This window comes from Cyprinodon variegatus, unplaced genomic scaffold, assembly GCF_000732505.1.
Source record: "Cyprinodon variegatus isolate N-32 unplaced genomic scaffold, C_variegatus-1.0 Scaffold1327, whole genome shotgun sequence".
NCBI classification, from domain to species: domain Eukaryota; kingdom Metazoa; phylum Chordata; class Actinopteri; order Cyprinodontiformes; family Cyprinodontidae; genus Cyprinodon; species Cyprinodon variegatus.
This window is the reverse complement of record NW_015151780.1, coordinates 116,354-182,427: the sequence shown is the minus strand read 5'-3', so window position 1 is coordinate 182,427 and position 66,074 is coordinate 116,354. Positions and strand designations below refer to the sequence as shown.

Genomic DNA, 66,074 nt, shown 5'->3' with positions numbered 1-66,074 from the left:
ATGTTTTCACCCGATGTGAACCAAGCACTATGGGCTTCCAGCTGTGCATTATTACTCTGTTGTTTAGGACTCGCAGGGAATCAGTGGCAGGGGCGTCACCAGGAATTTGAGGCCCCATATAGCCCCCCCCCCCAAAAAAAAAAACAAACAAAAAAATAAAATAAATAAATAAATAAATAAAAAAAATTTATGCAAGCTTTAAAACTGCTATAGAAATGCACTGAAAATGATCATAACATGAAAAATATACATTAACTTTAAAACCTTACATTAAAAATAATCGTCTCAAAAGAATAACAGCTTAGGTTGGCTAAGGTTTCACTATAACTTTATTAAAAGACAGATTATTTTTATGCTGGCCCTGAGAACTTGTTTTTCATTTATGAATACATGCAATGGCAAAACATGTATTTTTGGTGTGACGGCTTCAGGCTGCTCATGAGATTGATTAAGATTTATAGATGTCTTTTAATGGTTGTGATTTAATCTGAATATAAAAATCTATTTAACCTTTTTTTTTTATCATTGACACAGGTTTTAAAACAATATATTTGTGCATTATTTCGCTGTTTACTGCTGGGAAATAAGAGCGAACACAAAGATAATTGATTTTACGGCTGGATTTTTTTTATTTATTATTATTTGAAATATATAGCAGGACATGTCTTTTCTTCTTCTTCTGGGGCCCCCTTCAGTCAAGGGCCCATGGAATCTTCCCCCTTCCCAGCGCCCCTGCTCAGTGGTGTGATTTATTTCTGCAGCCTGACTTTAATTATGTGCTGGAGCTCCTGCACTATTATATAAAAACACTCTCTGTAATTAAAACCATGATATACAACATAAAGCACAGATAAAGGTGTCAAAATTATACAGCTAATTTGATAATGTTAGATTTTATGCTGGATGATCCTTCATTATGGGAAACTCACTGTCTACTTTTCTTTATTGTTTTGCTTTTCTTTGCTTTGCGGCCATGACAGAACCAGAGCAGTTTTCATAGTCCAAGGTCTGACTGGATTGCTTAATTAGTGACTAAATTATCAAAGCGAATATAAGCATGGCAGAGTTATCTCATTTACAGGAAATCTAGCCAGGGTGTTCCCTGGTGTCCACAGGGACCTGCTGAGGGTTCAGCAAGCAAAGCAAATCATATGGACAGGGGTGGATTAGGTCCAGACAGACTAAAAGCCTGTACAGAGATTGCACAATGTACAATCAATTAATTTCCAGCTTCACAACTCAAACTGGGGACGAAGCACTAAGAGAACAGCATGAAGGAATGGTAGTCAGGGTATCTACCTTCTGTACCTGGATTATCCTCCTCTGCTCAGGGATCTCTGCTTGTTTTTTGGCTTCTCTCTGGGTCCTGGTGAGCAGGAGTCTGCAAACTTTTCATTAAGGAAGCTAAGTTTTCGGCCACACCTCAAAGTCTTTTGATGAGATACTTTTACCATTGAGATAAATCAGTCATTATCCCTACAGTTAAATGGAGTTTGGGTCATAGTTACTCTTGGAGCTATCATAGATGATATTTAAAAGCATCTTCTTGTTTTTGCATGCACCAAATGCAACATCAGTTTATATTGAATCTTCTATCATTCTGTTGTGGAGAGTCTTATAACTTCTTTCATCCTCTGCTGGGGTAACAGTATTAGAGCTAATGACTTAAAAAAGATCAACAAGCTAATTAAGAAGGCCGGCTGTGTTCTAGGAACTCCTCTGGAACTTATGGAGACTATGTTGCAAATAAGAATTCTACATAAAGTGAAGAACATTATGTGCAACGGTGAGCATCCTCTTCAGTTTTCTTTTAGACAACAACAGAGTGTCTTCAGTAAGAGCCTTCTCCAGATGCGGTGTTCTGTCAGAACAGCATATGATCGGCATCTGATTAGTTTTTACCCAGCCTAAATGATTTCATGTTTACAATATAAACCAAAGCCAATGTTTTCTATGATTTTAAACATGAAAACGAAATCTAACTGATTTCAAATTCCCGCATACATGTTTTTTTTACTGCTAAAGAAGCTTATTTTAAATAGATATTGACTAATATGGTTTTAGCTATAGAGGCTCCTGCTCTCAACATCCAGGAAACTTCAATCATTTCTGGCCGTTTCAACCTCCATGTAATAACAGTATAATCAAAGCTGATTTTCTTTTTTTTAACTTTATTATAGACGTGTTTTTGCTGGTCGGTACACTGCTGCTAAAATTCAATATGGGAATAATTCCTGTGTGCGAATGCGCATTAGAACAATGTATGTATACAGAAGATCCTTCCTTCCCACAGATATCAACACTTACAACTCCTGTTTTAAAAATAACTTATCATTACTGCAACATTTAATTTCCCTTTGAGATTAATAAAGTATTTTTAATTGAATTGATAAAGATTCAAACATTGTTTTGTAAGCAGTAATATGCTGCAAAGTCCTATAATGAAAACCTGTTACCTTTACTCTCCAACTTCCTTTTATTTCCATTCTCTGTGTTGTTGCCTCAAATTATTAGAATTAATTAGAAAATCCCTCTTTCTCATGTCTTCTGTCTACAATTAGAGTCTCTCTCTAAAGCTCTGGCCCTTTCTCTTCCTCTTCCTGCAAACTTTAAAAACTGTAAAAAATAAATGAATGTTTAATAGACTAATAATCTGGATTTTATGGCCTATAATGTTTTAGGAGAGTGTAAGGTTTTTAGTTGTATGTTTGATGACATCAAGATGCAAACCTGCTCATAAGAGCTTCACATAAAGAACCTCTGGTGGTATTCTCAGTGCACACATTCAGGTTACAAGTTAGGTTCTGCAATATGACTAGTTTCAGGTTAGTTCTTTGATAGGAGAACTGTTTTCTAAAATAGGAAGTAAATATATAGATATAATGCCTTTCAAAAGCATACTTACCCCTTTAAGGTTTTCTCTAAGATCTTTCTTCTCACCCAAGGTAATGTCAATGTTTGATTGATGTAAAAACATCACTCTCATGGTAAAACATGTTGGTGGCAGCTTATGCTGTGGTCAGATTTGATAGGAAAATGGATGGAGCTAAGAAGATGAGATGGGATTGAGTTTCATCTACAGTAACAGCAGGTTCTTAAACAAAGGGTCAGAGTTATAGAGGAATGTTTTAGATCAGAGCATAAACATGATCTGAAATGGACCAATTAAAGTCCCGCCCCTAAACCAAGCAGTCGTGATTGGCTCTTTCCTCAAATAAATGTGCACAGACACTATTCATCCAGACATCTTAGCTTGAACTCAAAACCTCAGCATCTTTTTGATTAGCTTTTAGAGGACAAAAACCATAAAGGACTTGTTGTATCTTAAAGCACTCACTCAAAAATGCTGCAGATTTTTTATTAAAAGAAAACAATCTTTGAATAGAATTCATCAGACTTGCTAAAGTTTTGATATCTGTGTCTGTTTGCGTGTGAAGACCTTTTCCTCCGTACCCATAAGTGACTGGCTAAGCTTCGTCCCATGTTTGGGATTAGGTCTGACTTCCTCAGCCGTATTACCAACCCTGACTCTGAAAACACAGAAACTGGGGTTTTGCAACAGGATTTGGCTCAACTTCAGTTTTTTTTTTTTTTTGGCTGATTTGCAACTGATCCTTTTTTTATTAATGGAACAAAACAGCTCCGTTCAAGTAATCTCTTCTACAAAGGTCACTATATTAACATAATAGAGTTTACATGTGACTGCCTCTGGCTTTACTGTTTGATAAACTGTTAAAACAAACATCTGAGCTTAACTCTGAAATCAAACCTATTCTTTAATCTTTCACTTTAAAATATTCTCATAAATTTTCTTTAATAATCACTCCATGGAAACCATCAATTGTTTGCTGTAAATGGCAATGAGGAGGAAGTTTGGTTCACTCTTCATCTCTGTCATTATTTGAACTGAGCCCCATTTAAGGGTTTTTGAGTGCCCTCAGAAGACCAACAAATTTATTTTCATAAATTGATAATTATGGCTTCTGCCTTAAGCCTGACTTGAGAAGGCCTCTCCAATCATTCCTATGCAGACTGATGGTTTTCAGACTGTTGTCCTGCTCTGAGAACAAAGTGTGTTAGAGTTTTTGATAAACTGATGCTGGACTCCTTCAAATGTTCTTTCTAGAGAAAGACCATCGCACTACCACCAAAACAAATCTGTTTTTCACCTAATGTAAAAACTAAACTCTCAACTACAGAGCTAATAGAGATGTGAAGTCCTTTTGATGTTCTTTCCTGACTATGTGGATGATCTGCTCTTGAACTAATTTTAAGGAGATTGATCCATGTGTCCTCCACATGTGGACAATGTCTCAGTGCCATAGAAAAGTTACTGAGGTGATAGATGTCAATGACTGTTTTTTTTATTTGTTTGTCTGAATTTATTTAGATTGGGACATGATAAACTTTAGCTTAATTAATGTTGTTAAACGGCTTCCTTTTAAAGGTATAGTGGAGGATGTTCTTTTTCTGGGTGGATCATCAAAATAAGTGGTCCTCCTAATTGTCAATCATTCTGGTTATATGTTTACGTAACACCGGCCTACATGCTTGTCCCCATTTTCACTTACGGGTAGTGAGTCTGACATAGTGGAAAAATTGCAAAACTTCTTTTGGAAAGTAAGCTTGTATAAACGATGCAAACAGCAACTTTTAAACAGATCGTGCACAAGGATAAATGGGCTCGCACGGATTTAATAGGTGTTGCCTCTCGGGAGCAGGTACTTTTTTTTTTTTTTTAAAGGGAGAGGATGAGTCTTTTCAAACATTTGGGAACATCCTCCACTATACCTTTAAGTGATTTCTTGACTCTAATACTTAAGCATGGGTGTGTTTTAGAAGTTGAACTAAGCTTTTCAAAAATGGGGTTAATCACAATGAGCTTTTTTCCCATGAAGGTAGATATGAATACCCTTTTTTTTATTCAAATATGTAAAGTGATAAAAGCACGCATTGTTAATTACTAAAATTTTCTTTCTCTATAATATTTATTGATAAGCTGTGAACGTTAGAAAATTCCTTTCCTTCCAAATATCCCTTTGGACAATAAAGTTAATCTAATCTAATTTAAGAAAGAAAACACATGTTAAGATCACTGAAGTTTGGTTAATATTTGGGCCTTTTAAAAGGTTAGTTTGGTTATTTTAGGTTATTTTGACTTGACCGTGCGTCCCTCTACACATTGGTGGTGCTGTAGTCTGCTTTCATCTCTCTGATAAAGAGAAAAACACTCCTTTTCTTTGCTTCCCACATGCAATGAGGGCTGTTTTATCAGCAGGTGGGATGATGCAAACGAGTTACAAAGGAAGCAGCAGGAACAGAGATAGGATATACTTGTACACAAAAAAGGCTTTATCGCTAACAGTGGCCTGTTGTATAATGCCGTGACAGACTGCAGCCTCACCATGCCAACATGAAAGTGCTTTGGATATGATGTCAGCAGTCAACAGAGTGATAATTTAACATGAGATGGTCTGACAAATGACCTTTCCTTTTTCAAAAGCAAGGAATTCCTGGGTGTTGAGGAACCAGTTTTGCATCACACATTTAAATACTTTAAGTTATATTTTTGAGTTAACATTAATTTAACTCAATGTTTTTTTTTATTTTTATTTTGGTTGATATAAAGTTTAAAAGTGAAGGGATGATTATTTGTATTTGGTCCATTCAAGGCAGAACACACAATCAAAGTGGTCACCAAACTCTCACTTTTAAGGGGAAAGAATAAATATCCCTTTTCTTAAAAAAGGAGGGCTTACTCTCAAATATAGGGCTGTTTTTTGACTCATGTTAGAGCTGTGCTCACTTCTTTTCTTTTTTTTTTAAATATGCAACTAAGACCTGGCCTCCCAAGCGCCACTACATAATGCACTTTGCACAATATAAGATAGAACATGAGGAATCAAAGGAGTCAAAGTTAGTCATGTAAATACTATTAGGTTATGAGGCTCTGATTAAAAATCTTATAAAATGCATTTACAGTTGTTTCTTTAGAAAAGTAGACAGCTTTAGGGAGGTGGTTTTGGAAGACCAGTTTATTATATCCTCATGTGAATGACTGAGCTATACTGTGTGTTTCTGAATTTTTTCGAAATGTATTATCAGATGCTTCGCTCTCATAGAAACCTTCAAAGTTGGCAACAATATGGAGATTTCTATGAACTATTTTTGTTGTTTTACTCAAGGGTCCACTCCCCTACACGTCCACACCCACACAGACTTTTGCAGACCCAGGTTGGAGATGACATCATATCGTTCGTTGGCAGGAAGCAGTCTGCCGTTTCTTTCGACCCTCTCTGGAAGTTCATACAAACAAACAAACCTTCTGAAACCTCTTCCTTTGTGGATTATATCAAAGCAGTTCCTTCCCTGCGATCTTTTTTCTCAGTTATATTTTATATTTATGGCTCTGCTTCTTTGATTATTGATATTTCTCATCAGCTTCTTATTTCCCTTGAATTAAAGTGTGAATGTTTGTACGAGTCTGTTTGGACATGTTGTTAAATGTGGGCAATATGGAAGAACTTTGGTTATTCAAACCCTTTCATTTATGAAGACAAGTCAGCGCTCTGTTAGCCTTCATGGCTGCTTTCCACAGACTTGCAGCCTGGAGCATCTCTAGCTGCTCATATAACAGCCTTATCTAATAGGCTTTGATCAGCTTACAGTGTTGTTAAAGAGCCAGTGACAGATTTTAAAGAGATTCTCATTTATTCTTTTTATGGATTTTTATGCATTCATTTACTGTCTCAATTGGGATGTTTTCTTTGATTAAAGGAAAACAAAGATGTGTGAATCTGCAGGATAATGGGAATTTCATAGCATGGTCTAGCTCAGGTATGTTGCCATTTTTTTTGCCATTTGTTGTTAACCTTAAATCGTTCTGTGAGCCACCTCTGATTTCAAGTGGCACCCCTCCTACTGGCAAATTCTTAGCAGCCGTCAGAGGAACACCCCTCCCTTGATGCTTCTTATCTCTTCCTCCTGGGCATCTTACTGTCTTACTGACTCTTATTTTTTTATTTTTATTTTTTTTACTTATATACTCTTCTGATGTTTTCTTTCAAAATAGTGCATCTATATGTGACCCACTGCAATCCACGTTTTACATTGAAGCTGCAGCAGCTGTTTTTTTTTTTGTCGTTAAAACTCACCTGGTTTATAGACTCAAAATATTCTCTCATCATGTCCTTAGATTCCAAATATAAAACGGATTACAAATGCGGACTCCAGTCAGAAACTTTACGTTTCACTTAAGAGGAAAAAACTAATTTATAAATCAAAACGTAGACTTAAAAACACTTTAAACTCAACTCAGAGTTGGGGTTTCAGCTTTAAAACTAATATAAAAAGTAAGATAAAAGTAGTGAAGGATGATTTCAAGAAAGGATTCTTGTTCACTCTCAGCTGCCGCACTAATGGAAAGTTGTCATCATTGTATAAAAGAGTTTTTTGTAAGATGAGGTGTTATTGTATTGAAGGACTTTAGGTCATACAGTTAACTTATCTCTGACGTATTTATCTCTTGCTTTTGAATTGGCATCATTACAAAATTACTCCTTCAAAATGATAAACTTCCCCCTTTTATCTTTCTCTAAATCAAACCTTAATTTTTTTTTAGATTATTATTTCCAAAAAGGAAAAAATAAAACTCTTTAAAAACTTTTAAACACAGTTTTAACTAGCATTTCTCTAAATAATCTTCTGAAAAAAGCTTTGAAAGTCTATTTACTTTATAGCATTAACATTGTTCTTAGATTTGCTATGGTAAATATTAAGGAGGGATCATTTCTTAAGTTATTGGCATCTGTAATCAGAGACTTGACTCGAATTTGTCCCTAGAAACCTCTAGAAAATTTTATTTTGAGAACATCTGTGTGTTCTAGCACTAACATCTGCAGCATTTCAACACATTTCTTGGCATTAATAGTGCTGGTTGGGGACATTAACATACTTCGTCTGGCATTAATGATTAACTGCTTTGTTAAATGATTTATTTGGATCATGACGACAAATTTGAAGTGAAAAAAATAAAAGAATAGATGATTTCCTGAGGAACAGGGTCAGCAAATACTGACAAGCAACGATTTAAGTATTAGATTTATTCTAATTTAACTGTAACTGTGTTAGTTTGCCATCTTTGGTGCACTGTTTTAGCTCTTTTCACTAACTTGTACTGCAGCTAAGGTGTGTGACAGAATAGTGATATGAAAAAGTGAGGTAAATGCAGGTGTGCAGGGGTGAGTGCCATGCAGACTGAAGGTACAGACTAGGTACAGTCCAACAAAGTCTGAGGCTATGCTCCCGCTGTCCTCTCAGCTCCACCTAGACCTAAATATTTCAGCAGCTGCTATCACTTTAATGGATTTGTTTGTCCTTTGGGTTGCTATGGTCACTGGTAAATTTTCCACCTGCCAGCAAGAACCTCGGCAGAGGAATTGAGAGATTTTTATCCTTCTCATTTCTTTTACTATTCATTTTTTGATGGCAAAAACTTAAATTAATGGCTATTTAATTGTGTTCAAAAAGATCAGATAGTTTAGTTTTTTTAGCCACATTTAAGCAATACCAGCAACACTTTTACAGCACAGAACATGACCTTTATTTTGGCTTTGATTCTATTCTCAGCTACTTAGATGTGGATCAATCTACTCCTGTCTCTAAAGTCGAATCTATCTCACATCTAAGATGGATCTATAGGTGTTCTTTAGGATTTGTTTTTGAATTTAAAACAATACTTTGCCCCAAAAAGACACACATATATTAAAAATCCACTGCAAGCTTAAAAAAGAGCAGACTTGGACTCAAATCCTCTCTCTGTGGTTAACAGTACCTGATTTTCACAGCTAAGGGGAAGATTATTCATAATAATAATGTGAAATGGTTTCATGAGGTTGATCCCATCATCCTTGACACTGGAAAAGGGACTTTTTGGTCCTGTAAATATTAAATATTTTATTTTTAATTTACTGCAAATTAGCATGTAAGTCCTTAAACTTTAAAAACAACTTTTATTTATTGTTAGAGTACTTAGAATTTATTAATAAATCTATAACCATCAAAAGACAATTACATTGAATCAATCTTAGCACATACTGTAGTATTAACAAAACAATTGAAAATAAGTTTTCAATTTAAAATAAGAAAGTAAAATGTACTTGAATATTAGCAGGAAGGTTCTGGGTTCGATTCTCGGCCTGGGGTCTTCCTGCATTGAGTTTGCGTTGTCTCCCTGAGCATGTGTGGGTTCTCTCCGGGTACCCCGGCTTACTCCCACAGTCCAAAAAGATGATTGTTAAATTAATTGGCTTCTCTAGATTCTCCTTGTGTGTGCATAGTTGCATGTCTCTGTGTTTCCCTGTGACAGTCTGGCGACCTGTCCTGGGTGTACCGCGCCTCTCGCCCGTAGACAGCTGGAGATAGGCACCAACCACCCCATGATCCTGATGGAATAAGCAGGAGAAGATGCATGGATGTTTACTTGTTTGACTTAATCAGCAAATCCATAGAAACTGTCTGAATACGACCAGAGTACTTGTGGTGTAATCATAAGAAATTATTGCTATTTACAGCCGGGTCCTGATTTGCATAGGTGCAAGCTAATATACAGACTGTCTGTATGGTTTAAAACATTTTTTCCCCCCTCTAAATTGACATAAAAGTTTTGTAATGTTTTAATGTTTTGTTGAGATGTATTCAATAATTTGTATATATTGAAAAAAAGCAGCATAAAGTAGAGATTTAGATTAGTTAAGTAAAATTTACTTAATTATTATATAAAAATAAAGCAAAAAAAAAAAGATTACTTTTTACTAAAAGTAAAAAATCTGAGTTGATTAAAATTTACTAGCAAAAAAAACTACATCTGTTGTTAAGAGAAATTTGGTTGTAAAATTTGCTTGAGTTTGTTTGTTAAATCAGGTCTTCTTAGTAATAAAATCAACTTAGATTCTATTGAGTGAAATTTACTATGTGGAAAAAATGTAGCTAGCTTTTTCTAAGTAAATGGTGTTCAATTTTTTTCAGTGCAGGTTAATTCTTGTTTAACAAGAAAGCTGATCTTCCTTCATGAGAAAAGGGTGTGTCATAGCCTTCAGCTGTTTTTCCCTCACCACACCTTCATGAAACCATTTGGGATGGCAGACAATGCCAGAAACCAGATCAGGAAAAACTAAACAAAAAGCACAAAGGCCTTCCAGGTGATCATTTCTTTCATTTCACAATGTTGACTCTCCATCAGTCTGGATTCTCTTTACTCTTTTAATCTTTTCAAACTTAATTCCATGTACCGTGTTTACTCTGGGAGTGTTGCTTATTGTACAATGCCACAATGAACAGTGCTCCTCTCCACTCAGCAGATCTGCAGAAGTCTCTGTGTGGGGTTGAGTAAATATTCATTACTACTTCTGCAGCTATTTGCAGCCTGTAGGGTGAGAAAGTGTTTGACACATTTTGTTAAAAACCTGATTGCCTGCTAAAACCATTATCCGTCTGTTATTCTGTTAGTGTGAATATTGATTTTCCATTAGTAGAAACATCACACAGCAGCAGTGAGAAAAGGAGTGACGCTTCTGATTATTGTCACCTTGTGTTCAGTGGATGTAATTCACACCCAGTCTGGTCTTTAAGGGCTTTAACATGGATCTTTATAGAGCCTTAAAACACCTTTCATTCCCTGTCATATTTGCATTTTTCCCTCTCTGGATTTTTAATTAATGGGATTTTTAAATGTTCTTATAAGCAAAGGAATCTTAGAGGGTTCCTGTTTATGTGCAACTCTATAAGTGTTTAATTCTTCTATTCAAATGATGAAAACTAGAAATTAATCTAATGATTAATCACCAACCAGCAGCTGTCCTATGTAGTGTAACAGCTGGAACAATCCCACTGATAACTGGAATAAGATCCCATATGAAGGAGTAGGCAGACGGTTTTTCTCACTGACTGTCGGCCTCCTCTGATTATTGCCAAGTCTGTAAAGATGTGTAAAAAAACAAAAAAACCTCCTTAAAACCAGTTTAAGAATCATTCATTCAGCACAAAGTGAAATAATAATCTGTTGTTTTAACAAATTCCTGATGTTACAATTCCAGACCCTCTCATTAGTTTCTAGAAAAATAATTGTAAAAGAAGCTTTTTTAACTTGCACATTATTTTTAAAGTTGATCAGACTCTGGAAACTTTTACTTCCTTACTTTCAGAAATCATAACTTATTAGTTTAGTTAATTGCTGAAATGAACTGATTTGAACAGAACTGAATATACAATAAAGTAGATGACCGTCTCTATTATCCAGTCTTAAAAAATGAAAAAATACTGGAGAGGCAACATTTCGATTAAGGGACGTGTGTGTTAAATCTCATTAATCCTGTGATAGCTGCAGAATAAAAAGTTACTCAGCATCGTTTAAGTTTAATATATGAAAAAGCCCCTAATTCAGGCTCGCATATGAATATAGTGGATGATATATGTATATGTTCCTCTTTGTGATGCCAGCTAAATCTTATGCAGTATGGCACCATGAAGCCTGATTTATAACATCCTTTTTTGATAAAAGTCAAAGCCCAGGTTACTTGATCAGATTGTTTTTTTGTTTTTTGTTTTTGTAACACAAACTCCAGTTTGTGGAAAATGTCCAGAATCTCTCTGGAGCTATAGAAGGTTGCTTGTGCTAAGTACTAGCTATGGTAAAGTTATATGATAAACCTTTATAATGACCTTGTTGGCAGCGCGATGAAAACCAGAACTTTTTAGTTGGTGCGTGTATTTCTGTCGAAGAGCAGTTTAGCAGTTAATCCCAATGCTGACAAAAAACCAAAACAATAACTTTTAATAAAAGCCTGAAAAATGTATAACAGAAAAGGATATAAATTTGTTTCTATTGTTTTCAGCAGTTTCTTGGTACCAATGGTCGGTGATGCAGCACAATCCAATATTTTTCCGTTTGCAGATGACAGAAGGTTGGATCTCAAAGTGCAAATAAGAACAGCTGATGTATGTTTGTCATCCTTGTGGCCTTTCCTTCAGATCTTTGTTTGGCCATAAATAGAAAGTCTTCACCAGATTCTAGTGCTATTTTAGGCTCTGTGTGTTTAAACCGATCTGCTCATCTGGTAAATGTAGCCTTTGGTGATTTTTTTTACTGCAGAAATGAGATCTTGAAACATGCTGTCGCTCATGGGGAGGGAAAAAAAAATGCAAGTTTGGTCCCCAACAAGACATAAAACCAACCCCTGGGAGTGATGACTCGTCTCTGACTCCCACACACGCATGCAGCACCACCTCCCTCCATCTGTCTCCCTCTCACTCTCTGTTTGCACAATGTCACACTTTTAGCCAGGGCAGGATGCTTTCCAAAAAAAACAATTTTTTTTTGTTGCCATTGAAGGTGCAACATAATTATAGATCCTTTATAGATCTAGCCTTCTGCTGCTGGAACGGGTGGCTGTTATTTTCTTAAGGATTCAGGTTAATGGTTCTTGGAAAAAACATGTCATCACAGCATTCATTAGAAAAGAAACTAGAACTATGTTTTCTGCAGGAAAATATTCACATTTCTTACTAGGACTTAAACCTGTGAACAATCCTGCATACATTTTTGTCTGTCCTCCTCTTCTGGACACTTTCTCTCAGGCTGTTTTTACTTTTTAATCCCTCCCATGATTTTCCCTTCCCCTCCCACCTTCTAACCACCTCCTCTCCATCTCCATCTAGGCAGCTCTTACTCATAAAGATCCCTTCCCACCATGCCTCCGCTCTCCTTCATTCGTCTCCATATCTCATTGTTGTCTTAACAGGACAAAAATGGCATCCTGGCTGGTCTAGCGATGTGTTCCTGTTAAAGAGAGCTGAAAGGAAAAAGAGGTAAGAGACGCACAGTTATTCACGCTCTCACAGCCTTCCTACATTCCTTGTCCAGGATCCAGCCAGCAGAGCCTCAGCGCTAACTGAAAGCAGATGGTAGAAGTTTGTACCTTGTTAGAGTAACTTCTGTGGATGATTGGACCTCTCTGTAGTTCTAGGGTGAAGTCAGTGTGCAGCAGGAGGGATGAGCTGTGATTCGCTCCTAATTTAAGGCTAAAACCCAGAGGCTGTAATTTGGCATTGAGTTGTGCAGCTGCAGCATGTCGTACTGTTGGTGAGGCTTCATTCTGCTCCTTGGAGACTGACTGCTTACTGTTGTTTTTTTTATTTATTTCAGCTCACAGCAGAGGTCAGACGTTTGCATCCATTTATCATGGAAATTAATAGTTAGCTCCAAACTTTTGATGATTTCTTTCAACTGTTGTTTTGTTTTTTAGTGTGGAGAATCAGATTTTTCACATATCTGGTCAAATATACATGCTCTTTACCTGTGTTTTTTTTTTTTTATGTCCCTTTGTAAGTCCCACCTCAACCACAAACAGTTGTTATCATTTTGAAACAAATTTTGTTTGGCAACAATTTTAATTCAGCAAGTAAGTGAGATTATTTTTGCAGTGTAGGAGCTTGACGTTAACCTATTTTAGCTATTCCCAAACCAGTTTTGACGCATCTTTGAGATCATTGTCATACTTGAATGTCTAAATGTGTCCAAGTCTCATTATCGTTTTACCCAAATAGTCAGCCTGTGTTTGACAAAAATGATTTAGTATGTTCAGGAGCAACTAGGTGATCATAAACAGCGGATTTGAGCTCATGTGTGCAAACTTCACTGAATGTTGGAGCCTGTGTATGATTTAAACTATCTGTTGATAAAGAAACACACAATAGTGTAAACCATAAACAATTTATTTGAGCTTTATGTTGAATATTCATAAATTAATGAAATATTTTGCACCCTTAAAAGCCCCAAAAGAATGTGAAAGTAGGATAAGCAGTTGATGCAATCTAGAAACTGCAACTGCCTACTACAAAATGTTGTTTATTGTCATTACTGACTGAAATTGTAAAGGTCTATCACTATATCTCGATTAGTGATGAGATACTGGGTGTTATTTATTCAAGGAAAGCTTATTCATGTAGTAGATTTCAAGGGCAAGATAATTCAAAGTGATTTCATAAAAAATCTGGGTATGCAGAGTAGATTAGAGACAGCGGTTGATACACTAACAAGTCTGTCATTTGTTTTGCTGCTAAGCCACCTAATAACGTACATTTTTAAAGTCTATTTTCCGACATACGGAGTCCTTTAGAACTTTAGAGCTGGAAGTGATGTGCTCCACTTGCTTAGTTTAAGTAAGGAAGCAGGCAACAGCAGTTTGGATCAACTTCAACTGTCTGATTGAGCAGTTCTGAAGTGCAGTTCTTACCAGACACATAAGTTCATAAAAAGCATTAAAACTAATATCATGCTGATCAGTAAAGAGGTTCTACGTTAACTTTGTTTAATGTTTGTTTAACTTTTGCTTGGAAAAAAAAAAGGATCATCGTGATATATATATATATATATATATATATATATATATATATATATATATATATATATATATATATATATATATATATATATATATAGGTAAGACGAGCAATGTTCTAAAAAACACTAAAAAACAGTTCATAGAGATCCATATTAAAAAAAGATTTGGTTTGATTATGTCCAGGAGGACCAGCATTCTTTAAAAAACTCTGAAGGAAACTGAATTTATGTACATCAGAAACATTAAGTAAAGACGATTTTCTTGAGTTTGTACACGTGTGTGGGAATCCACATTTCTGCAGGTTTTTTACGTTTGTCCTATATGGACCTTGATGTCATGCAGAAAAACACTTGAGTGTGTGTGTTATGCTGCGTTCAAACCACAGGCGGTGATTTCCACGAGCCCCGCAGTGAGTTTTCCGCTTTTCATTTCAGAAGATGCACACTTTTTACATCCTGGACCACATCATCTAATAGGAGGAGCTTCAGCTGCATGAAGCTGACACTCCACTGAATGCTTATTGCTTCTTTATTCCAGTTTTGTGCATTTTAAAGGGTCATTTGGAAAAATAGATAAAGATCATATGTGCTGCTGTTGTATCAGAGATATTAAAAAAATTTTTTTTAGGTCACCCAATTATCCGCCCATTAAGCTCTGAATTGAATCAAAATTATCTAGCCTACTTTTTAAGTGCTACTTCATTTGTGCAGGTAAAACTGTCATTTGTGCTGATTTGGTTTTAAGGTGGAATTATTTTGAATGAATTTGTTTAATTTCGATTTTGAATTTTGATTTTGTTGTTAAATATTGATTTTCTTTTAAAAAGGAACTTAAGTTGACATTTACTCAACTGTTTGAGCCAACAAAGTTGGTTCAAAAAAAGCTGTTTTTCTTTTTTGGCTCATGTTTTAATCCAGACAGATTCCTAAAAGGAACTATCTCTGGTCCTGGACAGCATGAACTGTAAGCCCCACCCCCAAACATTTTCCCCTATCAGAAATGCTACTTAATTCCTATATACAGAAGATTAAAAATGGTTTGTGCACAATTCTCCAGAGCACCGTTTTACTTATCAGTCGTAGATAATATGTAACACTAGCAAAAAGTAACACACAGCTATGAGCTGCTAATGAAGCAATATTCCATCCATCCATCCATCCATCCATCCATCCATCCATCCATCCATCCATCCATCCATCCATCCATCCATCCATCCATCCATCAAGCCATCTACCCATTCATCCATCCATTCTTCCACCCATNTCCATCCATCCATCCATCCATCCATCCATCCATCCATCCATCCATCCATCCATCCATCCATCCATCCATCCATCCATCCATCCATCTTCTCCAGCTTATTCCATCAGGGTCACAGTGGGGCTGGTGCCTATCTCCAGCAGTCTACGGACGAGAGGCGGGGTACAGCCTGGACAGGTCACCTGTCTATCGCAGAGCAACACAGAGACATACAACCATGCACATATAGACTCGCATAATCTAGAGCAATTAACCTGACAATCATGTATTTGTCCTGTGGGAGTACCCAGTGAGAATCCACACATGGGTGGAGAGAACATGCAAAGTCCATGCCGAAAGATCTTGCGCTGGGAATCGAACCTTCCGGCTGCAAGGCAATAGTGCTACAAACTGCACCACTGTGCAGCACTAAAGTAATTAATTTTGATATCAACTGTTTATGAGGTCAGTTATAAAGCAAATTAGCTGTCACTGAGCTGACATGTTTTTATGGTCAAAGATTAGCTGCAATAATTAACAGATACAGAAAATGGAATGATGATGTTCACACAGGCAACTTTTGGAAATATTGTCAAAATTATCACCACAAAACTTTGCTTGAGTCTTGGTGTTTTGGATTCTAGTGGACTAACATTTAGAAAACATTTTTTTTTTGCCTCGGTTCATGTGTTTTTTTTTTTTCTTCTTCAAACTAGCTTTTCAGAGAGAAGGATAATTTTTTTCTGATTATATTTCTTAAACTGGAACAGTCACTAGAATTCTCACCCCAGAAATGGTTCTTATCTTACATTTGTTAATATTAACCCTTGACACCACAAGGTTATGTATTTAACTAAGCAGTCCAGGTTGCTGTTCTGGTTAATCATTTTAGATATTAATGGTGGAACTATGACACCTATGGCTGATTTATACTCAGAAACAGGTCATCTGTGTGTGTGTCGCAGTTAACGCAGATATGCCCCCGCCCCTTCTGGAGACACTCTGGTGCACCTCCCCAAAATTGTAGGTGACTGCAGACAGTGCTGCAGACAGGAGGCCTCTGATTGGTTAAATCTACATCCTCTCTTTACTATGCATATTTCCTGTTTGGTACCTTACTGGCTTGTTTTGTTTGTATGAACGCCATTGTGGAAAACAACTTGTGAAGATGGACCAGCTAGAAGAGCGGGGTGCGCAAGAATGCTGGGACACTTTTCCCACCTGGATCCCTGCTCTTTTTCGCCCTCATGTCCCTCTGTTGTTGCACAAAGTTGCCCCCACTTCCTCAAAGCCTCAGGGGTATCTAGATCCACAGCTAGTTTGTGATTGTCCCTCTTACGTGGTGGCAAAATTGGGCATACATCAAAAATGTCTGCGTCATACCAGCGACAAGCTCACTGCAACACACTGCTGTGGGAGTATAACCAGCCCTTTAGAAGTCAAAGATACATTCTGTGTGACATTTGAGGGATTAAAGTGTCAGGGTTGGGTTGTGGTTTAGAGCAGGCATCCCCAACCTCGGTCCTCGAGGCCCACTGTCCGGCAGGTTTTAGAGGTTTCCCTGCTTTAGCACAGCTGATAATGATTGCAGTAGACCAAAAGTCCTGTAATCAGCTTTCAATTAAAATCAGCTGTGCTAAAGCAGGGAAACCTCTAAAACCTGCAGGACAGGGGGTCTGATGGACCGAGGTTGGGGATGCCTGGTTTAGAGGACCCAAATGCAGAGGTAGAGTGGCTGAGGTGATATCTGCAGTTTAATTGGTGAAAACAGTAAACAAAGGCAGGAATCCAAAATCCAACTTAAAATGTAACACAAACCATAACCATGGAGACATCAGGGGAAAACAATCAGCAACAGCGAAGGGGAACCAGCGATGACAGAACCAGCGACTACAGAGGAACCAACAAGGAGTGACAGGAGAGGGAGTATATATAGCTGACTGAGACAAAGGCAGGGCTAACGAGCTGATAAGGAGCAGGTGTGAGTGGAGACAACGAGGAAACCAAGGGAAAAGGAACAAACACAAGAGGGCAACAGAGGACAACAACAGAAAAACCTGAGAACTAAAATAAATGTAAGAACTCGAAGTAGGAAATAAACCAATAAAACAAATGGATCAAAGTAAAACAGAAAGTAAGGCCGTGACATAAAGGACTGATTATAGCTAAGATGCATTTAGTCTGTGATGCGTAACACATCATTTCAAATGTCCGTGTTGATATTTGCAAAGATTCAATGTAGGAAAATTTAATATTCAAACAGTAGATAAACCACATCCTGATTCCCTTTCTCCTGAAGATCAGGTCTGTTCCTTAAACAGTTAAATCCCTGGGTATAATTCTAGCTGCATAGTAACAGACATGTTACTGTTTTAGAAAGCATTCTGGTCCTTCCGTTCCTGTAGTGTGTTGTTTCAGCATCAGTCTTTCCAGTGATGTTCCATCTAAGGGAAACATTAAATTAGTTCTTTTCTTAGGGGAAAACGTGGCAACTTCCAGATTTCTTTGGTTGCTGGTCTGCATGCTGCTTATATCCTGAGGAGTGTCTGCTTACCGTCGGTGTCAAAATTGTCTCTGTAATGACAATGATGTCAGAGGGCCGGCAGGAATCCCCTGTGAGCCTCAGAAGTATTGCAAAAACAATTTGACAGTTTGGTGTGAAGTCCAGAGAGCAGCAAGCAGGGAAGACAAATTTCTTTCTCCCTCTATTGAGTCATCTCACTGTGTTATTGTTCTCTTTCATGCATGCCTGTCATAGCTGTTGTCCAGCCATGCGATTAAGAGGGAGCGCAGTCTGCAGAGCTTAATATAGTCTATAATGTATACTATTCTGGGGTTTAATTAAACAACATTTTAGATTCATTGTGTGATGATGCCATCTGTGTTTTTTTTTTGTCGTTCCCAGGTTCTTCGATTATTTTTTCCTTTCCTGCGGTTATGAAGGCTCCCAGTCGGCACTCAGGAATGTCCTCCGTCTTTATTGTGTGATATGACTAAACCCACGTGATCTGGACGCCATGATGGCCTCAATGGTTGCCAATGGAAACAAAGATGGGAAGTCTCTGGTCTTAAAAGGGGTGGACCCCGAGACATGCATGATTGTGTTTAAGAACCACTGGGCTCAGGTAAGGCAGCAACAGGAGCTTGTTCTTAACATTTTAGGAGATACGCGTCTGTAGTTTAAAAGGGCATTCAGTTAGTTCACTTACATTAAAAAATTAACTCATTTGTTATTGGTTCATGACAATATAAGATTGAGATCAATACAGCTTAGAGTCAATTAAGGTTTTACGTTCTCAGAAAGCAGGAAAACGATGAAACAATAATAAAGGATCAGATTTTATACCATGCTTTTTCCATCCACTCAACCTTTCACTATTATGCTTTGTATTAACAATTGGAACTGCCAGTTTATTTAGGAGTAACCTTTATGGGACTTATTTGTCTTTATTAGCATTGATCATGATGAGTAGCTGAAATGCACATTTGAAGTGTGTCATCAGTCTCTATTTTTTGCTATTTATACCTTGGATTACTGAAATAAATAGTTTTTGATTTAAACTCGATCTAAATTGTTTAAACTCACCAGTACATCCTTGAAATAAATGTGAGTTTACATTCATTTAAACTGTAGGCCTAAAGTTTTTTTCTTTAACCTCCCCCCAAAAATTGCATAATTGTAATTAATAAATATAAATATGGTTATTAATTATTCTGTAAGAATAGTGCAAATTCCTATCAGGATCAGCGTTTAACAGTTTCCTCCCTCCTGTCCCATTTTCCCCCTTTAAACCAAGCTTCCATATAAAAAAGGCCTAACTTCTGCCTTGAGGCTCTGAAAGTAAAAGTGACCTCAGTAAACTTGAGTGTGGTGAGGGCTGCTGGAATCTTGGCAGCGTGGAGCAGTTTGCCTCAGACTCTTGGCTCTTTAAAGCAGCATGTGTCCATGTTTACCCCTATGGGACCAGAAAGCCTGCTAATTCAGAGCTGCTCTGCTCACGCTGACATGTGTGATGATGGGTAGACGGTACAGAGATACAAGAGTCCAGTAGGTTCTAACAGTGCTGATTAACTATGTGGTTTTATTTTAGTCTAATTCAACATTTCTTTACCTACAATATGTGCTGTGTCTGGCTGCGTGACATTGTGCAAAAGAATAAATGCCTTTTTCTGGTAGGGTGTAGCTTTTATTAACGCTTCCTGGGATTACTGTTTATTGGAAAAGTTTAATCTGGTACGAGTAACTTTAACTGATTCTGACTTGTCTTTAACAAATACAATGAACATCAGGCAAAACATTTTTTTCCTTCTGGTGAAAATGAGCAGTTTGTGATCTATAGTGGAGATGTTAAATATGGTTTTATTATTTTCAAGACAGAGAATACATGTAAAAATGTTATTGTTGAATATATTTTTCTAGTTAATTGATCTTATCAATAGACTGAAAACTAATTGATGAAAACGAATTTTTCCTAAAAGCATCAATTTTGTCAAGAGCGTCTTACCTTAACAAGTGGCAGATTTTTTTCATATGCTGATTTAAAAATAAAGAAGCAAATGTGTAAGCTGTGTTAAATAAAATGGCAGGTTTTTTTTCTGCGCTTTGTTTAGTTGGAAATCTCCCATTGAATCTGTTAAGGGTGGGAAGGGGGGACGTAAAGCAGAACCTTTCAGAGTATTGGACAAAGAGACATCTATTGCCGCCTACCAAAGTTTGGTTTTAGCCAATCAGGGTAACAAATAGAATAGCAGCAGACGCCATAAGAATCCTGAAATAGTTGTGCTTTTCCCCCCTTGTTTGCCCACTTTAAAAGATTAAATTGTGGATTCTGACAAATGTGATAGCGACAGCTACATGTACATCCTCCTGCACTGCCATGTTTGTTTGGCTATGCTGTGGGCTCACCAGCTCTTGCTTTCCTCAAAGCTTTATGGGCCGCTTTAAAACCAAAATGCTCCAAGATGATTGGCCCACCCGTTTCAGGTCAGACTAGAACAATTTAAGCTGGAGCTGCACAATATGATTCCAGTGCACAAATAATAGAAGTTAGTTTGTATAATAGGATTTTATAGTTGCACATCTTAAAATACATATATCTGTAAAATATTCCAAAACAAGTACCCGTTATCTTTCTAAATAGGTTAATAATTACACGAAATCAGAGATTTGGTAAAACATGGAGAAGTTGATGCAGTGTGGAGTGAATATCCTTTAAATAAAATACAGTAAAAAAACCAAAATACATGAAGTATGGTCTCTCTTTCTGAGGATTGTTTGGCTGTAAAATGGGATTAATTTCTTTATGGATTAATTTCTTTGAATGAAAACTTCAGTCGGCCATCTTCCATCTTACAATGCATGAGTGAGATGCTCGCCAGGTGGGTTAGTGGACATACGCACCCAAGGTTCACAAGAGGAGATAACTGTTAAAAGACCATTTTGAAACTCTAGTGAAGGTGAAACCATATGAACAGCTTTAAATGCAGCTTGATCCTGAATAAAAACATGTAGCCTGTTGTCAGGTAAAGGTTATCAGAGACTGGCGGCTGCTCAGTCCCTCCTTTTGTAAGAAGGAAGCTATTAACATAATTTAATACCTGCAGGGTCTTTATTCCTGTAGTTTGTTCATCGATAGCCTGATAAAATTGTCCTTTACTTTTAGCTAAAATGTTTAGAAATCAGATTAACACGTCTCTTTAAATATTGACCTTGTTCCTCAGCAACTGTATCAACTTGTTTGAACCCTGATTGGGTTTATCCTCATTTGCTGTGATTGTATCTGCAGCTCTCCTGCCTAAGCCCAACTTGTTGTATTTGTTTTGCCGAGCTTAATGCTTCCAACAACCTTTTACAGCAAAGTGTAAATATGTGGTCAGTTTGTCACCTGATCCCTCCTAAACATGATCAATACCTGTTGAGTTGAACCTTACAAAATCTACAAAAGTTGACACAACTTTAGGCTTCGTGTTTTAGTGATGCCTAAAAAAAAACACACACATTGGCTTTGCTGTTTGCAGTAAACCAGATTTTATATTTTCTTGTTTATTTTGCATGTTTAGATTTAGTTTTTGTTTTCTTTTCCACATTCAGCTTAAAGGAGTTAAAACAAATACCTAGTAAATAAGTTTTGCACGGAAAGGCATCTTAAAAAGAATATTTAAAAATATTTTGACGTTTAATTTAGGATTTTTATCCTCTTACATACATTACTACACTGTTGCATGATCCAGTTAGGAGAGAGAAGGCAGCAATTTGACACCAGCACCACGTGAGGAACCTCCCGTTCCACATACTGTTGTGCCAACACCCAGAGTTCATCCATATGAAAAACTAGTCCAGAGACTCCAGATGAAAACTCAGGCCAGTTTAACCAAGTCACACCTACTTTTCTATTCCATTTTCAGAAGTGTTTTAACTTTCTGTTAAAAAAACTCCTCTGAAAAGTTTAGGAAACGCAGGCAAAATGCAATTATACTTCTATCATATAGGAGAGTGGAGGAGGAAAATGGATGAGATGGTATTGTCAAAGAAAAAAGGAGGATTATTGGGGTGAAAAGGATACAAAATGATCTCTAATCAGTACCGTAATTTTTCAGATGTAGGCATGTAGAGATAAAGTCCAACGGATGAAAGAAGGGACGGTGGGGGGTTTCATGTTTCATTTCTGAACCAGCTTCCTAATTTCTGTTGTAAACTTAAGTTAACCAGTTTAGAAAATGTATTAAATGTTAACCTGTTCTACTTGCTGTAGTATCATCCACTCTAAAAAAGACTTCAGAACTATTGGACCTCAAACCTCTTCTAATTCTTAGAAAATAAATACAGGATTAAAAAGAGGTTTTCTTTCAGATCTCCTATCTGTTAATGTTACAAGTTAATGACATCGTTTTCATCCTCTTTTTAAAATAATAATAATGCTGACCTGCTTATTTCTAGCCAAAGCAGCGATGAGCAGAAACAAACACATGTACCCTTTAGTTGAAGTAGATGTTTGCAAACTCTAGTCCTCTCCTGGCAGATAGATGAAGTAGGAAGAGCCAGAATGAAGCTGAGCGTTAAAGTTCAAACCACAGAGTCCATCAGGCCCATCAGACCACGGCTGGGATTACAAACTCTTTCCTAGTTTCCAGTAGCCATGCCCAGTTCTCTCAAACACAACCAGCCATTGTCATGGCAGCAATGTCAGGCTGGGGACACTGGGCCTATTATCAGGACTCTGGTTTCTACACATGGGAGAGTCTGCAAGCAACAAAAGTCAGTTTTATTCTGTGTCAGCTAGTTCAGTTTATTTGTTTACGCCTGCTTCCAGCAGACAGATGGCCGTCAGACAGAAGAGAAAAGTTTAGCTACTTTATGTCTCATTGCTGACTTACCCAATTAATGCAGAATTACCTCATGTGTAATAACTTATTTCTCCAAATTTAAGCAAATATCATTTTTCCTCCTTGTTACACATAATCATACAGTAGATTTTTTTTTAATTATGAGCTTATGCAGAAAAAAATGCTTAAAGAGAAGAGTAAAAATAAACACTGTTTCAGTTCCAGGGCAAAAATAACTGCTAGTCGACATGAAAGTGGCTGATAAGTTTACCTGCAAATAAATAAAATCATCTTCTGGTCTTGATTTAAAAAATCATGAGTCTAATATACTTCTTTTTGTTGGCAGTTATAGTTGTTGTTGCATAAAAGTTCTCAAACATGTTCCACCAACGACATGTTTCTCCTTCTAGGTTGTGAAGATCCTTGAAAAGCATGATCCACTGCGTAGCAGCTCCACCCTGCCCTCCCTCATCAGCCTCAGCGGTGGAGCTAGTGGAGGCTCTCGCTTTGGCCCGATCCCAGGAGATGAAGCCAGCGCCGTGCAGAACTACGTGGAGCACATGCTTCTCCTGCTGATGGAGGAGGAGAGCGGTCCGGATGGGGCGATGGGTCCTATCCTGGAGTTCGTGGTGATGGAGAACGTGATGGAGCGCCTGTTTGTGTGGAGCCTGCGCAGAGAGTTCACAGATGACATGAAACTGGAGCAGCTGAAGATGTACGAGATGCTGGTGGGCCAGTCGCGCCAGCCTCTGCTCCATCACAAGCCCATCCTGCGGCCGCTGATGATGCTGTTGTCCTCCTGTTCGGGCACGGGGGGGCCCGGCGTCGAGGCGGAGCTGGTGCTGCTGCTCCACCAGTTGTGCTGCGTTCTAGCAAAGGACCCTTCCATCCTGGAGCTGTTTTTCCACACAAGTGAGGATCAGGGGGCCACCAACTTCCTCATCTTCTCCCTCCTCATCCCCTTCATTCACAGGGAGGGCAGCGTGGGCCAGCAGGCGAGGGACGCCCTGTTGCTCATCATGTCGTTGTCTGCTGAGAATGAGAGGGTGGCCAAACATGTTGCAGAGAACACCTACTTCTGTCCGGTGAGTCTCAGACCAAACATTCTATCCTTCTTAATTTTGTCCGCAAAAAGGTTTAAAATTCCTCTTCAATTCAGCTTTTATATTTCGAAAAGAAATAATCCATGCTGTTCATATTTATTCAAATATGAGAGTCCCTCGGTGTAGTAATTTGTTACATTGTCAGATTGATTCATTGACCTACTCAAAAAGTTGAAAACACAATCTTGCGTTGATTGTTGCAAATGCCTGACTTTTATAAGATTACAGCTCATCTAAAAAGTAATTCCACATGAATAGAGCTTTTCATCCAGAGCTGCAGGCCTTGCAGTGAAAGAAAGAATTGGATAAAATGCCAGTTAAACAAAACAAAGTATTTCAGATAGCTTGCAGAGGGGACCTCAGGAGAATAAGCATACTGAGATCAGGTATAGCACAATAACAAGTTAAAGTGTAGACAATGATGACTGATTCCCAATCAGTTTTAATCAACAGGTTGTTAGATTTATCAGCAAGCATTTTAGCTAATACTTAATTTGATCATCTTTGGTCTTTCACACCTTCTGAGTTTAAATGTCTTTTTCATTAAGTCTATATAAACTGAAATAGGATTGTTTTATAGCTAATAAACTATCTACAGGATGTAAATGTGCAAAATCATCAGTCAAGATTAATGTACAAATCTCCCATAGAAGACACTGAAGGCAGTTAATAGTAATTAGAGAAAAGCTGTGAGGAGGTCACCAGCTACACTAAAGAGCTGCTGGTGTTTCTATTAAGGGTTTACTGTGGTGAACATGTGACAGCAGTCTCCATTTGTCTGGGCTGAGGTAAAGAAAAAAATATAGGCAGGGATAGAACCTCAGGAAAAAGATGCTTTGGTTCTGATGAAGCTGATACTGAAAACTGTTAGGTCACAATTTAATGAAGCACGTCATGTTTGTTACAGAAACAGCACAGCACTTAATCAAAAGACGTGAAGCTTAATCGGTCTGATGGGTTACTTTTCATCAAGTCAATCTTTTTTTTTTATTGGGTGAAATTATGAATAATAAAGAATACCACATATTTTATATATTTTGAGTAATTTACCTGGAGGTTGAAGAAGGAAGATTTCTTGCAGTAGCGAGAGACAAGTCAACAAATCAATATGTGAATTACGGACGGACGGATGGATGTTCTGTTGTCTTTAAAAGCACATGTGCATGATAATAATGTATTTTTTGAACAAAAACCAAGAATTAAACACACCGTCATGTAATCTTGGATTTTAGATTCTTCTTTTTTAACATTGTGTCACGTCTCTTAGGTGCTGGCCACAGGGCTGAGTGGCCTCTACTCATCTCTTCCAACCAAGCTGGAGGTTCCCAGCGAGGAGTGGCACTGTTTGCACAAGGAGGAGTGGCTTCGGTTGCCGTCCCTGGTCCAGTTTCTAAACTCACTGGAATTCTGCAATGCTGTGATTCAGGTGAGGCCGTGTGCCTTTTTTTTTTTGAATAAAGGACTAAGTCCCCACAAAGACTAACTATGGAGCCTTGGTGTTACTGTTCAACTCCACATTCATTTAAAAATGTGCATTGATTGAACGCGGTACAAATGCCATATGTAAACTATAGATGAATTATGAAAAACCTAAAGACCCAATAGTCAGCCAGATACTGAGTGTGGTCAAAAGGATTAGTGAAAGTTTGTAAAAGGATGGGAAATGCTGGGAGAAAGACTAACGGCAAACTGGGGCGGAGCTGATGTGGTCTTATAGCTGGTGTTTAACAGGCAAGAAGCTGACTGACTGGATGATGGCAGACAATCTGGAACAGTCCAGAATGCCTATGAGGAGCCAGCAAGGACAGGGCAGTACAGGAGTTCACACTGACACTTGGAATTATCTTCATTCAGGAAAGGAGGATGTGATATACTGGCAGGTAGAAATAGGCTGAGTAACAGCTGAGAGCCATGAGGGTGATTGGGAGACAGGCAGGTGCATCCACTTTCATTAGTTATCATTAGAACAGAATTCAAGAAGACAAAGGCATAAATGAACACAGAGAATTGATTTCCCTGGTTTCTAAAGATGTCCCTGATTCACTCTGAGAAATCAAAATCTGTGAGAAGTAATCCAAATCCTCAAACAGTCCACCCAGCGGTGCACAGGGTCTAAATCAGGTCCTCCTGGTGTCCTAAGAAAAGCAAAGGAACTCGATATTCCAGTGTTATACTGCAACTCTTCCTGACTGCAGGCCTCTCTAACATTGCTACTGTTTCCAGGTCGCCCATCAAAGCATCAGAGACCAGTTGGTGGCTTATATTTATAATGGTTTCCTTGTACCAGTCCTTGCACCAGCACTGCACAAGGTTTGTTCTTGTCTTTCTTCTCACTCGTAATCACACTCTAGTAGCAAATGATAACAAATCAGTTGGGTTACCTCTAATCATGTGTATGTTTATAGTGATCATTTGTGTTGTGCCAAATGTATTTGATAGCATGATGCTGCCACCCTTATTACTAAACATGAATTCACTATTAAATTGGCTTTTAAAGTAATTTGGTTGAGATGGATTTCATTTCATTCTCCAAACAGATGCATGTTTTTATCTTTAAGTTTTTGTGCCCCACAGGTTTGTTGTTCTGAGAGGATCTGGTGCTAAGATTAAAAGAAAATAAATACATTTTTCAAACCTCTAAAGATAAAAGTATTCCGTCTTTAGCTTTTTGTCTTGATCTAAGCTTCACAGTTACATACAGAGTCCCAGCTGACTGATTTCTACCCCTATGAAGCTCACTTTAGAGGAGGTGATGACCACTACGGCCTACCTCGACCTTTTCCTGAGGAGCGTGACTGAGCCGGCCCTGCTGCAAACTCTGCTCTCGTTCATCCTGCTCCACCAACATGAGGGAGTCTATATTTTGGATACACTGGTCAGCCGCATCAACACTCCTTTCCAGGTACAGGATGAAACCCAGTCATTCACGGACATGTTTTCTCATTTTTCTTAGGAATATGCACGTTTTATTTACACAGCTTAACCCTTAAGCCAGAGGCTTGTGTTATGGATTGGAAAATGTCTCTAGGACCTGTAGGTGTGGTCATTATTGTTTGACAGAATAATTTTGAGAAGAAAAAATATAATACTGCTTTTTGTACAGCAAAACTTCTTTTATTTCTGTACGATAAAATAGTTTTTGTCTTATCCTAATATAATTTTTTTTCTCTTAATGGATGCCTCCAGCTGGGAACTGTGTCACTCGCACTTTTTCGTACTCTGATCGGCCTCTACTGCGAGGATGTGATGCTGCAGCTTGTACTAAAGTAAGTGGCCCCTGTGCTGACTTGGCCATTTCTGGAGCTTCAGTTGATTTATGACATGATGAGCTTCTCCTGCCATGATTATCTCTCTCCTCTCATTGCATCCTTCTCGGCCGCCCATTGGTTTCCATGACACGTCTTTCCGTCTCCCCTCTGCAGGTACCTGATCCCCTGCAATCACATGATGCTGAGTCAGAGACGAGTGGTGAGGGAGAGGGACTTCTATTCAGCATCGGCAGCCAAGATTCTGGCGCTGACGCCGTCCTGCTGCTCCCCTGATCGCAGCCCCCCACCCCTGCGGCAGCTGGACTCCATCCTTTTTTCCAAGCGTGTCGAAACTCCAAAGAACTCCAGCAACACAGGTAATTCAGGGGTATACTGATATTTACACCCATTATAAAAAGACACAACCTCTCTTTCTCTCTGTCTGAGATTAAATCAGACTAAATTCTTTGTGTTTATGGTCAATTACATCTAAAGTCATGTTTCCTAATTTACAAAATGCCAGAAAAGTGAACAAAATAGTTTGTTAGAACTTTGGCCAACTTCTGTTAATTCAAGGTTTAATTGAACATTTGTTAAAAAATAAGTTGTAGCAGTTTTGCCCTTTTATTGAAGTAAAACTGTGAGGATGTGTCGCGTGTGACTGTTCATCTGTGGAGCTTGGCTTCTCTAAATACCTGTGGGCCGAATTCAGTCACAGCAGCACTTTGTCTGTGGGGGACTGGTGGCCTAATGGTTAGGGCCTTACGCTTGCGTCCTGGAGGTCCGGAGTTCTAGCTCCACTCCCACAGACTGTCACTTTGTGTACCTGCTCCACGGGCTCCGCACAATGGCAGGCCACTTCTCCCCAATGCGATGGGTTAAATGCAGAGAGTTTATTTCGTTGCTTTGTACTTGTGATAGTGTAATAAAAAGCACGTTGAATTCTATTTTGTAATCCAATGTATCTGGGCCCAATAAGACAAATCATGTCATAAAGATTCAACTCGATTAAATTCAGTTTATTTATATAGCACCAATTCACACACATGACATATCAAGGAACTTTACAGTTCACCAGATCATACAGTCAAATTGATTCAAAGTTTTCTATCTAAGGAAAACCAGTTGATTGCATCGACTCATTGACTCAAAAGGCAAACCCCCTACACTAAGCATGCTTTTAGTGACAGTGGAGAGGAAAAACTCCCTTTTAACAGGAAGAAACCTCCAGCAGAACCAGGCTCAGTGTGAGCGGCCATCTGCTGAGGCTGACTGGGGTTCAAGGAGACAGAAGGAGAGATGCAAACGGCAACTGTAAAAGGCGGCCCCGTCCAGGAAACACACAGCCAGGCAGATGCGCTCCGAGCCAGCTCCCATGTCTTGACCTTATGGTCTTCAAAATGCTTAAAAGGAGGAAACCTTCTGCTGAATTAAGTGTAATGGCTTTATTGGCTTCTTATGTTCATCTGGCAATGGAGAGAAGTGCTGTGCAAATGTTAATTACGGCAAGAATTTAGGCCAGAAATGTATGGACTAATTAAAGTCTAAAAATAATGCAAAATAAAATGCATCTTGTGGTAACAAGAGTCACAAAACTGAACCGGACTGCTCCAGACACAACAGAATCGCGCTCAACTGGTATTAGTTCATCAGTAGGGCTCGGCGCAGTTCACTTCTGGACAAAGCCCTGATTGTCTGTAAGCCCTGATTAGACTATTGCTAGTGGTATCCATTTCCGAAAAGCCGACTCTGTCAAGTAAATTCACCAAAGGCTGCTTTCTTCGCCTGACTCTCCGCAAACAACGAAATATCACAATTATTACCAAACTTCCTGAATGTTACAGGCACCGCCATTTTGATTTGCTTGATTATCTCAAGAAGGCAGTAGTACCATAAATCGTCTCTAGGAGGCGAGGAACCGTGCTAGCATGATGTGTAAACAGTCGTAAGGAACCAAGCTTGGCATCGTTAACTGGTCCAAGCTCAATTGAACTGATCCAAAACAATTTCTTTTTGTTTTACACTTGTGTTAACAAAATGACAAATAAAATCTGTCTAAGTCTAAGTATTGCTGCCATATGGCCCACTGCCACACCAATAGCATGGCCAACCGTAACACTTTTACTTCCGTTCAGTTCAGTTCAATTCAATTCAATTTACTTAACAGACTGCTGATGATGAAAATTTTGTTACTAATTCAAAAGCAGACTAAGAGAAGCGTTTAAGAAAAAACACCCCACATATCCTTTGTTTTTTGGTGAATCCAGGCTAAAAATGCTGGGCTACACAACCAAAAACATGGAGGATATTGTTCATCCTGCAAGATCCTTTCATGTCTCCAGTGATCCGAGTTCAGATACTTATCTGAAAAATCTGATTACTTGCTTTTATTCAAATATTGTCATATTAGTTGAACATAAAAAGTCATTAAATATTTATTTCTCTTTACCTGCTGAATCCATGCATCCTTTACACTTTTCGGATGCTCAGCACTCCCTCAGAATGTTTGTAGTTCATAAAATATGAATTTAAATAGGCCTGCCCAGCTGTATAGCTCTGCCACATGAACTCATTGTAAAGACAACACCAGGCAGTGTAAGCAAAAGGCCCTTTAATCCTTTATAAGCCTCTTTGTCGGTTTATATCCACTCCTCTGTGGTGGCATTGTGCATTACTTGAGCATGAAAGCTCTAAGAGAACCAAATGTGTTTTCTGCTTTGAAGACACATTCAAACAGCTTTTGTAGCTTTTAAACCAACTGCTGAGGGAATTCTACAAACAAATGTACCTCGTAATAACACCTTTTTAGCTAAATATTCGCAATGATACCAGTGGGCCATTAAGTGATTTGGAAATTAATTAAAGAAAAAAGAAAGGAATACTAAAAGAAAATATAGTTCTTCAGTGTCAAAGTAAGACGTGCGTGAAAACATGCGGTGCACTGTAAGGTGTTGATCTGCATTTAATTGGAACATGAGCATCTAACAGGGGTGATGGTGTGTATTATGAGGCTGAGACCTCCTGCTGTTTCGCAATATTAAATCACTTTACCTCCTGCTGCTAAATGTCAGACTCATTATTTCTGCTCTGTGGGAGTTCTGCGTTCAACATCAGATTTCATCATCTCCTGTCTGTCTTCATCAGACAAACACAGCAGCTTCTCTGAAGAAGACGATGGCTCAGGTAACTCCTGTACCATAGGCTCAGAGATCTACCTGGATGTCAGCTACCTTCATTACCTCTATGACGCCCGGCTCAGCATCAGCAGCTGCATGAAGGCCTGCCAGGTGTGGTCGGCACCGTATGATGGGGAGAACCCTCCTCCAGAGAAATACCAGCCGGGCGTACTGGAGGAGCCGACGCCAGACAGTCGCCAAACCCAGACGGCCTTCAAGAGAGTCCCACAGCTGCTGGGGCCACGTCCTCGCCCAAGTCAGCCGCCGAGTAAAGAACCACCCTCTATTGCCCAGCTCGAGCTGGAATGGGATGACACCTTTGATGCGTGTCCAGTTCAGGCTGGCGAAGTTCCTGTGGAACCGAAACCTCCTCAGCTGCCTTCTTCTGAGGCACCAAAACACATCCAGGAGATGAGAAGGTCTGCCATCATGCTGGTTAAAGGCTCCTACATCGAGGAAAATGACTTCCAGGATGACGTCCTGGTGTACGATCTGATTGCAAAGAAAGACGCCTCAGCGATGGAGCAGACATCAGCCAGACCCCGCGGCTCATCATCAGCTGAGGCTCAGCCAGAATCCACTGAGGTCCCACTGAAAAACGGGCTCAGTCTAACACTTCCCACCTCTATGGTGGCAGATAACGGAAAGAACAGCTTAAAGGCAAAGGTCAAAGGTCAGACAGACTGTAACGGCAACGTCCAAAACACGACCAGCACTAGTGATGATCTTTTATCTCAGTATGAGGAGCTGGTCCGTACTCTGGTCAGCCAAACAGCTGGAAAACAGGCAAAAACTGATGGAGAGGTGAGAAAGTCTGTCTCTATAGCAGTGGAAGAAGAGGAGGAGGAAGAGATGGACTTCACTTCCTTTACAGCTGAAACTCCTGATTCAGAGAAACTAGCGTCTCCATTTGGGTCCATTCAGAGGTCCCGTAGTGGGAGCTCTAAAGGAAGCTACACTTTGCCTTTTACAGGTGAGTTCAGGTGAATCTGCTCCCTGCAGCACCAAAAATCAAACATGATAGCAATGAATCTTCATCCTGCAGGTCCATTTATCAGCGTGCTGCTGTCTCGCCTGGAGAATATGCTCACCAACACGCTTCATGTCAACCTGCTGCTGACAGGGATCCTGGCTCAGCTGGCCGCTTACCCTCAGCCACTCCTCCGCTCCTTCCTCCTCAACACCAATCTGGTTTTTCAGCCGACTGTTCGATCACTTTACCAGGTGACCCAAACTTATTTCAGATAAAAAAAACATAACAGATAATACCTGTTTTTACCACATTTCCAAAGAGTTAAAACGCTGCAGATAGGAATTTAATGATTCTTTTTTTTTAAATAATTGTCCCCAGGTTCTCGCTATTGTAAAGAATCAGATAGAAGAGGCGGCTGCCTGCAGGAAGGACTTCCCTGAGCTTATTACTGTGGCACAACACTGGCTGCTGGCCAGAGAGGCCTCGTTCATCACAGCAGGTAAAAACACGCCTCAGTCTGAACCACCTTTCTTTTATTAAGGGTTGGCAGCACAGGTTAAAGATATCGTTATGTAAATTTTATTTCTATATCTTGTTGTTTTAAAAAAACAAAACAAAAATGAACATATCTTGTCCAACATGGCCAACCAAACTTAAAAAATATATTCAAATTTCTTTGTACTTCTAATTTTTTGTGTGATTAATCAATATTTTCCTGCATTTCTCCATCTTTAGTAAAATGATAATAATATAGCCTCATCTTTCACCTATCTGACTGCAAAAACAAATTCCCCCAATAGGGATGATCAAGTTTATCTTATCTCCATGTTGATAGTTGCAAGTTGTTATTTATATTAACATGCTTATTTATTTAACTCTTCAGGCAGTGGATCAGCCGAACGGTTTCCTCTTTTACCACCTCTGCTTAGACTGAGCTGGCTTAAAGTCATTTTCACTTCACATCTGTTTGCAAGTACCTGGTTCGATCCCCACAGCCTGCACTCTGGGTCCCTGAGCAAGACACTTAACCTCACACTGCTCTCCGGGCTCAGTGTGTGGAAACCCACTGCTCCCCAATGGATGCGTTAAATGCCGAGAGTTTATTTCTCCATTGTGAGATCAATAAAGTTCTTTAAAAAAAGATAGAACTGTTTATAGACTGAAGCTTATGTAGACAATAGAATGCAGTCAAAAAGCTCTATTTACCTCCCAAATTAAAATTCATTTAAAAATCTGATTAGGATTTAAACATAAAGTTTAATAATTAGATTAAATATTTGAGCCAAATTAAAGGTACAGCAGCGATTCAAACTGATGAACTGCACACAGTTGTTTTTTTTTAGAGATCTGAATAAACTCTGCTTTTTTTTAGCCTCCTCTTTCAGGCCCTCAAGCTTTTAATCCAATGTTTGAACCGGATCTTCTGTGGTTTCAAAGCATCAGAGCTTAATAAGTATAAAGACAAACCCTCAGAGTCTTTGTAGAAAGACAATAGATGGGAATTGCAAAGTGCTTGTTTTATTCTTTTTGTTTGCAACTTTTGCTTTTTTTTTTTTTTTTTTTTTTCAACTTTTTTTTTTTTTTTTTTTTTTTTTTTAGGGTGTCTGTGTTTTTTATTTTAATTTATTTAAAAAATGTAGTAAACAAAATGATCCTCCTTGAAACTTCAACCTGTTTGTGTTTTCTCTCTCTCAGATAAAAGCAGCAGCGGTCCCTCCAACCAACAGGAAGGAGGAAGGATCTTGAAGAACTCCCCTCCACCAAAGCCTAAAGCCATCTCTCTGGATCAGACGGAGGTCTTTGCTACGGTTCTCTTCTCAGAGTTCCTTAAAGAACTTGCTGCCATTGCACAGGAGCACTCCGTCCTGTCTTACATTCCTATGGAAGAATAGAAAACCTCTGGGATGAGTTCAGGAGGAATATTGGGTACTTTTTTCAGGTACTAATTAATGAACTGAAGGGTTTTCCCTTTTTATTTGAAAGAATTAAAAAATATTTATTTTTTTCTAACTAAAGAATCAACTTTGCTTGGTTGAACCTCATCACCTTGCCTTTGCAAAGCGTTTGTCAGACAAAATAGAGATCCAACCTTGGAGCAGATTTTCTTCATAGAGACATGCTGCAGCTCCTCTCACCAAAGACTTTTTATTTTTCTTTTCTTTACCCACAAACAATCAGTTGCTCTTTCCTAACCCATATGAATATCTTCTATAAGCAGCTCCAGTGATGCAGTGCTGCTCCGTGATTTCTATAAAAACACTCAGGTAGCCTTTCAGAAGTTGCCTTCAAGCATCAGGATAACATTGAATGTCGGTTTTTCATTATGTTTTCTGTTGATGACTGGCAGCAATACTGAAAGCCTAAAACAAACACGTCCAAGCTGACATTTTCAATCACAACTGTTACACACTTTAGTCACTACTGCCTTTAAAAGTGTGATTACAGAAAGCCTTTGTGTCTTTGCCAGAGGCAGTTCAGGAGTCTTTTAGCAACATCTCCTGTTGTTTGTTTAAACAAGTAGATTTGTCTAACTTTTTATGGGCTCTGCTTCTTTCTATTGTCTCCACCATCATTGTTGGCACCTCTCATAAAGAAATGTAAAAAAAAAAAAAAAAAGGAAATAAATGCATTTTAACTGAAAAAAAACTAAAATTTCACCCTTTTAATTTGATTTTTTTTTCAATTAGTAGAGAGAACAAATCCCATGGCATTCTTACCAGTTCATACTGATTTAAATTGTAAGTTGATCCGCTTTAGTTAATACTAGAACTAGCAATCCATGACCTCATGGTCTCCCTGTGGTTTCGTCTATTTGACTCAGATGCCCATTTGGTCTGGCTTCTCTTAAAAAAAAAATATTTGAAATAGGGTAACATACCATTCTTTGTTCATTCTGCACCATCCACTAAAAAATGTTGCACTACATGTGCTGTGCCTTATAAATTAACTATGAGTGGTCAATTTACTATTAGCTGAATTATTTAAAAAAAAACAGGATGAACTCCCTGGCCATGTTAGCCTCTGTAAGGTTTCAACATGCTGAGGTGAGGGAACTTTCCTCAGTGCAGACAGATCTTGTGCATAGCGTGGCTCAGATTAATCATTGCACATTTTGTTATCAGTCAGATTCTAAATTAGTCTTTAGGAGCCCAACTTACTGGGAGATCCCAGCAGATGTACATTTTACAGCATCAGATACGTAGAAAGGCTATGTTGGACTGTTAGAACTAGACCTCAAACTCAACATTAATTCTGACATTTTGAATTGAAAAAGCTTCCTGGATCGGAAGCGTAACATCTTCAGACTTGGAAACAAAGTCCATTGGATTGTTTTTTTTTTTTTTTTTGGGATTTTTTTTTTACGCATCTTTACAAGGGGGTCCAATAATAGTTGCCTTATCTCATATACAATGTATATGTGTACAGAATGGATAAACCAGGTTAATCACCGCTGGATGTAAAGCACCTTTAACCTTAAGGAATGTTTGATGATGTATAAATCCTTAGGAAAATATTCCAGGAGAAAGAACACTATGCAAATCAAATTTTGGGGGAACTGTTAATTCTTGTTTCATTGTAATGTAGGGTAGGGGTATTTAAACTATTTGTTGTGTTTGTTATACTAGTTTTTTTTTCTTTGCCATTACTTTTTTTCCACTGTCTTGTGAAAAAGGGGGATAAGAAGCTGATAAAAGATTCACTTTATGGAGGGTTGTTGTTCAAGTCTGTTCAGTGTAATTTTATTCCACATTATTGATAGAATAAATAAAAGTGCGTTTTAAATCTGCCTTGTTGCCCATTTTTTTTTGACAAATACTTTGTTAAATCCAAGACAAACGTTTGGAAGTAGCTCTGAGTTTCATTTCACTGTGTCTTTTGGTCACAAAAATAGTAAAAGTTTTCTAGATTTACTTGATTTACTGACTTTAGTTTCAGTCCCTTTTTATTTCTTTCCATGTTCTTTGATTTCCACCAGCTATATAATAACATAGGGCAGAAACAATTAATCGGATTAATCTATTATTGAAATAATCGTCAACTAATTTGGTAATCGATTAATCATTACGTGGAGTATAAAGACTATAAAATATATCTTTACCTGACAGAGCAACCCACTTAGAGCAGTAATTATATCAATTGTAAAAACATATATAAATCATTTGAATTTCAGATAAAAAAGCTTTTTCGTCTGTCTATATGCTCTATCCAGAACTACTGAAGTGGAAAAGTTTGAGTTTCAACTGCATTAATTTTGTAAAAAGTCTACTTGAAGGAACCTTAGGCTATCCAATTATTAACTGATTAATTGAAAAAATAATCGACAGATTAATCGATTTGTAAAATAATCATTAATTGCAGCCCTATAACAAAATAACTAGACCAATGCTAAGTATTATTAAAAGAAAAAGCCTTACTTTTTGTGTTGAGATTTGCAAGAACTAGCTGCTCAGTGCAGCAGTGGGTAGCATCGCGGCCTTGCAGCAAGAAGGATCTGGGTTCAATTCCCGGCCTGGGGTCTTTCTGCATGGAGTTTGCATGGGTTCTCTCCGGGTACTCCGGCTTCCTCCCACGGTCCTTAAACATGACCGTTAGGTTAATTGGCTGCTCTAAATTCTCCTTAGGTGTGAATGGTTGTTTGTCCTGTTAGTCTCTGTGTTTCCCTGTGATGGACTGGCGACCTGTTCAGTGATTACCCCGCCTCTCGTCCGTAGACAGCTCGAGATAGGTACCAGCATGCCTTGCGACCCCACTTGGGAAAAGCGTGATGGATTTGCAAGAACTAAATGACTGTGTGTATACTATGGCATGCTGCTTTTAAAACCTTTCTCTAAACAAAGAAAAGAATAAAAAAGTGTAACGCTCAAACACCCGTAGTTTATAGTAAACATGTATCCTGATAAGTATATGTGTAGTTATTCCAGCAATCTTAATGGAATAAAGATTAATAATCTTTAGAAAAATCTGAATAGATTTTTTAGTTCTGTAATTTAGTGTACATCAAAGTTTCTAGAAATATTTTCTTTCAGTAGATTTTTTAATATGAGTGAATCCTTCTGTCTGATTTTAGATTTCACCAGGCTGCTTAAAGCTGCTGATCTTTGAGATATAATAGTACCAATTCTGTTTAAATGCAATGTTAAATGCAAACATGTGCACTCATAACTGGTTTCACATCCTACCTCATTTCGTTTTCTTTAATGAAAAGAAACTTTTCTTGATCAACAGATTTTGCTTTTTTTGGACCCCTACAAATGTTATAAGCATTAATGTTTTCATTATTTTTCAGTATCAATTTCACAACAATAACGCTCAGTGTTCATACTATGTCTGACATTCATAGATGTGCTCACTGAGGTCTGGACCTTCAGATTAATGTGATACCATGATTTATTCCTTTATTTCCTTCTGCTGTAACAATCATACATAGTATTTTAATCGCATCTACTAAGTTTAGATTTCTTCTAATATTCTGCATAAATGATTCCCATCCAGTCATCCAGTGGTAAAGCCTAGATGGCCATATTTTTCTAGAGAGAAAAGTTTCCCCTGCAGCCCTTTTAAATCAGCCATCTTTCTTTTGCCTTTGTCTGTCCTGTTGTGAATGTCAACAGTAAACATGTCCGCTGAGCCGTGTAGTCTGAAATTTGACTTTTAGCCCTTTAACTATTTATGCTACTGCTGTATAGTTTGACCTTGCGGTGAATCTGCCGGGATGTCCACTCACAGTGAGACTGGCAGCGTAGTTAAATGTTTTCTACTTGTGTATTAACCTTTTCACCCACAGGATGGTTTCCATGTAGTTTTTAAAGTGGCCCCATAATCCTTCCCAGACTAATGTGGAGAAACAGCTGCTTTTTCAAATGTATTTATTTAAAGGTCTTTGCCAGTACCTCTCCTTCCTGGCATTTTGTTGACTCACATCTATGTGCAGACCAGCTTACAAACACAACCTAAATATGTAAACTATTATTTATCCTTTAGGTGGAGAGTGTTCTCTTTTTTTAACCTATACTTCTTGTTTTTTTGTCTTTTTTGGGGTTTTTAATAAAGATTCTGGAATCCGTAGATTTAATACTCATATTTAAATAATTTTATGTTGGAGAAAAACACCTGTAATATCTTCTGATATGTGAATAATTCACATATAAAGTATCTTTCACCTCAGTTTTTTTTTCTGTTTGCTTTATTTATGTTACAGTTAAATGTGTAACCTAATTTAACCACCAGTATGAGAAAAAGGGTAAATGCCGTCTAATCCTTACAAGTAATTGTGCCTCTCTTGCAACCAAGTGCTCATAGTAAGTGGGGATGAGTGTGCTCTCCCTCAGAGGGAACCTGGCTCCACTTTCTTGAATAGTTTTGATTCATCAACATTCAATGGTTTCTGAGCATAAAATGCGGTTTGAAGGTCAAACCAATTCTTTCTCAGTCGCGATCATATCTGGACTCTTAACTACCGATAGGTCGCTCCAAAAAGGTTTTTATGACTCTTTCAAAGACAGTTTTACTGATGTGATTTGGATGATTGCTCTTTTTAAGCTCAAAGTCACAAACTTAAGGTCTTACATAGTCTTTAAAGAGTTTCAGGTATAAAGCAGAATTCATTGTTGGAAAATGCCTTCTGGGTCCTGAAGCAGCCAATCGATCCCAGACCATCATCCTACCACATTTATCTTTGTCTGTTGGTGACATGCTCTTTTATTAAATGCTTTTTGTACAGGATGTCATAAACTACATTTCTCTAAACTGTGCAAAGATGATTTTGCCAATAAACTAAGGATCTTACTTTGTTTTTTTTTAGTGTGGGACAGCTCTGTATGTTTTGGGTCAGGAGTGGTTTGTATCCTTTTACTCTCCCATGGAGGCCATTTTTACCCAGCTCCTCTCTAATGACTCAGTCTGAGGGAGAGAAACCTGCAGTGCTGTAGATGTTCTGAATATCTTGAAGACTCCTTGGTAAACCTTTTGCAGATTATTTAGCAGGTTGGTCATCCGGGTCATCACTGTTCCACGTGTTTCACATTTTTAGATTATTGTTCTCACTCTGGTTTTTAGTACAGAAATAACTTTATAAACCTGCTTCTCATTTCAGCTCAAGATTCAATATAATGGGGCATGTTGTGTTGCTTTTAGAATACCTCATGTTGTCAGACAGGTTCTATTAAAGTGACCCAATTCAATTGGTTAGACATGAGAGTGGCTACAGAGTAGGGGACTTTTTTTATGTAGAGAGGTTGGCTAGAATGTAAATTTTTGGCTAAATAAAATGTTTTATTCCTATTTGCTTTTCTTTGGGTTACCTCCATCCAATACAGCATTTTGTTGTATTAAGTAAAAAATAAAAATGTTGAAGAAAAGCAAAATCTGTTTAGGGGGAATACTTCATCACAGCACTGTTACATCAATATCTAATTGAACACAAGATCCAGTTGACCAAGGAACATTCTCGGATATCTGCAGTCTCAGCTAAGGTAATACATCACATCATTTTATTATTCTTATGTGTGGAAAGGATGAGCAGTACTGAAATATCTACCATCACTGTCTGCTGAAGTATAACTTTTAATTTAAAAAAATGCAGTAAAATGTGTGGAGCTAAAAATGAACCCTTGACAGCTTCATGTCAAAGGAAATGCATGTGTGCATAAAAAAAAAATCTAACATGCTTCAACCACAGGGGGGCGTTCTTTGATCAGTCTACTGCAACCGGCCTCTGCCTTCTCAGCAGTTTTAACTTCCTCCTTGTTAATCTCCAAGGACTTTCAGTTGATAACTCATTAGTTCATATATTTTTGACAGAAACTATTGTCTCTCTTAGTGGGAACAATAAACAATTTTCGATTCAAATACACTTTTTAAAGCAAAAATGACAGTGTAATAATAATAACCTTTATTGGCTTAATATAGATCATATTTGTTATAACAATGATTCTTGATGACACTTAAATATATACAAAGCAGCCACTCCAGGACATGAGTTTCATCAAACTGCAAACATCTGGCTGTGATTATGTGTAAGCAGACACACAGCATCTGTTTCGCTCCAAATAAGCGATGATGGTGTCATGATGTCTTCTCTTCTAGGATCTCCCTCACCAGAACCGGATCAGCTCTTCCTTTGGTCTCTTTCTGAACCAGACCCATCAGCTTATTCAAAACCTTCTTATTTCCACTCCTGATGGCACAAACCTGAAAACAGAAAAAGAAAAAACTCTAGTATCAGGCGCATGTCAGAAAATTATATTAGTAAGGAGACCATTAAGGAAGCTATTAATTTTCCTTTTAATTTCCATTGGCAGAATGTGTCTTAAAGGGAGTTTAAATAATGGCCGGTTTCTGCTGCCAAAGAAGTTGTCAGAATTTGGTGCCAACAAAATGAAAGCTTTGATCCCCCCTATTTTACATCCATAGTTGATACTGGTAGTTGTCTGATGGCAGGTTTTTGGGAGGCATGCATGAGGCCCATTAGGAATAATTGAGCATTGGTCAACACCACAGCCTACCTAAGGTTGTTGCTACCCATCTCCACCTCTAGATGATCACATATTTTAATAGTTCCTACCAACAAGATGATGCTCCATGCCAGAAAGCTCAGATCATCTACTGCTGGCTGTATGAACATGAGGATGAGCACCATACTCCACAGCCTGCACAGTTGCCACATTTTGACCATATACAGACCTTTTAGATGGGAATGGAACAAGATTTTCTCTTAAACAGATGTTCAGCTGACAATAATGGAGGCCTGCTGCAAAGTCACAGTAAAGGTGACTTTCCACTGCTGCTTGTTGCTCCTCCAGGACTTAATGCGATCTACTGGGTTCCTTAGATAGAGAACTACCCAACCAATCTGTGTGCATGATGTGATTGAACCGACTCTGCAGAAATGCCTTGAGATGACTTGTGTTGCGAATTACTGTCATTTCAATGTGAACCAAACCCTCAGAGCAACCTTCAGTCGGACATGTGCTCCAGACTTGGCCAGGGCTCTTTTTGCATGAATAGCTGCATGGATACAGGCTGACCTATCAGTGCTTCTGCTGAGGTAAAGGCTGTAAGGTATTAGAACATTTAGCAATGGGATTAATTCTAGGATTCATTGCAATGACTATATAAGTGGAGCTTAAGTCTTATTTTCTTCTTTTCTCGCCTTTTCATCAGTGCTTCACACCCTCTCTGACCTTTAGTCAGGGCAATGTCAGTATATCCAGTGTGAGCAGCTGCTTCCTTGGGACTCTGTCCAACTGGCTAAATCTTACATTAGTATGAACAATAAAAGTTCATGAGACTTGGAATATATCATCCAGCAATAACTGCACTCCAAACTGTTATTATTGAAAAAAAAAACTCATATTGTGATGACTACATATCCACAGTGTATTATGCTCATATGGCTGCTCTGACTCTGAAGCAGATCACACACAGTGGAACGATGTCAGATGATAACATGGCCTCTCTAATCATCACCAACTGTGGAAACGTTACAGTGGGCCTCAGGGAAGTTGGATTCTGTCCTTCAGCGTTCCTACAGTGTTATGGGAGCCTGTAGCCTATAATCAGGTGGCTTCTGGGTCCTATGTACTATTGCAATCTTCTGTCGAAGTGAATTTGTTTTTGTTTTGATTAACTGTGAGGAATAATCATCAAATTACAAGTATGAAATGCTTTCAAAATACCCCACATTTCTTTTTAATATAAATTAGTTAACTTTTTGATTGCATTTCAATGAATTGAGATCCCCCTGTAAATGTAACCCCAGACATTCAATGAAGCCCATACCTCCTCTGGATGCGAGTCTACAACCTTCTGGCAGATTCTGTGGAGCTCAGCGGCGTCGCTAACTAGCCCTAAGTCCTGCTCACGGATGATCTGTGCGGCCGTCCTTCCCGGTGACCTCCACATCTCCTGAAACACCTGCGGGCACAGAGACAGCAGCAGGTGAGAAAGAGAACACAGAGCTGGGCTAATAACTGCAGGGTCTGTGCAGCACACTGACCTGCTTTGAAACAGAAGAGGAGATGTGTCCTGCTTCCTGCAGCTCCAACAGCTCAGCCAAGGCAGCGGGAACGACTGGGCTGGAATCAAATTAAGGCCTAATTAAATTATATTTTAATAGCTGGAGGTGTATTAGTGATATAAATAATAAGGTAGATGGAGAGAGACAAATTGGGATCGCTGGACCCAAGGGACGAGAAAAAGGAGGAAAATAACTACTCTGAATTTCTTACACCTGCTTTATTTTTTGCATCCGTTTAGATCTAAAAAAAAAAAAAAAATTCTCTCACTAAATCACTGAGCTGTTTATCTCCCTGAATACAATTACATGGATCATAGGAGTTATCTACAAACCTCAGATGGGGCCGGAAGAGGAAGTTCATTTACATCTACAAGTTTAGAATTATAATTTATTATACCAACATAGATGAGGTTATCAGAATCCTTCTAGATTTTGTACTGAGTACCCTACCATGCAGCTTTTATTTCGCTTATTTATCCTAGGGTCCTAAAACAAAGACCCAACAGTTGTTCCTCTGACTCGGTTTTCTGCACAAACATTATGTGCATATAATGGATGGATGGATGGATGGATGAAAGGAAGGAAGGAAGGAAGGAAGGAAGGAAGGAAGGAAGGAAGGAAGGAAGGAAGGAAAAGAATGTACTAAGTAAATACTGAAGAAAGAGGCAAGAAGGAAAGACAAAGACAGATTTTTTTAAAATTAAGGAGAAAAATGTCCTGAAATAAAGACTTTTTTCCATCTGTATTCCAAGCTTTCTCCAACTGTGAAATCTTTAGGTTCCACAATCAATGTGATCTTCAGCTAATCTCAGTCTGACTCAGCCGTTTCATTTTTCATTCCAGCTGCAAAAATGATTAAACTCCCATCTTTGGATAATTTAAAGGGAAAGTGATGTGTCATAATCGTCCAGTATTCAGAACCCCGGCGTGCTCTGAACAGAAACAGTGAGAAGTGGTGGTTTAATTTCATGCAGCCAGCGGCAACAAAGGCTTCCTGTCCGCGATTTTGGAGGCTTAATTATGAGACCATGAAACCATGGCAACTATTTCACGCCTAAACAAACAACAAAGGCTGTTAATTTTAAGCTTAAGTGCAACATGTGTAAAATTCAGCCTGTTCCAGCCGGGAGCTCCTCTTCTGGAACATATCATCTCCCAGGTTTGGCTATAGAGGCTTTTTTCCGCATAAAGACTTTCTCAGAGACAAGACAAATAATTAGTAAACACAAAATGATCCCATTTATGCATCTGAGAAAGGGGCAGAAAAGTAATTTGCTTCTGCTCTGTCACCTCCTTCACTTTCAATCATGGCATTTGACAAGTGAAAAGGACTAAAATGAGGTGTTAATATGAGCTACAGATCAGAAAGGAAACTGTTGGATTGGCTCTCGGTACAGAAGCAGTGGGTAATTAAAGAACAGAATGGGATGAAAAAAGGAAACTGTATGATCCTGGACATTTTGGACTCCCTTTCATGAATGGACTCCTGCTGTGACAGTTATCATCTGACTGCAGGTTCACTCAGCGCTGTTCGCTGCCAGGACACACTCCTCCATCCATGTTTATCTTTAATCTTTTTGAGTCCTTGATATGAGCTTTAGGATCTGGCTACTGATCTGACGTTAGATCTGTTAAAGATCTGAGATCTGAGTAAGGCTCTGGGACTGTCTCTGTGTAGCTTCCGCAGAGGAGGACCGTATTTTTTGAAGTGAAATTTTGAACACATTACCAACACTGGTAACTGAAAGACCAATTAAAATCACTACTTTGACACAGTAAGATTCTAGTTTACATTTATTTACCTATAAACCCAGAGGGAACCTTTAAAGTTGATACATTGCAGCTTTAATACTAACTTGTTTCAATGTTAATATTAAGGATTTTATAGGCGCAAATTATCCTAAAGGTTTTCACAATTTAAATATTTTTAAATATTGTAACATTACAACTACAAATGTTAATTGATTTAATTTGCAGTAGACAAACACAAAGCTGTACACAACTGAAGTGGAAAGAAATGCATCCAGTATGTGAGACGTGTTTTCATTCACTAATCAGTACTACAGCTGTATCTTTACCTTTATGTATCTAGAACCTAAGATTTTAATTAAAGTCTTATCTGACCAGGGCTTGCTTCTAAATGTTTTGCTGTGTCTTGGAAGTCCGTGATTAAGTTGTGTAAAGAGTCCCCCTACATTGCAGTTGGAGCTCCTGCAAAATTAGATGCCTGCTTTTCTAAATATGCTCCTACTTGTCTGGCCTACTTTTTTAATGTCTAGATCATGGATTGACCACTTCACTGGGAGTTGTTAAAATGTGTATTTTTATAACCTAATTCTGAATTACAGTTGTTCAGACCCTTGTCCTTTAACTGTCTGCAGTGCTCCTCTGTCTTTGTGAGGCTGTTTGTTCACTAAAATCTGGCTTCTTCAGATTTATACCTGCTTCTGGAGATAACTGGAATGCAAATTTACAACACAGATTTAATTTGTAAAGAACAGGCATTTATTTCCTCTTTACATTAATGAGAAACTTTTTTTTATTGGTTTGTCATTCAAAACCCCCCGAATGAAGGTGAAATGGAAGGTGACAAACTGTGACAGTTTAAGTACTTGGATTGCTTTAGTAAGGAGCTCATTTATGAGAAATATTCCATATTATGTCCCTCACAGCCAGTTCCTCTGGGTGTTTCTCACCTCTGGCTCACGCTCAGTTCTTGCTGCTTGAGGAGTCCTAACAACTCGTTGGTCACCCAGCCAATCACCTTCCTGGGCTCCCTCTTGGTTGACTTCATCACCTCCTCAAAGTACTCCATCAACCCATCCTCATTCTGCAAAAAACATTGCAGTATTAAGCATGCAAATAATTCACTTGCTATGTAATCAGTCCACTGAATATAAGCTAAGTTAACCCAGACTAAAGGATTTAATCCCATTAAACGGTTAGTTTTATTTCAGCCTCCCACACGCTCACCACCAGAGTGAAGCTGTGCTCTGGCAGGATGCCGTACAACTGAACCAGCCTGTCTCTTTTGATGCTGGGTAACTCTGGCAGCCCTTCCTTTATCGTCTGAACCACTACCGCCTGGCACGCGTCGATACCCGCAGGCAGCGATGCGTTATCCTCAAACACAATCAGGGGGGGCAGGTTGGGCTCTGGCATGAACCTGGAAGAAGTTGAGTGAAGGCGGAGGGGTGAAGCCTCTCAGAGTGTGAAAGATAAGCTCAGAGTGAAGGAGAAGGACTCGAATACAAATTTAGTTGTCATCATATTTTACATCATTTCCTCAATCATCTGGCTTGATCTAAATTATTCATGTATCAATAAATATTTCTGCTCCTGCTCCACTGACACATGAGGAGAATAAAAAGCTCACCTGTAGTCCTGAAGACCTTCTTTGTCTCTCATTGCAACAGTTTCCCTAAAACAACAAGAAACACATTATATTAATCAATCATTGGGCGGTGGGGGGTCAATCTAAGGCTCAGGGGCCATTTGAGGCCCTTGGAACTATTCTGTTCAGTTCTGTATACATAGTTGTATAATATTGCTGTCTACGTATCCCAGGCATTGGTTTGAAAATTGACAAAACTAAAATCCTACTTTTGAGTCTGAAACCACCTCTTTGGCGCCCTCCTCAGGCTAAAAGTACATTTGATTTTTGCTATAGGCTTAGCTTGGTTTAAACTGAGTCAGCAGCACTACCGTGGTGAGCAATGGTTTCCTTAGGGACTGACCACACATTAAATGATCTTGTTGCAATGAGAATTGAAAATCCTTCATTTTTCTCTCCATTTTAAAGATAAATGAAAAAGGTAAACATTGGATAAAAATAGTCAAGAATATCTGTCTGTCTTATTTTAAATTATTTTGTTTCAATAACTCACATAGCATAAAAGCTATAAAAAAAAAACACATTAATTATGAAGAGAGAAAAATGCATCATAATTAGACATAAGACATTAATGGTTTGGAATTAATTTTGTGTCGACAGGTTAAGAGGTGGTTAATTTTTGTTTAATCAATTGTGTTTGGTTCAGAGATTTATTGATGGGCCCAACCAGAACCACTGTTGCTCCTCCGCAGCACCCCCTAACCCTATCTCTGTCACCAGAGAAGACTGCAGAGATAGACCCGATGGCTGCATTGTAAAACAATCATCCCTGGGATCGTTTTGCTTGCCAATTATTGTGTCTCTATGTGCCACTGTCAATCACAGTTGAGACCGTTCCCAGGCTTCAACCCCCCCTACATGCTTCACAGTCCCCCTGGCACTTCTTTTTTTAGATTATTTTCAAGTATTACATATGAGCAGAAGGCTTTGGAGCAACGGAAGTTGTATGTTTCCTGATACTCTGTGAACAGGTGGTGCTTTGAGAACATTTACTTTTATAACCAAACACCAGCAGGGTTTGTTTCGCTTTGTCGGCAGAAATGCCAGTCCTTATTTTTTAAATGTTAATTAGGGGCATCATAATACAACTTTTTCATTATTCATATATACCAAAATTACAGCTTTGAGTGTGGACCAATGCCGATATTCACCCAAAACTATACCATCATGAATCATACATACTTTTCATAACCTATTTTATAGTGTGGCATGATAGAAAAGGCTTCATCAAATTATATTTCTTATTTGGATGATATTGGACCAATTCTAGATATCAATACCTGATTGGAATAGCCCTAATGATAATTCAATGATGTTTCAACTTTATGTAAATTTAAAACAGTATTAGAGTAAGATAAAACAGCTCCTGTCCGAGACAGCCAACAACAAAAACCAACCTACAGCATCCATTACATGGTTATCTAAACATGCTCATCATCGACAGGCTGAGGAGGTTATATCTATTTTCAAGAGTCATTGGACGACAGGTGAGAAACATCCTGAACAGGTCGCCCGTTCAGGTTGTTCGACACAACACAGTGGAAAAAAACAGCTATGCACACAGAGATTCATACCTAATGGCATTTTGAAGGGGCCAACTAAAATACTGTAGGGGTGTAAGGTTGGTTAGTACATAATGTTATCACAATATAAGCCTCTCTTTCAAGTTGATATGAATAAATATTGTTTTTTTTTCTGTTTAAAATAAGGACTGAAGAAAAAAAAAAACTGAGAATTTAAGTTGTAAACTTAACCCAACCTTAAATCTATAAAAACAGCTCAGTCTTATCTGCAACCTTGCTTATCTTGGATGCAAGAGGTTGAGGAGCTAAACCCTTTCCTTTGTTACCTATCGCAATACATAATGGTATTTGTTTTACTGCCCAACCCTTCCTAACCCAACACGTGCACAGGGTGAACATGTGTACAAACAACATGAAAAAAGGACCCAGAATGGGATTTAAACTCTTCATCCTGCACGGCCACATTGCCAGTTCCACAGTGGAACCTCATCCCATCCTGCAGCCATTTTATATTAGATAATATAATATAAAGATAATTGCCAGTCTTCACTTTGTCAGCTTAAGAGAACAGCTTGTAGCTAGTCGAGCTTTTTTACTGTTTGTCTTAATTATTGTCCTTTTTATCTCACACTTTGATATTCTATTTACACATTAATACCAACAACATCCAGTGGATTAAGCAATGAAAACCCTGAAATATGAGCATAATAAATAAGGAGAGTGACCATATGAGCATGGATTTGTTTCATTTATATGTTCACAGGAAAAGACTAAATCAGAAAAAATGTTGAACATCCCTCGGATATGGAAGGACTTATGGGAAGCGGCCGGCGTCCCAGAGGATGATGGAGGCCTCAGCTGTGAGGCAGCAAGCTCATTCTGAGAGCCACGATCTGCACATAGCTCACAGATAACACGGGCCGACAGCAGCGTCCAAATGGCTCTATTCATCATCATTACCATGATGGTTCATCCTCAGCAAAGCGTAGGACTAATGAACCAGGCAGGGATCCCAGACAGGGTGTTGTAATGGCTAAATCCTGGCGTCACAGCGCTGCTTTTTCATCCACTTACCCCGATTTGGAATCGTATGCCCGGGTCTCGTTTTGCACGGTCCCTCCTCTCTGCACAACATCAGTCTGTCTCTGGATCTCAAAGTCTGGCAAAATAAAACATGAGCATGATACAGAATGCAACTGAAACTCGGTATTTAATGCCAAACACCTGCTGCCACACAGCGATATTCCTCACTTCACCTCACTCTCACATCAAATGCACAGAACACCTCAAGAGCTGATTGTTTCCAGCTACAGTTCAGTCCAGGGTCGATATAACCATGAATGACAGACGATCTTTATTAAAGAGGGAAAGTCAGACGATCTCTCACTAACTGTACTTAAATGGTTGCCAGTCTTTAACCGTCAACATTTTTTTAACATTTCAGCCTTGGAAAAAGTTTATTTTTAATCGCAAGAAGAACAAAAAGTTTTATTTTCTGAAATGTAAAGAGAAAAGCCATGTTGCTCTATTGGAAAACTGAAATAGGCAGGTTTGTGAATAAATATAACTTAGAGGTCAATATAATGGAATCTGTCAAACAGCTTTATTACCAGGAAAAAGTTCCATTTAAAAAGAAAAAGCAAAAGAGTTTTTTATATGAAAGTAACAAAAAACATGCTGAAATTATAAATATTTTATAAATGACCTCCACCTCTTCAGATTTCTGCTAGATATAACTTTCCATAGTGAGGCAACTTTTTAAGAGTGAGGGCGTCATTTTTAATAAAAAAAGAAAACATTAAAAGTTTAAAAATATAGTTATGTAAAACAGCCTATCATAAAAAAGTCTATTTTAATAATTTTTGCTTATTTGCTGCCTCTGTGACCCAGGCCCCCTACTGTTTAAAACACTTTATCAACTTAAGATTTTTACTAAAGTAAAAGTGTAAAAGTACGATTTTTAAAACTACTTAATGTATAAAAGTAATGCAGGAAAAAAAAATAAGGACAGAAGCTTTAAACCTTTTACTGCACTACCCTATTAAAGGAACATTTCTGGATGACAACTTCCTTATATTTAATTTGCTTAATTTTATAACTAATGGTAACAGCGTCATATTTAACTTTGCATCATCTTGAAAAAATATTTATTTTGGTGCAGTAGTGAAAGAAAGAAAAGAATTGTCTCGATGAAACAAATAATTTTTATGTTTTTTTTATATTTTAAATACCAACAGGCCATAACAAAAATTAGCTTAAATGAAATAAAACTAATGAGCCTATTCTTAAAATGTAAGTAGTAGAAAGTTGAGATAATAATAAAAAAAAAACAACCAAAGGAGTAGAAGTAAAAATTTGACAAAAAAAAATGACTCCATTAAAATCTAGATAGCCAAGATTTATACTTAAGTAAGCTAACAAAGTATTTGCACTTTGTTACTTGACACCTCTGACGGCGAGTACATGCGTTTCCATTTCAGCTCCCAAAGTTTTTTAACCTCTTCTCTGTCCTCACCTATAGCCCTGGCCAGATATCTAATGCTGTTGATGTTCTTCACCTCCGTCCTGATTCCCAGCGGCTCTCCTGGTTTGTGTACTGACACGTTGGCATCAACTCTTAGCTGCCCCTCTGGGAAAGACAGTGGTGAGGGATACATACAGAAAAATGATACAATTTCTGTTGAAATTTCAAGCAGAAAATAGAGAAAAAAAATGTGTACAAGAGAATGGAAGAGATTTTCCTACCTGACATGTTACCTTGACAGGTACCGAGGGCCTGCAGGATGAGCTGAAGCTCTCTGACAGCTGCTGCTGCTTCCTCTCCACAGCTCATGTCCGGCTCCATCACCAGCTCCATTAGGCCTACACCTGGTGCATGTGCAGACAGCTGTGTTTTACATCCACAAGGTATCGATCTTATGGCGCTCTGACAAAGCTGAGCTGAGAAATGTTCTGTGTGTCTCTAACCTCACTTTGCTGTTACCAAGAGTGGTGTTAGAAAAAAAAAAAAAAAAACTATGCAAATATGCACTTCAAAGCTTCACTTCTGCCTTGAATTTTAACTGGGTAAAAATAAGAGCAGATTGAATGTGGATGACATGTTTAAAACTAACTCAAAATGAAACAGCCTCCACATTATTTGGAAGGATGAAAGAAGGACTTGTAATAAAATCAGCCTTTAAGTGCAGCAGCATATTCCACCTCTGCTAATACCAGAAAATAAAAACATTTTGTTTTAATATTTATTCAGTAGAGGGCAAAAAGCAATGTTAAGAAATAAGTTATGGATGCCAACATCACCACTGTCACCTCTAAATATTCCAATAGAGCTGAGGTCACGGATTAGCGGACCGCGGTCAGAATCCGGACCGATCTGCTGGCTAATCCGGACCCCAACTGAAAAAAAGTATAAATTACTGCCTGTTGTCCGACAACAGTGTAAAAGTTCACTTGGGCCACTTCTCCTGTGTATATGGTAAAGCCCTCCAGAGCGCCCGGGACCAGGCTACACATAATACAAATTAGCCAGTGAGCTGTGTCAGTCAGAAGCCACTTTTAGACACAGCAGGCAAACCTGTGGCAAGCCGGGCGGTGGGAAAGAAGAAGACAATGAGAAAAAGAGAAAAGAAAGTGTGAACTGCTGGAAGAACTGCGGTGAACTGGTGAAGGAAAAGTGAAATGGCGTGCTCAAAAATGACCCTGCACATTTTGAGTATTTTTGACTCAACCTGCTGCTGTGAAGCAGGATTCTCCACCATGAACAGAATCAAAAATAAATATTGATCCAGGCTCAAAATGAGCAATAAGTGCTTGAGAATGGCTTTGTCGCCATTCAAAGCCAGGTTTAAAGCCTTGAAGGTCAGCCTAAATCCCATTTCTCTTATTAAGCCATAAAAAAGAAAGAAAAAAAACCCCAAAACTGGCGCTGTACACTGGCTCCACCGTCAGACCACCATCAGTAGACAATGCAGGTGAAGTGTCTTGCCCAAGGACACAACGACACTGAAAGTCGGAGTCAGGGCCTGAACCGTCAACCCTTCGATTTCAGGGCAAACTCCTACATCCAACGCCACTGTCGCCCTAAAATATGTGAATCAGAAAATTATCTATATACCAAACTGAAAGACTGTTGTTCTCTACTTCAAAAAACACTTTAGATTTAAAAATGTAAAAATATCCTATTTTTTTAATATATATTTTTCTTTTTATTTAAAAAGTCAATGTATAACATGGATGCATAAACACCTGTATTTTATTTCAGAGTTAAATTCTGTTTAAAGTAACGGATTATAATTAAATTTGTCTCGGGACACTTGCTGTTTTTTTTCAGACCCCGCTGATTTATAACTAGTTACATCTGCAATAGAGTAAACTTTTTTTTAAGTTAATTCGATTGTCAAAGAATTATTATTAGGAATAGATATGCCATAAGACTCATTGTTATTTAGCTAATCTTCAAACTGGGAAAAACAAGGGTTCATACCATTCAAGTGGGGTTTGTTTGCGTCGACAGTCACAGGTCAGGAATTAGTTGAAAACAGCGCTTTTTTTGTATGAATTGAATTAAATATTTTTAAAAAACAAAAATCTTGAGATTAGGGCTGCAACTAATGATTATTTTGCTAATAGATTAATCTGTCGATTTTTTTTTTTTTGATTAATCGATTAATTATCAGATAGTTAAAGGTCCCTTAAAGAAGATTTTTTTTTTACGAAATCAAACCAGATAAAAATATAAAGAAAATTTTTACACTTAAGGAGTTCTGGATAGAGTATATTGGTGGACGAAAACATTTCTGTTCTTGCAAATAAAATGTTTATATGTTTTTTACATCTTTGTATAATTACAGCTCTAAGTGGGTTGCTCTGTTCTAGAGTCTCTATACTCCAGTTAATGATTGATCGATTACTCAATTAGTTGATGATTATTTCAATAATCAATTAATCATGATTAATCTGATTAATTGTTTCAGCCCTAAGTGAGATAAAAAAAAAACATCTACCAAACCCTACTGCTTGAGAACTGCAGCATAAAGTGGCATTAGTGACATTAGTAAAAAAGGCATGTCAAAGCTTCCATCTTTGGTGAGGAGCTCCAAGTTAGAGGTTGGAATTCTTCCTCATCATAAACCTAACATTTAGCTTCCACCACTGTTGTTTCAAAGATCTTTAGTTAAATAAGAAAAGATTGTTTTATTGTAAGGTTTCTGACATATCCCCATCAGTGATATATAAGTTTCTGTAATTTTCAGGAATCCACCTTTAGAGCTGATTTACACTGCTCCGAACGTCACTAATTCACCATGAAAAAATAGAAGCTAAAAATGGCTCCAAGATCAATTAAAACACTGTTTGTCCCTGAATGATGCTCTAACACTTGACTAAAAGAAATAAAAACAGAATTAATTAGTTTCATCGGTAGTTCATCTTTCTTTGTACGATGCGGCTCTCTAACCTGCTCTGTTAAGGTCGATGAGTGTCTGACTGTGGACGTCATCATGCAGACTCTTCCCACTGTCTTGTTCCAGCTGAATCTGTTTAATGTGAACGTTTTTCCTGATCACCTGGTTTCTCTTCTTCCCTCCCAGGACGCTGTAGGTAAGCATCCCGTCCACTGCCACTGGGCGACGCTGCTGAGTGATCTGGTATCCTGCCTGGAAGAGACCAGGTGCAATGATGACATGATGAATAATGGCAGACCAAAACAAAAAAAAATACATTTTTAAATGCCTCCAAGACACAGATTCTTAATTAGATACAGGTCTGAGTTTTAATTGAGCCAGTTTGGCAAATAAATATGCTTTAATGTTCCATGCTCTGAGTTTTTCTAGCCTTAAACTGGTTTCTTACAGAATTGCCTTGTTTTGAAGTCTCTCACTCTTCAATCTGGCCAGCTTGCTTGCCTCTTTGGTGCCACCTCATTTCAAAGCAGCAGTTCTTTGCAGGAAGTCTAGAAAGCTCAAATATTGTTGCATCGACTCCTGGTTCTCCTTCTATGCTTGAGTCAGACTGCAAATAGGATCCTTTATGGCTACCTCCTACAATGGTTTCTTTAACGTTTCCATTATAGAGTTCATAAGCGGCAAAGTTAACAGATTGTTTCACCTGAGCTGTGGGTGTCTGCAGCTCCTTCAGAGTTACCATGGGCCTCCTGACTGCTTCTTTGATTAATGCCTAGCCTGTCAGTTCAGACCATCTCTTGGTAGGAATATATAGATAATATTTCTTTCTCTGACCCGTCTGCTCTGCTTCTTATTCGTATATCATTCTTTTTATCCTGTTCTTTAAACAATCTCTGAGGCCTGAAACTGTAAAAACCAGAATTAAATTACTAACTAGGTGATTTTTTTCTAAGGTAGTCAGTTACATTGGAATTTAATTTGGGGCTAACATATATATAGGGGCTGAATAAAAGTGTACAGTAATATTCTGATTTTATCCACTTTTTTTAGACTGTTTCTTTGCTCTTGATAACCCTCCATCCTATCCACTTCATCTCACATTTACATGAAGCTGTGTGTTTATCAAATAAGATCTTAATACAGGAGGTCCTAGCTTGTAAGGGGACTAAATGTGGAAAAGGGGGAAGGATAACGATCAACTCATATCGATCATAGTATCCAGTCAGAATCCTAAATCTAAACGGGATGATAAAACTGCCTAAAGATCATGAGATAATTACATCTCAGTACAGGTGAGACGGGTGGCATCATTAGTTATGCCACAGCGCAGCTTTTTCTTTTGAGGACAGCAGAAAAAAAAATGTTTTTGTTTCTTTGTTCCAGTGGCCCTAAGTATTCATTTCCCCATATTACTATGGCAACTACATCAAAAGAAATAAACATTTATCCTATTTATGTTAAAGAGAGCGAGAATGTGGGAGAAAGATACGAGTGGGGCTGTTAGTCACCAGCTTTATGACTGACACCATCAATCATCTCCACGCTGCTTCCTGCTAAAACAGAAGGAAAGAAAAACAACTGAACTCAGCAGGCCTCTCAGCTTGGTAGCTCCTATCATTAACTCTTCCGTTTTAAAGATTATGCATTGTCTTTTCAAGAAGCACCTCCTTTGTAATTTTCATTCTCTTTTTTGTTGTTGTTGTTGACTCAATTGTCTCTCTAGATGTTTTATACATCATGTAAACTGGGGAGTATCTGAGTTGGGGAACAATATTGTATTTGCTGCAGAATGGATCAGCTGGTCTGCAGAAGAAGCATGTTTTTCTTTTAATGAGATCATGGTGGCCACATTAAGCATTCCTGTATCTGCTCAGAAAGCAACCTCTGTCTTAATGAGCAGTTAGATGGTCTCAGACGCTCATTTCTGTGCTGAGAGCCGCTGAGTCATTTACCGACTCATTCTAAAGTAGCTAAACAAACAACACTGTGAGGGTCAGCTCGTTCAAGGCTCCTGCACGCTGATTGCGTTCCCAGTCTTGATGCTGCAATCATAGAGTCAATTTAATTTCTTTCCTTAGGCACACCCCAAAGCCTCAACAACACAGACATCTTTGTTTAGTTGGACACTTTATTTCTCAAGGAAACTTTAATCATTGATAACGGTGGAGTTGCCATTTAATTAAACAAAACTCTTGCTTCAGTTTAAAGAGGGAACGCTGGTCAGATTAGTCTCAAAATGAACAGCTGAGGCGTTTTACCCAAATGTAATCAGTAATTCTTTGTGGATCTCATCAATAATGTGCAAAGCAGTGTGGAAAATGTATTTCTTCAAAAAGCAGTTACATCTCCCTCGGTTCTGTTGCCTCAAAATAGAGGCTACAGGAGGACGAAAGTGATCTCACCAGCTGCATAATTAAAGCCACTCTTCATTGAGTTCATCAAGCTGTTTTAAGCAACAACGGAGGCACTACAGTCTGCAGGAATCTAAATCCGTTTTGAGTCAGGCAACAGCGGGGACTGTTCTCAGTCTGTTAAGAAACCTTAAAAAAAATAAAAATAAATAAAAGAGGGCAGGATTAACCTCAGGGGCTACTACCCTGATGGAAACCAAGCACGGTACTTTTAATGCATGAATTTTAAACACAAATTAAGGTTCAGGATACTGACGAGAGATTTCCTGCAGATTTCAAAGAAAAAATATCACTGTAATTAGACATCAGCATCCCTGCTGTGATCCCAAGGCTGAGAAGGAATCCAAACGAGAGCAGTTTGGATTCCTTGGATAAATGCTTGAGAAAATCCTTGAGCTTTTCCAAAATGTACAGATTTTTAGGGAAGATGATGAATTATATAGGATGGTAAACAGAAAACATTGCAAATGCTAGAAAGTTCTGATAAACGGGGATTCTCTGAATATTAAACAGTTTTCCAGTTTTCCCTCCAGTGTTGACAAACTAAAACAGTCTTTACAGACACAAACTGCTTTAAAATATGTTTTGTTGAGATTTTTTACTAATGAAAGCGTTCTGATATAATGAGGCAGCATTTGTTTTATTCTTCAAATTCTGCGCTTGGGTCAAGTCCCAATCCCACAGACCGGCACTTTGGGTCCCTAGGCAAGACTCTTAACCCAACGCTGCTCCCTGAGCCCCAAACAATGGCAGCCCACTGCTCCCCAAGGGGATGAATCCAGAAAGGTAAATATAAACATGAAAACGTTTTACAGCAGATTGAAAATAAGAAATAAAATCTTTGAAAAAAAAAGAAAAAAAGAAAAAAACATATTTTTATGTTTTTTTCCCCCTCTTTTTACAATTCATTTATTTCATTCAAAATTAAAGTCTTAGTCTTGCTTTTAAAGAAGAAGTTGCAATGAAAAGTTGGATTTAATTTTCATGTAATTTCCTGCAGTGTGACTGTGTGAAACCCTTCTTTAGGCAGCTTTAATAAAACAGGAGGTGACATCTTCAGGTTAACAATCGTCCTCCTTATTATCTTTGCCCTGAGCCATCCATAATCCCTTTTTAGTGGGTTTGGACAGAATTTGCAAATTTAAAATGCTAAACTCTGCTAGACGGGGCAAGTCACTGTGGAGCAACCATGACATTTAATCTTTTCCTTAAAATGTCACTCATAATGCCAGGAAAATTAGCCCCGGGGTCTGGAGAGGTTGGGAAAGATCACGGTGCAAAAGGTCCTTTTAGAAAGCAAAATAAGAACCAGCACTGTGAGCAAAGCTACGTTTTCTAGACCTTTTCTAACTGGAGCAATCATGTTATAGAGTCTCAAATATTTATATTACCTTTAATAAGGAAAACAAGATGTTTTTACAGTTAGAGCTCTTTAGTAAGCTGAGAATCAATGTTGTGTTTCATTTATCATCATTTTAGAGTTTTTTATGTTTTCAAGAGGAGAAAACAAATATAAATGAAAAAGGAAGGTGGTGAACTCTAAGATAAAAATATCCACAGTATACAGTCTTTTATTATTGCCTTTCTTTCAAATTAAGTCCTGCTATTATTCAGTTGTTCTGGACATATCTGGGTTTTTTGGGTGTACTTTGTTTGTTGAAGCACAGCCTCTAAATCATTTTTATGTTTGCTAAATATTGAGGCTTTTATTCTGCAATTCCTTTTAATACCTGAACTTTTTGCCCTTACAAAATGTATTGTTCTAAAAAATGAAGGATGGTGCCATTACTTTTTACCATTGCTGTGTCTAAAGAGCTGTGTTAACAGGTCACAATTATGGTGATGATTCATTATAACTACTCATGTAGGGGCGTTTTTAGGACAAACAGATGGTTACGAGGAAGATCAGGTCATGATTAAATGACCAAGAGAAAACAAAATAAGTATTCAGATCATAAGACCAGCATAATTAGCTATCAGGGTTTTCACAGGTGCATTTTAGTGTAGCTCGATACGCTAAAATTTGTCACTACTATGCTGAAGTTTGGCTGATACACTCAGTTTTATGATAATACAGGCTTTTTGACTGACAACAGGGCTCCCACTTTAGGGTCCTTACCATTACCTTACCTAAAGTTAGACTGATATACTGAATTTTATTGAGCGTAAAGGCTGAAGAAACAGTGTTTTTAAAACAAATGTACCTCCTTTTTTGCACATATATGTGAGAACCTTGTCTGATGGCGAACTGGGACCCAGCGCTCTGAAAACATGGACCAACCGCCCTCCCTGCACCTTTATGACACTGTCATTGACTCGGGTCTGGTCCCAAAACTTTTACCCTTTTTTTCAAGATCAAAAAAATCATCGTAGAAAATGAGAACATCCATAGATAGACCTATTTAAAAAAACAAAAGGTTGATGTAAGCACATGTATGACTTCTAAAAAAGTATGCCCATTTTTTTATGCAATCAGTACTTTGCATGATTTACTGCATCAGTGCACCATGGCAGAGAAATCAGCGTGTGGCTCTAAGAAGGTTTAATGGAAGCCTGGTTTGCTTTGCCAGCAGCCCTAAGGTTACACATAGATTTACTGATAGTTTAGTTCTAGGGAGTTTGCTGGCCGATGCATTACATTAAATCCCTGGTAGTCGGTAAGGTTTTGATACATTTGGCACTGAATGCATGTATCAAGTCTCACTGGATAAATAACGATCAGCATCTCCATGCAGTTTGCCAGCAGAAGGAAGCATGAAGTGCTCTAGAATTTTCAAGTTGGTGACCAATGGATCAACACCAGAAGATGCCATGGCCCCACACACCATCACTGACTGTGGAAACTTCAAACTAGGCTTTCAAGCAGCCTCTCCAGTTGGACTGGGAAATTTTCAAATACTTTTCAAAAGTGATATAAGATAGGATAATACTTTGCTTTATGTCACATCATGGATGTCATTTTTTTGGGAGGGGGGGGACATGTCTCCTGCACTTTTTCAATTTTTTTCTTTTTTGTCCCCTGCAAGTTTTACTGTTCAAAAACAATTTTATGCTACAGTACACAGACAATCGTCGAGCACTAGGACCAAGCGGAAAACCACAGTTCAAGCTGAAGCCCACTTCCCTGAGTTTAGACTGCCCACAAGCTCCTGATTGGCCCACCGTCTTTTCTTGAGCAATTGGCTGTCGCCATTGTCACTCCGGAGAAGCTCACTTTACAAACATCTGAGGTGCCACTGAATCTGGTCTGTGATTGGATTGAATACTTGTGTCCCCCCAACTTCTAAAATCTAATTTTCATCTGTTTTGCATTATAATTACTTTACATATCCACCTGTTCCTCTCTCTCTTCTTCCCCACTTGACCTTTTGTGGCTCACCGTCCTTGTGAACATCTGTAAGGTCAGCAGTCTTCACCGTCATCCTGTAGCCTGCTGACCCACAGTGACAATGCTCAGCAAACATTTGCAGGTGTTTTGAATTATTAGCTGATTAGGGCATGACACCATGAGCTTCCAGTAATGAGATTTTTCACTATATTTTATTTCTCTGAGATGCTGAATTGTTGCTTTTGCAATTTATGTAAGCCATAAATGATCAAATTACCTGGAAAAAAAGGCTTGTAACATTTTACTTCTTGTGTAAGGGTTCTATATAATATATCAATTTCCATATCAGCAATGACTAGCTAGAAATGTTGCACTTTTAAGTACCTAATACTGAAATTGTTTAAGATGTTTTGTAGATGGGGTTCATACAGATTGTTTAGTATCTGTGTTCACCAACATTCTGCAAGTAGGTGACTAAGCAGGGCTGCATTTTATTTCATTATATTCCTATATCGTGTCTGTTGTTTATTCATCTATTCAAATGAAAACTATTTAATAGGTGAGCAAAAGGGTCAGCCTTGTTTAACTTGTGGTAGGGCGCCCTGTCCCATAAGAGCCAGTCTAATAGAGATATTATTATTTACTTTACTCTAAGATCAGTCTGAGGAACACCTGATCTTCTCCTTACTTAATGCATTGAAATGTCTGAGCGGTTTCTTGGATGCTCAGACTATCTTAAAGTTACCCCACTGCATCTAGCGAGATCTGGGCTTTGGTTCATACCAGGACCCAGCCAGTTACAGATGGTCCGATATTTTCTAACACAACAAAGGTAATCCTAGGAAGAAGTTCTGGACTTTACACTGCTTTCTGTTATACTGAGCTGTCCATTTGTACAGCAGCAAGCATCCCCAAACCATGAAACGTCCACTTCCTTGTTTCAGAGCTGGTAAAGCCTGGTTCAAATGGCAAGATTTTAGGTTTGTTGTGATTTAAAAACTCTAAGGCACCTATAACACGTGATTTAAACTTTTCTTTCTTTCTTTTTTTTTTAATTTGTAGATTTAACAGGTTTGATCCTGCAGGATGCAGTGTACATAGATATGGGCTCAACACATGAAACAGATTTCATTCAGGAAAATTCAAATGTTTTACAAAACCTACTGAGATCAAAACGCTAGTTCAGAGTAGGGCTGGACGATGTAGGGAAAAAAAAGCATATAGTAAAAAAATGGATATTGATTGATATCAACAATTATATAAAAGATTCTAGAGATTTATTTCTTAAAGCTGAAGTCTGTAAGTTTTTAAAAATCACCTTTTTGTCATATTGGCTAAAACTGTCCCTATGCCCAGACAGCAGTACATGTGATATGTAACCTGTGAAAAAAACTGCTTCAATTGGTCCCGCCTACTGCCTGTATTTCAATCTGGAAAGAATAATTCGGGACGAGTCAAAACAACCAATCACAGCCAGAGGAGCGTCTGATGGAGTGTCAATCACAGCTCACACACGCTGAATCCACATCCCAACCCCCCCCCTTATGGTCGCATGCGGTAGCCGCGCAGATGCTGTGAGAGGGGTGGAGCTTGGAGGTGGGGCATGAGTGAAGCAGAGAGGGAGTGGCGTGAAACCTGTTTTTCTTCAAATTTTCAGTCAAAGTCTGCTCTCTCCTCAATGTTACAGACTGCAGCTTTAAGTTCTATGCTCCAATCTATGTAGTAAATTGAGAGGTTGAGCTAAGGCTGGGATGTGTGACTAGACCAGAGGTCCAATGTTGTGGCGTAGTTGAACACATTTTGCACTGATTCCCTACTCTCATTGTATACATTAGGGAGTGCTGAGTTAGAGAAAAACTTGCAGCCCGGAAATTTTTATCCCGGATTAACCCCCAGATTCCACATACTCCGTCAGAGCTCCGCTCCGCCCCGCTCACTTACGTCGTGCAGAGTACTTCTACGCCATGTTAATCAATGAAAACTGTTCCACATCCGCCGCTACTCCTCCGCATGTCATCGTCCACCTACGTCTTCTCCTACAGTCACCATCAAAATACGGAGCTGAGCTATTTTTTGCTCCATTCCGGTCCAGCCGGGTCAAGATCCGCAATTGCAATTGCACCAAACAGAAAAAAGAATGTAGAGAAGATCTGGTTTGTCAAGTTAAAATATTTTAATGATGGATTGGTACTACAAATGATAGCATAATTCTTATAAATTCCCCAAAACTAAGGCAGTTTAATTAAATTATTAAATGGAAACTAGTGGTTCTTCAACATACCAGGAAGCAGCTTTCTCATCTCGATCAAAATATTTATTTTATAGCGAGAGTATTAAAAGTTTAATCAAATCCATTCGAAATAAACTTCTTATCGCAGGCATGCATGAAGAGATGCTGAGTTTGGAAGTAGATGACAAACATCGTTCATACAAACCAATTTTGTATGATCCTAGTTATCCCTGTTACAAAAATCCACAACAAAAAGAAAATATTTGAGCAGAAACTGAACATACCCTGATGGGGATTATTTTTAACAATGTCATATTAAATAAAGTGTTCTTTTCCGCATGTTTTGCTCCTATGAATTTAATAACAATATCGCGCATGCTCTCCTGGAGCTTCAAGGAAGTCAGAGCGGGGCAAGAGCAACGGCGGAGGCTGTAGGCTTTGCTTTGCGCAGGCGGTCTGGAGCGCAGCGGGGCGGAGCGCTGACGGAGGATGTGGGATTTTGGGGTAAGAGTGGCGAGCAGCTGTTTAAAGCCAGGTTTTTCAGCTGCAGACAACGACAGCATAACCATGATGAAACATGTTACTACATGAGTGATGTCGTTTGTCACTTGGATGCTTTGTCATATTTATCACAAAGAAGGAAGCCCAGTTAAACTTGCTTTGTCTGCTTTGTTTTGGCAGAAGTTCCTGAAGATTCCTTCGATGATGAGGAACCACACTGGGGTCGACAAGCTCGTTCTCCATTGGGTGTGAGCAGCATAGATGATAAAACTAGTTGGCTGTGTTACCAGACTTTGTTTTTACCGATTCCCTGCAAATTTTAAAAATCACTGTGGTTTGGTTTCTGTCTGACTTGCTAAACCAAAATATTACCAAACTGGGGACAATTTGCACTTCAGTTTCCTCTGCCTCTCCTGCTGCAACATCATCACCTGCTCTGTGTTGTGGTTTGAGAGGGCGGCGCTTTGTCACGGCGTGCCTGGGTCCGCGATTGCGACTGGTTGGAATTGGTGACTGTAGCCTGAACCTACATTATAGGCTACAATGAAAAGGGAGGAAAACTGTGTTTCTATATCAAACTTTTATCGACCCTCTTTTTTTTCTATTGCGCCACAGGACTATCGATCGATATATATTGTTCATAAATTATTGTCCAGCCCTAGTTTGGAGTACATGAGCTGGCCAACAAGAAAGTCGCAATGGTGTATTTGATATTTAGTGGACTTATTGTAACAGAAAGTGAATTTCAATAAAAAAAAGTGTTGGTAAAAAAGCAAAGGATCTGTTGACTAAACTGGTGAGAAGATCTTTCGGAATGACTTCACGTCATATTCGACAGCTTTCGTCCTCATCTGAGCTCAGAGAACACCAAATGCGCTAAGGCATCTGTATGCTGGAAATCCCTGATTTGTTTTTGGAGCAGTCTCCATGTCTTTAAACACAGACATGATCACCCTTAAAAAAAACACACACCAAGATTATATCAAAACATTATTCTAAGAGCTGTCACAATAATTAGAGCATCTCTGAAGGTGAAAGTAAGCACAAAAACCTGTACTGTTATCTTACCATGTGAACCCAGCATGAGAGGTTCTTTTCCCTGAATGCTGTGTTTGGTTTATGAAACAAACCACGTCCTCGATGTTGTTTTACAATTCAGCTTTAGATTGGTAGGTCGAAAATACATTAGTCCAGGATCTAAGTTTTGTTTACGGTACATCCTTTCTAGCAAGCTTCAGCCTGGTCTTCGTGATTGTCAAAGAGTCTACGTTTCAAACTACCCATTAAAGTTTGATTGTGTGGTCTCTGTCTGATTTCAAGGGGTTGAAATCACAATAACGGCTGAAATAGTCTTCTGTAGGTCCAGTGGTGATTTTTTTTTTACCTCTTCCTGCTATTTTGTTTTCCTTGCATTAGGATGATTTTACGTTCTTTTGAGACATCAACTTTAAATCCATTACCAGACCCATAAGCTGCTCCAGTCTCTTTCCTGAAGGCCCCAGGCAGCTCTCTAGATCTCTCCATGGTGTTCACTCTCATTTTAACAGTCAGGAACCAGAGTGCCAAAATAAATGTCTGAGGTTTAAACAGGACAAACCTTCAAAATGCTATTTAATAATGTTCCCATTATCCACATTTGTTTTTAAAAATTTTATATGTTGATAAATATGGGATGTCCAAATGTATCCCTCAACAAAAAATTCAGCTCTAATTAAATTATTTTAAAATAAAGATACTTTTGGGGTATTTCTCCTCAGTTTTAACTAATAATCTCATTACATCCCATCACAATTTATTATAAAAACACACAAGCAAATAAGCATCCATGCCAGCAAACACTGGAAGATAATTCTTTATAGCCCCTGGAGTAATGCCTTTCTACCTCTGACTGACATATACTATAACAAACATAAAGAACATGCATACTCACAGGAAGGTCAGCATAAAAGTAGTGTTTCCTGTCAAAGAGGGATCTCCTATTGATGGTACAGTTGAGAGCCAGTCCTGTCATCACTGCTGCTTCAACACACCGCCTGTTGAGAACCTTCAAACAAATTGGAAAATAAACATCTGATCTAGAAGTAGAACATTTCACCAGTTTCCAGCTGATTATGGATACGGTAATAATATCACTCACGGGTAGTGTGCCAGGCAAAGAAGCATCAAAGAATGAAACCAAGGAGTTTGGAGGAGCTAAAAACTGAACCGAGGAGCCAGAGAACAGTTTGGTGTTTGAGCTAATCTGGGCGTGTATTTCCAAACCGACCACTCCGACCAGCTGCTGTGGATCCCTGTGATACATAACAGAAAGAAAACATTTCTATTTACTGCTTGGATTATCTTACAATTTCAGTTAAAGAGGAAATTTAATATTGTAGATGATTTACTTGAAAGTTGTTTTAAATGTTTTGTGTTAATTTTATTCTTTTGATTTTAGACCATTTTTTTTAACTAGGGGTGTAACGACACATTTATACACATTGTATCTGTTACACCTTAGCTGCTCCATAAAATTCTATAATGCAATGATACGGCAGTGACTTCACAGCAGACTGTTCATTAGCTTGGATTTAAATTTGCTATATTAAAAGACGAAAGACACTACCACACCTTATTTATTTTAAGTCATTTTGCAATAGTAGCGCTCCCAAATACCTTAATATGGTGCAGCCCTTTAAAAATCATCAACATACAGCTCTCTCAGTATTGCTACACTTAAATTTAAAAAGGATTTTTCATTAAAACGTAAATCTGCATCTGATTGATTTCTTTCTCTTAACAGAACACAGTTTAGTACAACCAGCCAAACTCTGCTTACTGCAGGTAAAACACTGACTGCTCATAGATACCTACAATAACCCCATTAAATAACCAGGGCAGAGGTCCTCAAGAGCTACCATCCTGTACCTTTTACATGCGTCTCTTCTATAACACACCTGAATCTAAAGGTTCAATCTTCTCATTTAACTCAGGCATGGTAATGAGCCTCTCATTTGATTCAGGTGTGTTAAAAATGGGCTGCATCAAAAAGGAGCAGGATAGTAGACTTGAGCACCCCTGAACTAGAGAATTAAAAATGTTTTTGCACCATTACATTCCACATTAAACACTATGACATCAAATTTGAACAATTTAGATTAATATAAATATGGTAATTGTTACCTTTGGGCCTGCAGAAGTTGACTGCTAAAATGTAGCCTTGAAGAGCTTGTTCGTCTAACAAAATGTATTAATTTGATGTTATGAAGCAGCTCACTAGCTGCCATACAGGAGGCAGCCATGATACCAGAGTCAGTCAGGGGATTATGGGAGTTGTAGTTTGATTAAAGCTCTTTAATATGAAAGAGAACGGGGCTGTAGCTTAAAACTACACTTCCGTTCAGAATGCGTCACTTCCGTTTGTTGGTTGCAATCCGCCAATCTAACGAAGAAGAAGAATGCGTCACTTCCGTTCTACCAACTGGCGGGACTTCTTCACATGGTAGAAATCTACGAGCTGGTTGTTTTCCGACGTTAAAAGCTTATTTTTGCACTACAAGCTGCCAAAACATGATGGCAACAAACGGAAAAGACTCCAGAGGACTGGAAGCTGACGTTTCTTTAAACGGGAGCTGCGCGGAACCAGCTACGGTGGATGGAGCAGCCCAGGAGGCCCAGTCCGGCTTCAGAGGAGCGGAAGGACGCCCGCGGAGGTTCGCCTTCAGCCCGGAGCCCAGCATGGAGGACATTCGGAGGATGCAGGCCGAGTTCACGGACGAGCGGGACTGGAATAAGTTCCACCAGCCCCGGAACCTGCTCCTCGCTATGGTCGGGGAGGTGGGCGAGGTGGCCGAGCTCTTTCAGTGGAAGGGGGAGGTGGCGGAGGGGCTTCCAGACTGGACCGAGTCTGACAGGGAGCAGCTGGCACACGAACTGAGCGACGTGCTGATCTACCTGGTGGAGCTGGCAGAGAAATGCCGCGTCGATCTTCCCCAAGCGGTGCTCCGCAAAATGGCGCTGAATCGACTAAAGTATCCAGCGAGTAAGGTGCATGGCTCGGCCAAGAAATACACCGAGTACAAGGACTGAGTGCTGGAGAGTCTGCTCTGGATCAGGGGGCTGGATGAGACCCATGCTGCTCAGCATCTTATGGTTCAAATGACATTATTCTGAGTCATCATCTAGAAAACAAGGGATGCCTCATTTTCTCCTCTATTAAAGGCAGCATTACGTTTTATTACCTGACACAAACAGGTTGCCTTAATGTCTTTAAACTGGAGTTTTGCCTTGTGTTTTGGTAATCTTTTTTGTACTTTTTTTTTTTTTAAAGAATGTTGTGCAAATTCTTTGAGGAGGATAGATGGGGAAGAAGATATTTCTCCCCATTCGATTTATACCTACATTTTAAGTTATTTAGTTTTGTTTCAGTGTAAAGGTAGCAGTTTGGATAAAACCATCAAAGGAAGTTGAAATCCTGATGTGACAAGCATTTTTTTCTATTTTCCCATTAGACAAAACATGTTTATTCAGTCTGTACTGTTTTATTTCTTCTGACAGTAAAAGCTACTTGGAAAATCTGCTTATTTGTGCTTTTATCACGATCAGGAATACCTGAACTTTTTTTTTTACTACATTCATTAAGTACTGGAATTGCATTCCAAAACTACCCAGATTTTGCCAATGGCGTGCAAATTATCAGCTTTATCATGAATTAATATATCATTTGGACAATATATTTGATGTTGCAGTATGTCATGATTCAGTATTGTTGAAAAATCAGCATTCACCAAAGAAAAAAAAAATTAGCTTATTTAATAATTACGAGATCAGTATCTTGTATTATGTGAAAAAAGTCCCATAATGATTACTTGAGCTAATAATTTAGCATATCTCAGAAAACTGGTCTTCATGATTACCTCTTAAAAATATCTGAATCTGCTCCACTGAGCAGTGCTCTGTACCCAGGTCTGACCTGATACACGGAGTTCTGCTCCTGTTTTTCTTCATCATTAAAGTACCCGGCTATAACCCATGAACTACTGCTTGTGGAGTAAGCATGCAGCAGTATGACAATACACAAAAATCCGTCAACAGCTCCATTAATACAGATTCCGTACGGTTTTAGTTTTTCATATGAATTGACATGCTGCATGAAGTTAGGACCTGGGTTTCTGAAGAGACGTTTTAAACGATTCTGAAGCCTCAGCTGTACTCCTTGTGGATCTAGGATTATTGAGCATGTACCAAACAGTTCTTTGGGACACCACCAAGCCAGTTGGAATGCATTTCAAATGCTGTAATTTATAGCCATAAAGCATCCCAGGGGCAGTTTGACTTCCAGCAAGTCAGAGTAAAGCAGGCTTTGTTGCCTAAACAATAATAAGGACTTAAGGTACCTGGGCAATGTTAAAAAACAAATTCCATTCATCCATTTTCTGACATGCTTAACCCCAAGTGGAGTTGCAAGTGGTGCTGATGCATATCTCCAGCGGTCTACGGACAAGAGGCGGGGTACACCCTGGACAGGTCCACATTTGTGCGATATTTTTGCTGCTGTTAACACCAGAATTTCCCCATTGTGGGACAATAAATGGATTTTCTATCCTATTCTGTTCCATTCTATTCTATCGACATTAATCGTGTTGAAATAATCAGATATTCTGAGAGAACCTTAAATTAATTGTCTCCCACGGAGGTGGAAGTATCATGATCAGGGGAGGATGCTCTGCTGCAGCACAGTCTGAAAAATCTCACCATAGAATCCACCATAAACTCTGCTTATAAAAAGATATATAAAGATAAAACAGACATAACAAACCAAATGTCA

The 66,074-nt window shown here is 38.5% G+C and overlaps 3 protein-coding genes across 4 annotated transcripts; 2 read left to right on the top strand and 1 right to left on the bottom strand.

Moving 5' to 3' along the window:
• The first annotated feature begins 6,818 nt into the window (after positions 1-6,818).
• Positions 6,819-34,803, top strand: fam160a1 (family with sequence similarity 160 member A1). Of its 2 annotated transcripts, XM_015402263.1 has the most exons (13): positions 6,819-6,837; positions 12,798-12,864; positions 18,544-18,763; positions 23,372-24,046; positions 25,332-25,490; positions 26,288-26,374; positions 26,799-26,966; positions 27,251-27,330; positions 27,487-27,689; positions 30,457-31,461; positions 31,534-31,712; positions 31,840-31,960; positions 33,157-34,803. In XM_015402263.1, the coding sequence occupies exons 3-13, from the start codon at positions 18,656-18,658 to the stop codon at positions 33,351-33,353; spliced, it is 2,982 nt and encodes a 993-aa protein (XP_015257749.1). In that variant the 5' UTR covers positions 6,819-6,837; positions 12,798-12,864; positions 18,544-18,655; the 3' UTR covers positions 33,354-34,803. The 2 variants fall into 2 exon arrangements, with proteins under 2 accessions (XP_015257749.1, XP_015257748.1); XM_015402262.1 differs by lacking the exon at positions 6,819-6,837 and having other exon boundaries at positions 12,722-12,864.
• A 4,546-nt stretch (positions 34,804-39,349) lies between these two features.
• gatb (glutamyl-tRNA(Gln) amidotransferase, subunit B) lies at positions 39,350-63,587 on the bottom strand. The gene is made up of 13 exons (XM_015402264.1): positions 63,431-63,587; positions 62,406-62,559; positions 62,199-62,312; positions 51,852-52,050; positions 49,142-49,264; positions 48,912-49,025; positions 47,471-47,555; positions 44,856-44,900; positions 44,453-44,645; positions 44,176-44,309; positions 41,459-41,537; positions 41,242-41,376; positions 39,350-39,651 (listed from the first exon to the last, which is right to left on the bottom strand). Exons 1-13 carry the CDS (start codon positions 63,547-63,549, stop codon positions 39,526-39,528), a joined length of 1,620 nt encoding a protein of 539 aa, XP_015257750.1. The 5' UTR covers positions 63,550-63,587; the 3' UTR covers positions 39,350-39,525.
• Positions 63,588-63,706: 119 nt separating this feature from the next.
• dctpp1 (dCTP pyrophosphatase 1) lies at positions 63,707-64,492 on the top strand. Its single transcript, XM_015402265.1, has one exon. It carries the CDS (start codon positions 63,818-63,820, stop codon positions 64,334-64,336), a length of 519 nt encoding a protein of 172 aa, XP_015257751.1. The 5' UTR covers positions 63,707-63,817; the 3' UTR covers positions 64,337-64,492.
• Positions 64,493-66,074: the final 1,582 nt, after the last annotated feature.

Bases quoted from the DNA above. Each gene is read 5' to 3' on its own strand.
- fam160a1 (XM_015402263.1), top strand. From the start codon at position 18,656: ATGATGGCCTCAATGGTTGCCAATGGAAACAAAGATGGGAAGTCTCTG. The intron at 26,967-27,250 runs GTACAGGATGAA...GGATGCCTCCAG, and splicing joins GCATCAACACTCCTTTCCAG to CTGGGAACTGTGTCACTCGC. The intron at 31,713-31,839 runs GTGACCCAAACT...AATTGTCCCCAG, and splicing joins CTGTTCGATCACTTTACCAG to GTTCTCGCTATTGTAAAGAA.
- gatb (XM_015402264.1), bottom strand. From the start codon at position 63,549: ATGGCTGCCTCCTGTATGGCAGCTAGTGAGCTGCTTCATAACATCAAA. The intron at 44,646-44,855 runs GTGAGCTTTTTA...AACTTCTTCCAG, and splicing joins GAAGGTCTTCAGGACTACAG to GTTCATGCCAGAGCCCAACC. The intron at 39,652-41,241 runs GTATGGGCTTCA...TTCTGTTTTCAG, and splicing joins TAGACTCGCATCCAGAGGAG to GTTTGTGCCATCAGGAGTGG.
- dctpp1 (XM_015402265.1), top strand. From the start codon at position 63,818: ATGATGGCAACAAACGGAAAAGACTCCAGAGGACTGGAAGCTGACGTT.